General features: G+C 36.5%; 1 protein-coding gene and 1 non-coding gene across 2 annotated transcripts; both read right to left on the bottom strand.

Annotated features, from left to right (window-relative positions):
- Positions 1–12,078: 12,078 nt before the first annotated feature.
- LOC131163685 (ATP synthase subunit delta', mitochondrial) lies at positions 12,079–23,979 on the bottom strand. The gene is made up of 2 exons (XM_058120353.1): positions 23,591–23,979; positions 12,079–12,860 (listed from the first exon to the last, which is right to left on the bottom strand). Exons 1-2 carry the CDS (start codon positions 23,849–23,851, stop codon positions 12,516–12,518), a joined length of 606 nt encoding a protein of 201 aa, XP_057976336.1. The 5' UTR covers positions 23,852–23,979; the 3' UTR covers positions 12,079–12,515.
- Positions 23,980–61,794: 37,815 nt separating this feature from the next.
- Positions 61,795–61,866, bottom strand: TRNAM-CAU (transfer RNA methionine (anticodon CAU)). Its single transcript has one exon. It is a non-coding gene; the product is annotated as a tRNA-Met (tRNA).
- Between the last annotated feature and the right edge of the window lie 459 nt (positions 61,867–62,325).

Consider the following 62,325-nt stretch of genomic DNA (forward strand, 5'->3'; position numbering starts at 1 on the left):
GCTATCAGGTAAATTAACACGACTTATGAGGAAAAATGTAAAGTTTGATTGGACCGATGACTGTGAGTAGAGTTTTCAGGAATTAAAACGGTGGTTAGTTTCAGCTCCAGTATTAGCTATTCCATTAGGGGAAGACGGGTTTGTAATATACAGTGATGCCTCTTTGAAGGGTCTTGGATTCGTGTTGATGCAGCACGATAGGGTTATTGCATATGCGTCTAGGCAGCTTAAAGAATATGAGAAGAATTATCATGTCCATGATTTAGAGCTTGCTGCGGTGGTGTATGCTCTTGAGATTTAGAGGCATTACCTATATGGTAGAAAGTGCAAGATTTTCATGAATCACAAGAACCTGAATATTTCTTTACCTAGAAAGAGTTGAATATGAGGCAAAGAAGGAGGCTAAAGCTCATTAAAGATTATGATTGCATGATTAGTTACCATCCCGGAAAAGCGAATGTAGTGGCAGATGCTCTGAGCAAGAAATCAGGGGGACCTGTACTGGCAGTTATGGAGATTTAGCACTTGATTCTAATGGATTTGGAGAGGCTCAGTATAGAGTTAATAGAAGAGAGTCCTCAGGCAGTCATTGCTAGTCTAGTGGTTCAGCCTACGCTATACGAGATGATTAAAGTAGCTTAGGGGGATGATATAGAGTTGGCAGGGGTAATGGCTAGAGTGTGGGATGGTCAGGGAGAAGAGTTCAACATATCAGATGATAGAGCCTTGCGATTTTGTGCTAGGCTCTGTGTTCCTGCAGATACCAAGATCAGGAGAACTATATTAGAGGAGGCTCACAGATCCCTATATACCGTACATCCAGGTAGCACTAAAATGTATAGAGATCTGCAAGAGTACTTCTGGTGGAGTGGGATGAAGAGAGAAATAGCCGAATTTGTACAGCGGTGCTTAACGTGTCAACAGGTTAAAGCTAAACACCAGAGACCAGCAAGGCAGTTGCAGCCGTTGTTTATTCTAGAGTGGAAATGGGACTACGTTTCTATAGATTTTGTTACGGGGTTACCACCAGTGCGATAGGGGTTGAATGCAATTTGGGTGGTGGTTGATCGTTTGACGAAGACCGCTCATTTCATCCCTATTAAATTTGGTTATTCCATGGACCAGTTGGCAAAGATTTACGTTCAAGAGATAGTTTGTGTCCATGGTGTGTCGGTATCCATAGTCTCCGATCGAGATCCTCGGTTTGCTTCACGATTCTAGAAAAGTTTTTAGGAGGCTATAGGTACACAGTTAGCTTTTAGCACTACTTTCCATCCCCAAACAGGTGGTCAGCCTGAGAGGAAGATTCAGACATTAGAAGATATGTTTCATGCTTGTGTGCTTGATTTTGGAGGCAGTTGGATTCAGTTTATGTCGTTAGTCGAGTTTGCTTACAATAACAGCTATCAAGTTAGTATCGGCATGGCTCCATATGAGGCATTGTATGGTAGGATATGTCGTTCTCCTCTCTTCTAGGACGAGGTAGGCGAAAGGTGAGTTTTGGGTCTAAAGATAGTACATTAGGCTTGTGACGAGGTCCAACTAATTAAAGAAAGAATCAGTACAGCACAGCGTCGGCAGAAAAGCTATGCGGACACTCAATGCCAAAAGTTAGAGTTTGATGTGGGAGATTGAGTATTTTTGAAGATAGCTCCCCTGAAAGGAGTTATGAGGTTTGGGAAGAAGGGAAAGTTGAGCCCTAGGTATATTGGCCCTTTCGAGATACTGAAGAGAATAGGGTCAGTTGCCTATAGGCTAGCTTTGCCGCCAACTTTGGCTCGAATTCATGACGTGTTTCATGTTGCTATGTTAAGGAAATACATCCCAGACCCATCCCATATAATCAACTATGCAGAGATAGAACTCAAGGATTCACTAGCTTATGAAGAGACGCCAGTATAGATTTTAGATAGAAAGGCACAAGAACTACGTACTAAAGAAATTCAGTTAGTGAAAGTTTTGTGGAAAAATCATGCTATAGAGGAAGCTTCTTAGGAACTCGAGGAGCAGATCAGACAGAGATTCCCGCAGTTGTTTCAAGAGGTATTGAGGTAATCAGGTAAAGTATAATAGTTAGATAAGTTTCTTTTGCAGGTACATGTATAGATTTAGTGAGTAGATAGTTTCAGTTTTGTATATGTAATCTCCCAGAACATAAAATGTAACCACGGTATTCATCCGCCATAAGTGAGGGCAAGTAATAAAATAAGTAGACCCTTTTCCTTTATGGGATGATAGATGGAGATACAGACAGTAAATTTCAAGGACGAAATTTTATAAGGAGGGGATAATATAATAACCCGAAGAATTTTTAGCATCTTGTCAATGAACAAAGGAGATTCGTCGACGAGGATATAAGAGGAACTCGTTAACGAGGACAGAGTTCGTCGATGAGAAAATACCGAGAGAAGTTTTTTGGGGCAGTATGAAATTCATTGACGAGAGAGGAAGTTCATAGACGAAATTCCTTAAAGACTCGTCGATGAGATGACGTGTCTCGTTGACGAATGTAGGGCTATAAATAGTGGAAATCCGGATTAAATTGCAAAATTTGGCACAACAATCACTTACTCTCTCTCTCTCTCTCTCTCTCTAAAACACCTCTCCCTCCTTGTCTCTTCGATTCTAGGTCCGTTTTAAGCCAGATCAACGATTTGAAGCCACCACGACGCTCCTAGCGAAGTTCTCTGCAAGTCTGCTGGAGCTGATCGTTGGTGGAGTTGGTTTAGATTTCATCCCAATCTTAGAGTAAGACATTTTATTCGGTATTTGTCTTTCCCTTAGTTATAAGAAATACAATACACGAAGAAATACTGATTTTTTGTTCTAGGGGATGTTGTTTTCAGGGTGTTGAGTGGAAAACCCTGCGGGTGTAAGGCTAGAGTTCAGTGAGGGACCTTTCAGAGATAAGGTAAGAGAAATATGCTATGCTAGGAAATTTGTTTATGTTAATAGAAATTTTACCAAGATGTATGTATATCAGTTATTATGTAATTTTCAGAATATGTGTTCTAAGAGTATGTGTGGCCTGAGTAGATAATATTTGATGTAGAACTTTATACAATTTTTCCAGTATTTGAAGTTATATAGAACATACAGATATAGCCATATATTCATAGAGATTATACAGAAAGATGTACGTACATATACAAATTTTATTCAAATAGTTTCACAAAACAGTTATATATACACATATATGTATACAGATGTGTACTCAGATCAGTATGTTATAGTTTTATACAGATCTGTATATTACAAATGTTTATCGAGAATAGTATATAATAGTTTTACTCAGATCAGTATATCACAGCTTTATTCAGAACAGTATATATAGTATTGATAGTATGTCATGTTTCCTATTACCATAACATACAGAGTGTATAGATAAAGTATATAGCCAGAGTATGTAGATAGATAGACAGAGATAGCATCAAGATGCTACAAATACAACATACAAAGATTATAGTAATTACAGTACAAAAATAGCGTTACGGTAATTTTGGAACATGATGAAAACAGTAAAAGAGTATATATGTGTATATATATATATAGTGTAAGATCCCTGAGGAATGATTACAGACAGATACAGATAAAGAATACAGAGCATGGTACCGTTGCTATATACAGATAGAGTGCAACCACATATCTCAGATAGTGTGTGGGTAACGTCAAACTGTGCTCGGAGAGGATGTAGCTCCCTAGTTCGCTTGGTTGAGGGGCCAGTTTGACGAGGTAGCAGCCAGTCCCGAGCCTAGGAGTGGATGCAGTTTGGCCGGACTGAGGTAGTGTAGAGTATATTGACTTATCTAGAGGGCCGACCAGATTAAGTCCCGCCTACAGGCCGCACAACATTATCATGAGGGGTCAAATCATGACATACAGAGTTCTAGGGATAAAGCACAGTTATGTTTATGTATACAGTTTTATAGTAACTAATGAGTGTAGTATGATATTAGTAGTATGAAAAGTAGAAAATACAGATGATACAATTATATTTTAAATTGTGAAAAGGATGGACATGCTTTACAGATTTACTATTTCATTATAGTTCAGTTGTTATTTTAACAGTATGCAACTTAGTCGCCACACACTAGTAATAGCATATTTCCACTTACTAAGCGTCGACTCACCCTATGATTTTAACATTTTTCAGGTGAACTAGTTGGGCAAGCTGACCAGGCTCGCGGATAGAGAGTTTATTTGATTATCCTGGATTAGAGGGTAAGTTTGTGTAGGGTTTTGTGTTTTGGGACTGATATTTTGGAGAGAGATGTATTATATAGTATGGCTTGGAAATATAAATCCCTAGTATTGTATGATGTGTATGGATGTATGGATTATGTTTCCGCTGCATAGGTATAATTTGATATTCAGATTTACCCCGGTGCCTTCCGAGGCTCAAGTTCCATAGCAGGGGGTATCAGAACAGTTAATATATATAAAAAAATAGTGAGAATTTTGAGAATGTTAAAGCCCCAAACTCGAAAATCCGATCCGATGTGTTATACCTGAATAAATAGTGCTTCGTGGAGCCCCGAACCCACCTTGTGGGACACGAGTGCCACGTCATTCATTTTCCTATACCTGATATTCCATTAATAATTACACAGCGGAAAACATAACTATCATCCTCAATCATATAAAATACCAGAATTTTCTACTTTTATCTATATACCAAAATCAACTTTTTGTCAACTTGTAATCACATATATACACATCTCCAAAAACATAATCCACAACTTCTGTATTCACAACCATTCATTTCTCAGAAGACTTAAAACATAAAACATAAAATTTATACATTCCTAGAAGTATTATAAAAAATTATACCCTTTCTATTTCTATATCCCAAAAATAATATAACAACCTCGAGCTCTCTAAGCTTGATCTCGTGGAGGTCCTGAAAAAGATAAATTTGTAATCGGGTGAGACACATCTCAGTAAAGGAAGAAATAGTATATTAAATCAGCGTGTGATCAACATGAGATTTAAAAATAACATATTTATATCATTTGCAAACCATTAGCATAAATTCTGAAATCATTTCCTGAACCTAATCAAACACATGTATGGTATTTTACCCACGAGACTACCCAAGGATAGGGGTGATTACTTGCCCATACAAATAGCACCCTCTGCTTTGATACTTTAGGCAACCAAAGGTCACAACTGAAGCATATCAGAGTACTCACCTTACTCAGTAAACCCTCATGTGAAGAAGTAATCTCATACTCACATAATTCATACAAAAGTTTACCGGCGAAGGCTCCCAAGAATAGGGAAATCTACCAACCCATACAAGTAGTTTCCCTCTGCCCTAGCGTGTTATGCAGCCTACTGCCACACCTGATACAACTAGGGCGCTCACCTTTCTCAGCAAGCCCTCGAGCGAAGAGTTTACCCCACCCAAACATAACATGTTCTACTAGTATAAATACTAATAATACCATAATACACTATTCTACCTGTCATTATTCTGAAATTCATATTTATTCATGTTCTCAACTTTGACATTTCTTAGCGTTTCACTTTATATGACTCTTTCCCATTTTACATTGTTGACATATCACATTTCATTTCCATTTCATTCATTTTCATTTTAATCCATAAAATACTCGGCATCTTCTCAGCCTTGGTTGTTTAGTTTCGGCATTTTTCAGCCCTGGTTGTTTAGTCTCGGGATCTTTTCAACCATGTTTGTTTAGTCTCGGCATCTTTTAAGGCGTGTTTGTTTCCATAGTTGCATTAACACTCACATGTAGCATATTCCATATAACATTTCATTTCAGTGCATTTCCTGTATAATGCGCATCTTATACATATAGCATAGTCCCACACAAAGTTCTATTTTACTCATGCCACACTATTTAACGCTAAAATTCATATATATATATTCCCTGTAAAATAAGTCAACCTACATTTAACATTCAAATACTGAAAATATACCTTTCTCATCTTACATAATTATCCTGAAAATATCATTCACTTACATCAATTCATTTTCACATATACGTATCTAAATAAACAGCCCTAGGCTCAGAAAACGTAATTTAAACGGTTGGCATTTTAAACCTATACAAAAACATATACATGTATATTAATAACATATTTCATTTCCCAATTAATTCATAAATATCTGATTTAATATGTATTTCCCCCTTACTTGATTTCTTGAACTACGCCAACAAGGATCTCAAGAAGATACCAACGGCGCTCACCTGAATCCTGAATCAAAAATCCTAGTTCCATTAAATCAACCTTAAATAAAATACTATTTTAACATTTCCTAAGTTCATAAATTCCAAATAAATAATTATACCATCAAATATAACCAATTTACTTAATTCTCCAAATCCCACTCTCACTTTGGAGTAGTGTCTAAGAAACCCAAATTGAAAATTTCCTCCAACCAAAATGACAACGATCGCGACTAGGACCCTATGGTAGTGCCTGATCATTGATTTAGCGGCAAATTTAAGGAGAAATTGAGAAAATAGGAAAAAATTACCTTACCCCAGGAATGGTGCCTACGCCACTCCCACGATAAATCTACTCCAGTAGAAATGTCTGTGGCGGAGTTAGGAATCCAACGGTACCTTCTGTTTCCCAATTAGCCGAATATCTACCAAAAAATTGAGAAAAAAGAGAAGAAAGACAGGGGAGAGAATTGGAAACATAAAAGGGGTATGACCTCTGTCAGTTTCTTCAGGAAACAATTCCTGAAAGCTTAATGTCTAAGCTTTAACATATCAACATTATATATATTTATATAGATCTAAATATCCACTACTATTATTATATTAAATATATATATATATATATATATGTGTGTGTGTGTGTGTATATATATATATATAATACTTTAACTTATATTATATACTAACCTTACATATATATATATATGTACATATATAACTTAATATACATATCTTTTATTTCAATTTTTTTCCACACTATTTCTTTTATTTGTTTGTTTAATTAATTGATTTAATAATATTTAATTAATTGCTTGATTAATAATTTTAATTAATAATTTTTTTCTGGGTTATTAAAAATCTCATATTCAGTTATCTTTCCTAAGGCTTCTTTATTCTCTCTTCCTCCTCATATATTTGGTTGTGTGTCCTTTGTCCATCAGTTATCTCCAAGAATGAATAAGTTAGATCCTTGTGCTATCAAATGTATTTTTCTAGGTTAGTCCTATATTCAAATGGGTTATCGATGTTATAATCCTACTTTACATCGATTCTTTGTATTTTTTGATGTCACCTTTTCTGAGTCTACACCATACTGCTCTGATTCCTTGAGTTTCGTTGACCTTGATGAGTCCCTTCCTCTGCCCTGCCTTCCAGATCCAAACCTAGTACCTCTGCCCAATCCTCCCACATCTTCATTTAGTCTGAGTCCTTCTCGTCACTTGAATCATCCCAATTTTCAAGTATACACACGAATACTCAAGGGGGAAGTGCCTTCTTCAGATTCTACTATTGTGCCTTTAGTTCCCTCGTTAGATGATCTTATTTCTCATGATGTTGATCCTCCAACATTTGTTCAAAAAGTTAAACACACTTGCACCCAACATTGAATCTCTAATTTTGTTTGTTATGATTTCTTGTCACCCTCTTATTACTATTTTGCTAGTACTTTGACTTTTGTTGCTCTTCCAATATCTATTTCTAAAGCTTTATCCCATTCAGGGTAGAGGATGACAATTGTAGAAAAGATACATGCACTACATGATAATGATACTTGAGATTTGGTACCTTTTCCTTATGATAAGTCTATGGCTAGTTGTTGCTAAGTGTACAATGTGAAGGTCAATCCTGATGGTTTTGTGGCTCTTTTTATGGCTCGCCTTGTCACTTAGGGGTATAATTAGGTGTGTGGTCCGGATTATTCAAACACATTCTCCCCGGTTGCTAAACTTGGCTCGGTACATTTTTTCATTTCTTTAGCCACCCCTTCTCATTGGCCTCTACATCAATTAGATGTGAAGAGTTCTTTCCTACATGGTTATCTTCATGAGGAGGTATATATAGAGCAACCCCCTGGGTTTGTTGCTCAAGGGGAGTAAGGCTTAGTATATCGGCGTGAGAAATCATTGTATGGATTAAAACAATCTCTAAAAGCATGGTTTGACCATTTTAGTTTTGTAGTATTTGAGTTTGGGCTTCATCAGTATATAGTAGATCACTCTGTATTTTATCGTCATACTCCATCGAGCAGTATTTTCTTATTATATATATGGATAACATTGTGATCACTGGTGATGATGATATAGAGTAAGTTTTAAACCAAAGACTCGAGAGCATTGGAGTACTTCTTGGGTATATAAGTATCAAGATCTTGTACGGGAATTGTGTTGTCATAGAGGAAGTACATTCTTGATCTTTTATATAAGATGGGGCTGTTGGGATCCAAACCTATTGATACACCTATGGTACCAATAGTACGTTAATGTTAGATATGGGTAATTTGTTGCCTAACCTAGGTCAATACTGGAGACTTGTTGGAAAGTTGAATTATCTCACACTCACTTGACCAGATATATCCTTCGCAACAAGTGTTGTGAGTCAATTTCTCGATTCCTTGAGAACAAGTCACTGGAATGTAGTAATTCACATTTTGAGATATCTCATTGGTGCACTAGGGAGAGGTCTTTTATATATTAGGATTGAGGTTGCACTCATATTTAGGGATATACATATGTAGATTAGGCCGGATCACCCTCTGATTGAAGATTCGAAACCGAGTATTGTATCTTTGTTGGTGGTAATTTGGTGTCTCGAAAAAGTAAGAAACAAACTGTGGTGGCTAGGTCGAGTGACGAGTCAAAATATTGGGCTATGACGCACACTACATGTGAACTTGTCTGACTGAAGAACATGTTGAAAGAACTAGGTTTTCCATATTCTCGGCCTATGGATTTGATGTGTGATTGTTGGCTTGGGAGTCAAGTCTAGAGGGGGGATGAGTGGACTCTTTTACGCATTTAGGCTTTTATTTACAAAATAATAAATCTTGGCAAGATACAAACAATTATATCATAATATATAAAATATAAATCATGCAAAAGACATAAACAAAACAGTGTAGGGAAGAAAAGTTTAACACTGATGTTTAACGTGATTCGGCCTCTTGCCTACGTCCACACCTTGAGACATACTCAAAGATTCCACAATCCATTATACGTCTCCTTCACCGGTGGAGAAGCCTTTACAAACAGGAACAAATCCCTATTGCTCACCAAGAACCTTCACACGGGAACCAATCCCTTTCGCTCACCAAGAGCCACGAGGTTCACTAAGAATCCTTGCAATTTGGTTTACCAAGAACCCCCACACTTTGGTTCACCAAGAACCCTTTAACAACTTAAGGATGAAATGATTTACAACAACAGTGCTCCTTGAATGAGCTAATAATAAATACAATCAAATCTCTTACAAATCTCTCCAAGTAATGATTCACAACTAGAATAAAGAGTAAGAGAGACTTTGAGCACAAGAATGATGGACTAAAATGTGGTGTGCTTGGGAATAATATATGAACTACTAAATCAATGTGTAAAAAAAGTCTTTGGAAATATAGGCAAAATGGGTTACTAGCTGTTTTTTGGTCGTTATGCTTGTAAAATAATTGTTTACTTTGAAAACTAGTCGTATATAGTCGTTGGACTGAATCCCAACGCAAATCATCAACTATTTGACCCAATTTGTCAACTAATTACCCCCAATTAGTCGACTGTTTTAGCTAGGATACATTTTGCCTGAAATCATCGACAAATTACCCCAAATTGTTGACTAATTACCCAAATCATAAAAATTTATCAACATGTAAGTTGTGAGATTTTTTCTTAGATTTCCATAGATATCAAGATTGTCTTTTTTTGAGTTTTCTATCAAAAGTTATGCCCCAAATACCAAAGGGCGTTCAGGAAATTTGAGAGGTGCATAACTGAGATTTTAAACCCAACCAGGACCAAGTTTGTAAAAGATTATAACACTAATATGATTTAAAACTTATCCTTATGAAAAATATACTAGATTTTCTTGAATCGTTAGGTAAATAAAAATAGTTTCGACTCAACCGGAACTAAGTATATTAAAGTTCACAATACTAAGACCACTCAACACTTGTCCCATTTTAATCAAAATTGAGTATAAGATATTTTCATATAATTCATGATTTTGCATTTGAAAAATCTTACGTATGCAACAATGAAAAACTTATTTTTCATTTAAGCGATATCCTATATACTGTATGCATATGCAATTTGCTCAACTTTTGTTCAATAATCATGCATGAAACAAAATCGCAAAAGTTACAATAATTCCTACCTCAAACACTCTCAATTACATAGAATTCTACATTAGCTTCCTTGGATGTGCTTGAATTCTTCCAAATGAGTTTCCTTTTTATCTTTCCTACTCGAACATCTACTCGGTCCGATTTTCGCCTTTGATTCAGTACCTTCATATATTTGTCACTTATACATGTGCTTAACGTGATATGCAAAGATAGGATACACTTGGAACAACAAATAAATTAATATCATCGAAACACATTAAATATGATTATGTAGCCACTAAGGCTAACAATGATAATCGAACTTTTATTGCCTCCAACCCTATCTCCTATGAGCGCACAAAGCACATTGAAGTTGACTGTCTCCCTTGGGAGGTGTTCATGTGAAATTTATTTGTAACAGGCTAGGAGCATATGATATATCTCTAGCTTGAGGGGAAGTGTTAATGGTTATTTAGTATTTTAGCATTATTATTATTATGTATTAGAGTTTTGTTAGTAATAAGTGTGAGTTAGTAAGGGTATTATGATCATTCCTATTGTATATATTATAAATAAAGGTAGAGACCTATCATTGAGTTTAGGTCTTCCATTTTGCCCAATTACCCAACAGTCGTTTTATAATATATTCTCATAAACTTAATTGAGACCATCCAAACCCTCTTGTAAGGTACTTTAACTTCATTTTTTTTGTATATTCCTCCCACTGTATATTTATTCGAGAACTAATAGATAGGGTGGACCTAAGTTCAATCTTCGGCCATTCTATTGTGTTCTTCCTAATTAGTATTATGTCAACTTAGAAGATGCTATAAACATAATCCAAGAAGTTATAGAGGTTACCTAAGGGTTTTGATTTATCTAAATTTTTGTATTTCAACATTAGAAAGTCCCATTATTAGTGACAAATTAGTTGATAGTCTTTATAAAGTTGCATCAATTACGAAATTTTCTTTCTTCTATTAGTATTCGATTTTTGTGTTTTGGTTGGTTATTTGGCGTGTGGTGACCTTTTTCTCGTCTCATTTTGTGTTGTACTTTCTCTTGGATGATTTGCAATAAGCTTTTTGGTACATTTGGGCAGTGTTGGGTATCATCATTTTGGAGTGTGGAGCGAGATTTTTCCAGTTTTGTGGGGCATTTGATTAGAGAGGAATGCTCGTGTTTTTACGGGGAAAAGATATCTTCATCTTTGCTCACGGATAAAATTCTATATTTGGGTTGCCTTGGACTTTCGTACAACTCACATGGGATATTGTCCACTTTTACTCATTAGACTTCACAATTTTGACTCCTTAAGTATGTCTTACAAAGTTGAAGTCCAAATCATCCTTATAGGACTAAAATCATTCCAATACACGTCAATGATTTTCTAACAGCAATTGAACCTCATTACAGGACTTGCATCTATGATCCATCCAAAGGAGACTTCACATTGAACTTCCAATCAGGTTTGCTTCTTCTTCTTCTTCTTCTTCCTGTTATTATTATTATTTTGTTGAAATCCTCCTTTTTAAAAAAGTTATCATCCTCGTTTACTTCTCTCTCTCCCACCCCCTGCACGAATAAGTTTATCCAATTACAACTCCTAAAATAGCACATCTATTTTAATTATTTCTAATTAATTTACATGTTATTTATTAGACAGATTTGCTTTTTTCCTGTCAAACACCTCTTTTTCTCGAGATCAAATAATTGATGCAATAACCGCAGTTAACAGACTTTCTCATCAGCCACATGGAAATTATTCCCTGCCTTTAAAATGTAAAGCAATTGAAAGCACAAACCACTTAGCAACTTGAAGGGGGGAAAATTACAATGGGATATTGAAGTGCCATGGTTTGAAATAATTTCAACAATCCACATCTTGCTTCTAACAAAGCCCTTCTTTTTCTTCAGGGGCAGAATGGTGTTAAGAAGTCTCATTCAAATGAGGGTAGGGTACTAGAACAAAAACAGGTTCCAAATCCTCCACATAACCTTCATACCAAAACAGCCTCTAGAGTAAATCCATACACAAGAAAGTAAAACTATCTGGAAGCTGAGGGGCATCCCCAGCCCTAAAAAGAGAATGCTGGTTCTTGTTTCTGAGAACTTATTCAAACTTCCTCTAAATGCCCATCAACTCCAACGCAGATGCATGAGCTGTTTGCCAGTCCTAGAAAACCATGGGCTGAAAGCAGAAGATGAGCAAAGTGAGGAAAATGTGATCAGCCCGTGAGGGCAGAGTTGAGAGCACTGTGGACATCGATGCCAATTTGGGCTTCAGCTTTCTCCAAATCAGTTGATGCTGAACTCATCTTTTGGGTGTACTCTGCAAGGCCCTTCTGAACAAGGCTTGGGTCAATTTGGTCAATTGGCACAGCCTCAACAGCCAATATATCAGCATAGGAGTTTGTATGAATGAAGGCAAACCCACTGCTAATGAAGTATTTTGTCACCTCATTCCCTTCGTGAACTGAAAGGACTCCAGGCTTCAACTCTGCAATTGTGGCTACATGGCCAGGTAAAACACCCATTTGCCCAGTTGTTGCCGGAATAATGACCATATCAACCTGAAAATACACCAATGATTAATAATGGTTGTTCATCATTACTATGCCCAAAAATAAAATGAATGTAAGCAAGCAAGCTTGTCCACCAATGATATTCCTTGAACAAAACATGAAATTCAACAGGTACTCATGAAGTCATGTCATGTCATGTTTAGTTTTCAGAATGAAATGGAAAAAAGGGGGAAAAAAATTGAATGAAGTACATGCAAAATAAGTGATCGATTCCATTTCATTCCTTCATGTGGGGGAGTAATATCAAGACTAATGGGCATCAAAATATCTATTTTCAGAAGAATGTAAGATCAACCTAGCGCCAATACTAGCAGCATCTTCTACAAAGATGGCCTAAATGCCAATGAAGTCTAGCCACAGCCACCTACACCCCCAAAACAAAAAGCTAATAGAGGTGGTCTCACCAATGACCAAACTAGTGTCCTGCACAGACGAAGAAATATGACCTCAAAAATGAAGATTGGACTTGACCCCAATTTCCTTTCCAACACAAGAGTTTGATCACTGATCATGAGGCTTATAAAAAAAAAAGAGTTGAATTATCAGGTTGGGGTGTCAGGGGTGGGGAAACCTCATCTATTTTGGAAGCTGTTCGGGAGTTTGGAGCTTATTTTGGCATGTGTTGACGCCTGCAGTAGCTTTTTACTTAAATGTTACAGGTTCTCCACACTAGAAAATATAAGTGCAGTATTCCAATTTGATTCATGGACTCTTGTTGCATTGACATTGGCAGAGGCAGCCTCACGGACTTCCTGTGCAAATCTTTCCATGCAAAGCTTACTGGAATCTTCTGAAAGCCATAGCAACCAAGGTCTTAAAATATCAATTTCGACTCAAATTTGGAAGCTCCAAAAGTACAGAAATTTCAACGGAAATTTCGAATTCGATGTCATTTTGGTTTTGATTTGAAAATATAATGGCAATCAGTAGTAAAGTGTGAAATTCTTTTATGAAGCTTTAAAAATAATTAATAGACATAATAATGTAAGTTATAGGACTAATATATTACAAGTAAATACATCTATGCTGTGAATAAGGTTGAGGAGTTGTAATATAATATGTGCATCAAACATATTTGTAAGAAAATGTACATTAAACATATTTAGTGAATCAGTTAATACAAATGAAATTCATAAATCATTTAAATACTATTTATTATACAAATGATGATAATTTAGACATAAATGGTTAAATAAAATGCTCTTGTAAGTTTATTTTTTCATATAATTTCAAAAGCACTTGTAATAATCTTTTGTTTTGATCAAAATAAATAAAATAAATTAAGAGAGAAATTTCACTTCACTCCTAAATCTCTCATTTGAATTCCGAGGAAATTTCATTGCATAGTTCAAATTTCAACAAGTTTCGCTAAAATTTCGAGATTTCGATTAATTTCAAATGATTCGTCAAAATTTCAACGGAAATTATACAAGACAAAAATCGACTACCATTTCGATTTTGAGGGTGACGGAAACCGAAAATTTCAATGGAAATTTTGACAATTTCGTGAAATTTAAGACCGTGGTTACACAAAATGCAAGGCCTAGAGAGCAGATTGATAGAGACAGTCAATTTGAGCCATAAAAAGATGGGCTGAACTCAAGAGTACGAAAAGGGTGGCAAATCTTCAAAATGGAGCATTTGGCTTCTTATCCAAGAATTCAAGTGTTCTCTTTTAGTAGAAAAAGAAACTTCATTAAATAGTAGAAGGAGAAAAAAGATATATAAAGAGGAGAACAAGTAGTCCTTATCAAAAGAAAATAGAAAATAAAAAATCTTAATAAAGCAGTTCAATCACTGCTGCTGTCTTGAAAACAGCACCCCATAAAACAGCCAGCACTATAAAGCCCAAAGAGAAGCCAAGTATCAAATCCTGTCCCAAATGAATCCCACTAAAAAACTCTTGAAAAATTCTAGCATATCTTTCCAGCCAAATTCCTCACAATGCAGCACAAAGGGCACTCGTCCACAACCTTTTAGCATCCTTCCCTTTCCCAAAACCAGCAAAAGAAACAACTGACAGATCTTCAACTAACGTTTGACATACCCACATTTCCCCAAGAACCCCAGAAAGAGAAATCCACAAATTCCAAACAAAAGAACGTTGAATAAACAAGCGACAAAAATCCTCTGAACTGTGTCCACACATTAGACACATATCCAGTGACAAGGCTTTAGAGGGCCTCCTACACTGCAGCAAATTGTTGGTGTCAACTCTATTAAGGGCCTACCACCAATCCAAAAAAAAAAAACAGCCTTTATCTTAAAAGGAACTTTGGACTCCCAAACAGTAGAGAGGAAAGATAACATCAAACTTAGATGAGAAAAGAAAGATTTACAAGAATAATTCCCTAAGGAGTCCAAAGACCAAACTTTACCATTGCCCCTACTCGAGAAATGACAACCCTCTATCCCTTCTAAAATGGAAGTCCCAAGAAAAAGCATCCCTTTCAATAGAAATGAGGAAATCACATAATCATGATTAGAAGAAAAGTGATTTAACCAACTCAAGAAAAAAAGATAATGCTCCACCCCCCTCCCCCCACACAAAAAAAATATCCCTCCGAGAAAAAAAAAAAAAAAGACACTCAAACATCTTCCCAAACCTAATGAAATTACTTCTACCAAATTTTGTCAAGGAAGAAAAAGAGTAAAAACCTGATAAATGCACCTCCAAGGACATTCAGAAGAGCTTCTAACACATGAAATAATATCCCACCCATTCAAGTATATCTTATCTTGTAGGTATTAATTGATGACACTTCCAACAAAATTATTAGAAGGGAAAAAGTAAGTTGCAAGGAGACTTATAAACATGATCAACTTCTCCATTGTGCCGAAGCCCATGTTATTACTGTAATCATGCTTGCAAGGCTTTCACTAAAACATTCTTTAGGGGCAGCACATCGAAAGAACATAACCAATCCACGCTCATAATTCAACCTTCTAACTAGTTCCCAACCTTTCTAGCTCACTAATATTATCCAACCACTAGAAACTAATGAAAGGGGCACAGGCATAATTTTTGTTTTTCAATTTATAATCTATAAGACTCTTGCAAGATGGTCTGACCATGCTATATGGATCCAAGTGCCAGGTAATTAAGAAAAAGCATGCTTAGTGAATGGAGTGTAGCTAAAATGAAGATAGAAAGATGATTAACAATTCAGTAATATAGAACAGAAATGACTGCATGTTTGAATGGTTAGGAATAGCACAAATTGTGGAGAAGATGGGAGAAAATTGATTAAGCTAGTTTAAGCATATGTCGTGCTTGGTGAAGATGAAGACACCGGTTTCTGCAAAAAAAAAAAAAGTAAGTAAAAGGAAGAGTTAGTAACAGCTGTGTAAGAAACTTTTCTAGAAGTGTAGAAGATCTGGAAAAGGGAGATGAGAGAGATCTCCTCCTAAAAATTTTCACCAAAGACTTCAAATGGAGAAGAAGCAAGAGTCAGCAACTGAAGCACTGCTCTGAAGAAGGCAGCCCAAGTTATGAAAGATTTTCTCAAATCAATTCACTGTTTGAGGGGGTTTGAAGTCAACCATACTCTAATGGGGACTGATAAGAATAAGTCTGATCTGGAAGCCTCTGCATCCCTTTCCTAAGCAGGCTGAGGACAGGAGGATGTGTTAGGAAGTATGTTCAAGTTTGAAAAAAGACTTCTTGATCAGTTGCCAGCAGAGCATAATTTTGGAGAATGTAATGCTCTGGGAGATGGTAATATTAGCTCTCAATCCATCCATGAGGAAATTACTAATTCACAGGTGAACTTGGGGATTTGCTCTATATTCAAACAGCAAGAAGAAGAGGCTTCTGAAGACTTTAAGAGGCAAATGTATCTGAGAATGCATGGTTTGGTGTTTGTCATTTGAAGAAAGATGTTTATCTGTTGTTGTCTCTTCTACAAATGAGCATGCTATGGTTTTTCAGAGGGCCCTGCAATCTATGTAAATATTTTACCAATTCCAAAGCAATTGTATGAATTACTAAATTACCTACAAGCTAGAGGCAATTTTTTTTCTTTTATTTATTTATTTATTTGTGGGGGCAGAAGGGGTGGGGGGGGGGGGGGGGAGATCATTTCCGTAAATCCATTAGGTGAGAGAAAGAACTGATACCCTTGCGCTCTCCTCAAGCGCATGGGTATTAAGTTAGCCAGTCTTTGGAGCAAAAAGTTAGAATACTCGTCTTTACTATCATGTTGAGTTATTCTACAGAATCTATACTATTTGAGGCAGGCAGTTTCAAGAGCTTAATGTTGTGCGGCATGCATCAAGCCAAGACAGTGCTTTCTCTGCATCCAAGCAAAAGTTCATTTACTTCGTTCATTTTTATTTGTTTGGACTCTCCCCAATGGATATCATGGCACTTGAATACTCAACTCGCAACTTTCATCATTGACATGTATACTAATACTCAACTTGCAACTTCCATCATTGACATGTAGACTAGTACTGGATTTTTAAACTTGGAAGAGTAACAACCTTGTCAAAAAGTTGATTAAAACAAGAAAAGATTTCTTAATATGTTAATTTATTCTCTGAGTGGAATTACTTCTGCGATCATGAAAAGGAAATTTTCTGCAATGAGACCTATTAAAATTAGATGTGTAATTGAATCGGAAGAATGTTTGTTTAGTCATTTACATTGAGAAAGAGATTTTAATGGCAGTTTAATTAAATTTTGATTATGGTGCAATTTGAAAACATGAAAACCCATCAAGGATAACTGTGTGATACATCCTCCTTTGAATGAAGAAAAGTCCACCATTTGTTTTGATAAGTATTCAAATATTTGGGTCTTGGTAATTTGGTGTCCCAAGACATTTCTCTGGTAGGGAATGGTTAGGGAGCTTCATTTACGACCTAATTCTCTTTGGTATAAGATAATTTGCAATAAATTTGGTCCACTACAAAACGAGTGGGATGCTATTTTACTTATTCTAATTCTTGGAAGTTTGTGCCATTAATCATGAGCGAATTCATTTTTGAGAGGGCCATTGGGTTGGCAGATGCCTTTGGCTATTACATTTCTTCGTCTTTTTCAGTTATCTAATCTTCACGAAACCCCTATTTCTGCTTTTCTTATTTTACAAGGGGATTGACATTCTTGGAACTTCAATTTTGGGAGAAATCTTAATGAGGCAGCTCTCTTAACCAGTTTGCTCGACTCTTAATGTTCATCTGGGGAATGATGAAAGGGTTTGGAGCTTAGATCCTTCTGGGGAGTTCTCTTGTAAATCTTCTTTCTCCAACTTGACTTGTGACACCACTACAAATCCTTTTGCTTTGTATTTTTTTGATTTGGAAGGCTAAAGCTCCCTGAAAAATAAAAGCTTTTTATTTGGACTCTGATGCTTGAAAGAATCAACATCAATGATTTACTTCACAAATAAAAGCTTTTATTTGTGTCCTTTGTTTGAGGAGTGGAGAGACTTACTCACATCTATTTCCCCATTACCCTTTCATTTCCGTTGCTTGGGAACCTCTAAGAAGCAAAGACCTAATACCATGTTAAAATCTTAGAAGAACAAAAAAGTGAAGGAGAACAAATGATGGCATTGCATCCAACACCTAGGGCTGGCTAATCTTTTACATATACCCTTAAGGCTTGAAAGTACAAAATACCCCTCAACACTTAACCCTCCCAACTAAGCTGGAGCATAGAGATCAATCATGCTAGCTTGTTAAATAGATAGGAAAACTAATCATTCTCCAAAGCATTTGTGAACAAATCTCCTAATTGATCCTCTAACTTGAAACACAAGAGGCAATTGGTTGTCTACTCATCCCTTAATCCCTTACAAAATGATAATCAACCTCACGATATATTAAATCCTCTTGTGAAAGACTGAGTTGTCAGCTTGATTATGACAAACCATTTTCATAGGTGTAGCACCATTGAAACACATTTCCAGTAAAAGTAGCTTTGCCACATCCCTGTGCATGCTGTATGAGCCATCACCTGTACTCAACTTCTACACTAGATCTTCCAACAACATCCTGCCTCTTACTTTTCCATGTCACCAAATTGTCTTTCAAAAAGATACATTAACCACAGAATGTCTATCCATGTGAAATCTGCATATATAAATATAATAAAATCTAATCCCTTAATGCCTGAAAAACAAGTCCTTTGCACAGCCGTCCCTTCAAATATCTCAAGATTTGGCATATTGTCTCCCAATGTAGATATCCAGGTTGTTGCGTAAATTGGCTTACTATGTTGACTGGAAAGAAATTTATAGCTATGCGACAATTAGGCACATCAACTTTCCAACAACGCGTACTTTCCTAGATCATCAAGAAGATCACCAGCTACTTTGTTCATCTCAAGGTTTGGATCAGTGGGAATATATGAACTAGCTTTGCTCCCATATTCCTGTTTCCTAAACAAATTGGTTACAAATTTTGCGTGATAAAGATTCCAGAAGATATCTTGCAACTTGTACTCCCAACCAAGTCTTTCATGTTAAAGTATTTGCTCAAATCTGCTTCTTAATTATCACCTGTCATGATGAAGGGGGGTGAAGGACGTGACAACTGCAACGAAGGGGTAGAATAGTTCGGTGTGGAAGCAAGGAGGGCTTCTGATTGGAACTTGGCCAGAGGAGAAAAAAAAAAAGTGCAGCGTGGAATAGTGACTTGTTATCAGGAGCAAGTGGAAAGAACTTCTGCAAATCATTCCAAAAGGAATGTTAAAGAAATAACATCCTTCTTAGTCAGGTATAGGGTACTTGCATTTTTGGAGTTTGTGATTCTAAAACGTTCTGCTCATTTTAATTTCTTAATACCTATCAAATGCCAGAATATGTGGAAATATGAATACAACCCAACTCTCCCAACCAAACATGACTTTCATTGTAAATGCCAATGTACCTTGTCCGCATATGATTGCATCTCATTCATCAATATTCTTACTTGAACAAGGCATTTCCACTGGCTTATTTCAATATTCTAAATTCAATAGAATAACTGTTTCAGTAGCATTGTAAACTGTAAACAGTGCAGTGATTGAACTTTTTATGTAGAGAAAATTCTTCATACAAAGACAATATAAATGATCTGCCATGACTGAGTTGCTCTTTTCTGCAACATTTACATTTCTAATACCAATATTAGTTATTTACCAGCTAAGGGAAAAGGGATTACATGTGCGAGCTAGAGATACCCAGAGTGCCAAACAACATGACAGATGAATCCATGTACGCAACAAATATTTATGAAGGCACACCACCTTAAAGGCAAAAAGCAAAAAAAGATAGCAACTGCAAGAATCTGACGGCAGCTCCTTTGTGACTGGTTGGTCAAGGGTTCAAGTCCAAGGAAACAGCCTCTATGCATAAAGCAGTGGTAAGGCTGTGTATACTGTGATTACCCTCCCCCTACCCTTGCAAAGCAGGGAGCCTTGTGGCCAGGGAACACCCTTTGGCAATTTCAAGAATCTAAAAGAAAAAGAAAATAGAATGACAAAAAGAAAGGAGGGCAAGTAGAGCTCTAGCTAGACAGCATCCAAGAGATTTGCACTTCAAATCATTCTCCACCCTCAAATAAGCTCCATCTTTCCAACCAAATGAACCACAAACTGATCCTCGTTTGCCAGCGGAAGCCTTTCATTCCCAATTCCTCAACAAATCCACAATCCAACAACACTCAAGATAGTTGACAGCAAGGTCTTAAATTCCGATTTCAACTCAAATTTCAAAGCTCCAAAAGTACGGAAATTTCAATTTCGATGTCAATTTTGATTTCGATTTGAAAAATAATGGAAATTATTAGTAAAGCATGAAATTCTTTGTGAAACTTTAGAAATGGTTAACAGACATAATAATGTAAGTTATATGACTAATATATTACAAGTTAAGTACATCTATGTTGTATATGAGGTGGAAAAGTTGTAATACAGTATGTGTATCAAACATAATTGTAAGATAATGTGCATTAAACATATTTAGTTAATACAAATGAAATTCATAAATCATTCAAATATTATTTATCGTACAAATAATGGTAATTTAGACATGAATGGCTAAATAAAATGTTGTAGTAATTTTATTTTTACATATAATTTTAAAAGAACTTGTAATAATATTTTGTTTTGATAAAAATAAATTAAGAGATAAATTTCACTTCACTACTAAATCTCTCATTTGAATTCTGAAATAATTTCATTGCAGGGTAAAAATTTCGACAACTTTTGCTAAAATTTTGAGGTCTTGATAAATTTCGGATGATTCTTTGAGATTGATGGAAATTATGCAAAAGGGAAATCGACTGCCATTTTGATTTCAAGGAGGATGAAAACCGGAAATTTCGATGGAAATTTTGACAATTTCGTGGAATTTAAGACCATGGTTGATGGTGAGGTGCCAAGAAGAGAGAAGTATACAACAAAAGGAATCTCCATAATAAGTGACAATCATGAATCTCCATAATTAGCAGCGATCAATCTTGGACATAAAACATTTCACAAAGGAATCCGACTATTTGATAGAAAACTTCATATAAATCAAACTTCTTTTTATTTTTCAACAAATACAGTGCTTTTCTCTATCTACTAGTAACATACTCTCAAAATAACCAAGTTAGAAATACTCATATTTCATAAGATTTTAATCTCACAAAGACTTGAAACCAGAACCTGTTCTACAATGTTTCTTAGCATCACCAAATCAAATGCTTTCTCTAATCTCTATCATGGCCTTTACAATGTTGACAGCAGATTGATAGACTCTGATTACTACATTTTCCTTACTTTCTCTTGGACAGAAGATATATTAGAGAGAGAGAGAGAGAGAATGGTAAATTCTCTTAGAAAAAGTCAAAAACTACATGAAAACAGCCCCCCAGAGCAAACCTCCACCTGAGAAGATGCATGGGCAAAAACTGATCATGAAAGATTCTTCCATTTCTCTCCTTCAACACCCGTAATGAACCAGGCACATTGCCATAAGATCCTCCTTTGATTGCCCCTACCAAAACCCAAGAAACTTCAGTCCTTCTATGAAGTCCATGTGGCATTAGATGATGGTGGATCATTCAACTTAGAGATTACAAGGGGTCCTTTCAACAACTGCCCATCTACCTTTTCTAAATTAGCTTCACAAATGATAATAAGAGATACATCAATCACTGGTCAAGGCATTGAGTGCATTAACAATTGCCAATAATATTGAGAACCACAAAGGTATGGGTAAAACGTAAAAGTAACTGTAGTATCCTCAACCTGTAGATATAGGCGAATTTCTTCCCACCAGAAATTGGCTCACTCAACAATCATTAGGATTAATACTTAATAGGAAAAGGAGTAACACTCTTTTCTAGCTGCTGAGAAATGCTAACTTGAGCAACTCTATAGTAAGTTCCAAATCATGTAAAAATCCATGTCAAATGTGTCTATACTACTATAAAGGGGATTCCCCTATTAGTGTTATTTTTTAAAATGTCAAATTTATCCCTATAACTATCAATAATTGTTCCAAAACACTCCTTTTAACTACCCACAACTACCTCAAAATACCTTTATAATTATGTTAAATTTATCTCTATAACTACTCATAATTTTTTCAAAAGACCCCTATAACTATATACAACCATCCCAAAATGCTCTTATACTATTTAATTTTTTATTATTTTCTTTATAATTTTTTAAAAATTTTAAAAATAGAAAGTTGTAGAGCATGCACATAGTACAAGCCCATGGCTAGTCCCTATAATTAATGTACCTTTTATGCCTTAACCTTCCCGATAAAAGGAACCAATCAGTACACCAACAGTTAACTAAAATTAACAGAACATTTTTTTGATTGAAAAAATATATATATTTCTTAGAAATAGAAAGAGAATGTACAACAAAGAGGACAAGGAATCCTCATACGAAAAGGGGAAACGAAAAATAATATGCAATCAACTAAGTAAAGCCTTTTAATTGTTAACATCCTCAAAACAAGTAATCAACTCAATAAAGCCATTCGATTGCATTTAACATCCTCAAAACAGGTATCCTTAAAACAGCCGAAACTAAAAGCCCGAAGAAATACCAAAAGCCATATCCTGTCCCGAAAGGAGGGTAATGAAAATTTATTTCTGGAGAAGATACGCACAGATACAATCACTCTAAAAAAAAGGAAGAAAAAAAAAAAGTACAGGGCAAGGAGTAAATGTCCCAATTTAATCACCCATAATATATAAATCAAAAGACTACCGAGGTTTTCAAACCAAAAAAAAAATGCAACACACGAAAAATCAAATCAAGTAAGAAAGGAAGCTAAAAAACTGATTCAACTTCTTTAATCGATTTAAAACTTCATGAAATATAATAACAATTATCTTAACCAGCAATTGCTGTGAAAGGTGGGGGTGGGGAAGAAAAATAACATGTTCCACATTAATCGAACAAATCTAAAAATTGAAAACTCCAGATAAGAAAACGCCCCGACTAATCAAAACATAAACAATTAGAAAATAAAAGATCCAAATTTAATGACCCTCAGATACCAATTCCAACAAGGTCTAGATCAGAATATACGCAGAAATCAAACAATCAAAAAATGGAGGACTAGACACAGGGAAGCCCCCCAAATCGCCTAAATATTCAATTGCAAACAAAGCAGACGCAAATGTGTTTTTTTATTAAAAAAAAAAAAACAACAACAAAAAACAAAAAAAACAAAAAAAAGGAAAAATCTAAAGCAGAAATGGAGGATTAAATGGCGGACCTCCTTGGAGGACAGCTCAGAGGCGTAGGGGAGAACGAAGCTGACGGTGAGCTTGGAGGGAATGGCGGAAGGCGGGGGAGGGCGAGGCTGCATGAAAGAGAGAGGGGTCTTGGGAGGATCTAAGTTGGGGGCAACTTTCTTCCACGCTTCCACGAAATTCGAGTCGGCAGTGGCGGTCGCCGGGACGTCGGTGGAAAGCAGCCGCGCCGCCCTACCGGCGGCGATGCGTCCAGCCAACAGCCGAGAAGCTTGCCGCAACATGGTTGTATCCCGTTATCAGGGTTGAAGCTTCGTGTTTTGACGTCTTGTGCTGCCGAGACAGAGTTTCCCTTTCACAGGTTCACTAACCTGCGCCCTCACCATCTGGGGACGTCATTTAAAGCGACGTCGTTTAACAAACTTAAGTCATTAAACTAAATTATTCGTGAAACACAAAATCTATTTTTATGATTTTATTCATGGGACAATTTTAGGACTAACAATTTCTCTTTTCTTTTATGATCACAAATTACTTTGAAATATAACTAAATGGCTTCCACTTAATCAATATAAATATTCACAAAAAAATTATTACGGATCTAAAAACAATAATCACACACAGAAGCAAAATAAGCATACAAATAAGAACACCAAATTTACGTGGTTTGGTCTAATCTGACCTACGTTCACAGAGCACACCGAATATATTATAATCTGGGAGAAAAACAAGAGGAGAAGACACACTCAACTCAACTCTTCTCACACTTTTCTCTCTCTCACCTTCAGCACTCTCACATTCCTCACTCACTCACTGACTCACTTCACTATATTCACATTCACGTACAATTGTTTCATTATATAACTATATTGAATGAATAGGAAAGGAAGGGAGTAATTGAGATATTTAATGGGTTATTTTAGCACGCCATTATCATTCCAACGCATGAAAGTTGGCTCCTCCGCGACTCATTATTATCTACAATTCATCCTCTTCAAACCCATTTAATTTTCCATTTTCATTTAATCCTTTTCCATTTTCTCCGTTTCCATTTCAACTTAACAATCTCTCATTTGGAGACAGAGATACTATTTTAACCAGTATATAAATAATGATGTGTCCAAATCTATCTTTAAACATGAAGACCAACTGAAGTTGGACACAACTTCAACTTCTCTGTAGTCACCACCTTTGTCAACATATCTGTCGGATTCCTGCTACCTTGGGTTTTTTTCAACGTCAACACTCTATCCTTTAACAGAGATCTAACGAAATGATAACGCAATCCAATGTGTTTGGTTCTGGAATGAAATATAGAGTTTTTTGCCAGATATATCGCACTCAGACTGTCGTTGTGTGAAACATTTCTTTCCTACTTTATTTCGAGCTTTGTTAACAAACCTTGAAACCAAATTATCTCTTTACTGACTTTTGTCACTGCTACATACTCAGTTTTTGTAGTGGATAAAACAACAATCTTATGTATCTGTGACATCCAACTAACAGTTGTTGTGCCAATAGTGAACACATATCTGATGGTGCTTCTGCGATGATCAATTTCACTTGCAAAATCGGCATCAACATATCCTCAAATTTTCAAGTCTACTTTGCCGAAACGTAGGCACTTATCAATATTGCCACGTAAATATCTCAAAATCCACTCCACTGCTTCCCAGTGAGTCTTCCTTGGATTTGACATAAACCTATTGACAGCTCCCACTGCTTGACTAATGTCTGGTCTGGTACCAACCATGACGTACATGAGACTTCCATTGGTAGAGGCATAAAATACCTTAGTCATGAAGTCCTTCTTTTCATCTGTCTGGGGAGCATAATCCTTGGAGAGACGAAAGTGACTGGCTAATGGCGTATTTATTGCCTTGGCACTACTCATGTTGAATCTCTGTAAAATACGGCTAATATACTTCGACTAAGATAACCACAACGTTCCCTGTTACTTATCTCTGGAGATCCACATCCCAAGTATTTACTTGACTGAACCCAAGTCCTTCGTATCAAACTCCTCTAACATTTACTGCTTTAATTTCCTAATTTCTCCCATATTTGGTCTTACAACTAACATGTCATCGACATATGATATAGCTAAAATGATACCTGTTGAAATAGCAATAGTGGTCAGCATTACACTTCTGAAAATATTTTATGCACATAAAGTTGTCAAATTTTTTGTACCATTGCTTGGGAGCTTGTTTGAGACCATACAAGTTATTCTTCAATCTGCACACAAGATCTTCTTTACCTTTTACTGAGAATCCTTCTGGTTGGTGCATGTAAATATCCTCATCAAGCTCACTGTGAAGAAATGTTGTCTTCACATCCAACTGCTAAAGATGTAGGCCCTTTAAGGTAACAATGCTCAAGACTAATCTGATGATTGTTAACTTTACAACTGATGCAAAAATGTCAATGTTGTCAATTTATTCCTTCTGCTCGAAGCCTTTGACTACCAATCAAGTTTTGTACCTTCTGGATCTGTCATGCTCCTCTTTGATCTTGTTTACCCACTTGTTGTGAAAAGCCTTCTTACCTTTGGGCAACTTAGTTAGTTCTCACGTTTTGTTGGAGTTGAGGGACTTCATCTCGTCCTTCATTGCAAGCTCCCACTTCCTCGAATCTCTTACCTGACATGCTTCATCATAGCAATCGGGTTCTCTTCCATTTGTAAGAAGTAAATAATTCACCTCTTATTTGGTACATGCTGCCGAGAAGATCTCTTAAGCTCTAGAGTTGGAGTAGGAGGCAATGGTGCGACAATTTGCTCCATAGGTTCCTCTGCTTAAGGAATCTCAGCATTTTACTGCTGTGTCTCCTTTGCTTGAGGATTATCGGTGTTTCACTGCTGTGTCCCGACACCTTCAAGGGCATCATCCAAGTCTACATAGGCTGTTTCATTCTGAATTGGTTCTGCAGGTTCTATTGGTTCTATTGTGTGTCTATCTTTATACATCACCTTTTCATTAAAGATCACATCTCTGCTTCTGATCACCTTATTGTTTTCATAATCTCAAATGCAATACCCATACTCATCTTCACCGTAACCAATGAAGGTGCATTTTCGGGACTTTGGATCAAGCTTGTTTCTGACATGATCATTAACATGCACATATGCTACACAACCAAAAACTTTCAAATATGAAAGTCTCACCTTTTTTCCACTCCATGCCTCTTCTGGTAGAATGTTGTCCAATGGTACTGATGGACTCTTGTTAATCAAGTATGTTGCTATATTGATTGCTTCTGCTTATAATTGCTTTGGTAAGCCTAACTGTATACGCAAGCTTCTGGCTCTTTCAGTCAATGTTCAATTCATCTACTCAGCTATGCCATTGTTCTGAGGCATACCTAGCACAGTTCTTTCCATCCTGATACCATGCTTATAGTATAATTTCTTGAACCCGGTGTCATCATACTCACTACCATTATTGGTTCTCAGCTTTTTGATTTTCAAACCAGTTTCATTTTCAACCATTGCTTTCCAAATCTTAAAAGCATCAAAGACATCAAATTTGTATTTCACGAATTAAACCCATACCTTCTGAGAATGATCGTCAATAAACGTCACAAAGTAATTCCTTCCACTTGGGGATGAGACGGTCGTCAGTCCCCATACATCTGATTGGACTAGTTCAAGTCTCTCCTTCTTTGGGGTACTAGTGAATGTCTGGAAACTAACCCTCTTCTGTTTCCCGAGTATACAATCCTTGCACATATCAACTCTATTCACCACGGGTCACTTAAATTTCTCTTTGAGTGCATCACCCTGAGTCCCTTCTCACTGATGTGACCAAGTCGTTGATGCCAAATGTTGCTATTAACATTTCCTGTTGCAACTGAAATAGATATACATGCATTAGAAGTCACATAAAGCATTCCACTTTTCTCACCTCGTGCAATCGATGGTGCACCCTTTGAAATCGTCCATTCATCGCCAATGAATGTTGTGATGTATCCCTTATCTGCCAGTTGACCAACTGAAATTAAGTTATTTCTCAGGTTTGGAATATAGTTGACATCCTTCAACTTCCATATTGACCTGTTCATCTTGATTTTCACAATTTCCTTGCTAGTTATGTTGCAAGGTTGATCATTGCCAAGGTATACATAACTGAAGTCACCTAGTATATACTCCTCTAGGCAATCTTTACTGCAAATAGCATGAAATGAGGCTCTAGATTCTAAGACCCAAGACTCCTTCTTGATCTCCAGAGAGCATATCAACATATCACCTTCTTCTAAAGCAACATTCGCTTCTGTCTTCACCTCATATTTCTTTCTTGGACCTTTACACTGGTTTCTAAAATGACCGAACTTTCCACAGTTCCAACACTCAATGTTCTTTATGCCCTGGGAACCTTTGGGATTTCTGGATTTGGATCGCCTGGACCTAGATCTACCACAATTGTTTAATCGGCCATGCTTGCTTCCTTTCCATGAATCTCTCCCTCAGCTTTCCACATTCAATGCTGAACTTGAAGTGGAAGCAGTGTTTGAAATCTTGATCTCTTCCATCAAAATCATGCTAACGACTTCATCAAAATTCAGCTTTGATTTTACTACGGAACTACTAATCGCAATAACAATACCTTTCCAACTCTTAGGAAACTAACTAAGAATCAGTGAGGCACGGATCTCACTATCAAAATTTGATTTCAACTGAGGCGAGTTGATCCAAAAGCTCATTGAAATTATTTTGATGTCTACTAAAACTTTCACCTGCGGACATGTTCATGGTAAATAACTTCTTCATTAAGTGTACCTTATTTGATGGCTAATGGCTGCTCATACATATTGGAAAGCACATCCATAAGAGACTTGGTGGTTGTCATATGCTTGATATTAAAGGCAAAAGACTTTGTCAGCGTCATCCTGATAGCTCCTAGAGCTTTTCGATCAAGCAACTCCCACTCGTCCTTCTTCATGGAATCTAACTTTCCCTTCATTGGTAAGTGCAACTCCTTACCAAACAAGTAGTCCTCGATCTGCATTTTCTAGAAACCGAAGTTGGTGGCGTTAAACATCTCGATCTTTGAGCTATTTTAGTTCGACATCTTGATTCGTTGATTTAGAGATGGAATCAGGTCAAATGGATAGCATGTCTAGATTCAGAACGGTTGGAAACCTTAGAAATGGTTCAACTTGTTCAAAAAACGAACTTGAAATGACTCCAAAAATCTAGTCAAACCTTCTAGTCAAAATCGGTCAACTTTCCATTAAACTTAACGGAATATACTCCTACTTAACAGAATATTCTGACGACATTAATTAACATCGTTAACTAACTCCTGACGTGACTAGTGGGACCCAATGATGACGTGGCAAGTGGAGCCCAATGATAACGTGTCGCTGACGTGGCAAGTGGGGGGCCAATGATTGCGTGGTGCTAGCGTGGTAGTGGGGCCTAGTACTAATGTGCCTATTGACATGCTAGTGGAGCCCAGTGATGATTGTGTTAAGTTACACCAGGTAAATTCTCAGGGAAGTGGGGGGTCACAATTGACCGCTTAAGTCCCACTTTCCTAAATAGAATTTCCTTAAACATGTAATTAGTACAATATAGCTCCTGGGACCTCTGATCTAGCAACTTTGCTTCGATTTGGCAATTTTGCTCTGATTAGGTGACTTTGCTCCAATCTGTCTCTAATACCACTTGTTAGGGATCTAGAAACAATAATCTCACACACAAGAAAAATAAGCACACAAAATAAGAACACCAGATTTACGTGATTTGGTCTAATCTGACCTACGTCCACGGAGCACACTGAATATACTATAACCAGAAAGAAAAACAAAAGGAGGAGACACACACTCAACTCAACTCTTCTCACACTTTTCTCTCTCTCACTTTCAGCACTCTCACACTCCTCACTCACTCACTTCACTATATTCGCATTCACGTACAATGGTTTTATTATATAGCTATATTTAATGTATTGGAAAGAAGGGAGTAATTGAGATATTTAATGGGTTATTTTAGCGCGCAGACATTATCATTCCAGCACATGAAAGCTGACTCCTCTGCGGTTCATTTTCATTTACAATTCATCCTCTTCAAGGCCTTTTAATTTTCCATTTCCATTTAATCTGTTTCCCCATTTCAGCTTTCAATAAGATTTTTTTTTTTTAAATCCATAGTATGTGCACATGAGCATAGGGCATTCTCAAATTGCATCAATAAGATCTTTTGCACTCCCACTTTATAAAAATTTAGAAAATTATATTCAACACTAGCATGCTTGCATTATCCGTATATTTTCCAAAAAGTTTATTTTCATATTTTAACAAATTATCCCAATTGACATTATCAAATGAAATTTACAGGATAATAACACAATAGAAATGCTTAAACATCTAAGATTCACAGTTGTTTAACATTTCATTCACAATCATCACATTTCTAATATCCTTAATATCCACATATTCAATATGCATGCTTATAATTTTATTTATTCTTCTCATAATTCTCCTTCTTTGTCGATATGTAAAGGAAAATTATGGGAGAAGAGTTTTACTCTCAAATAATTCAAATTTTCAATATCTGCAATTGATCAACAAGGTATTCAATATGTACAACATTATATTTGTCATATGATATTAATTCAATTTTTCATTTTCCAATCTCAAATCATTATTAAAAGAATCATAGATATTCTTAACTTTTAAGTCTTCATTCTCCTTTTTAAAATTTATTTTCATTAGACAAGAGACTAATTGATTTTTTTAAAATTTTTTGTACATATTCAACGTCGTCATACATTTCATTCAAGGCATTAAGCAACTCGTTATAAGCAGGATTCTCTATTAGAATTTTGTGGACTTACATAACCTATTTTGTAAAACATAGACTAAATGAATATTGAATATTTTAGAAGTACATAATTAATGGTTCTTATGGCAAGTGATCACAACAGTTATGGATGGGATTTATTGCATGTGTGGGTGTACAACAAGCTCGTGATGGATAGAGTTTTCTAATGTTGGTATTGAACAATAAGAAGAGATCTTGTCGCTCGCCCTAAATCAGTGTGGTTGCCCATTAAGTCACACGCCCAAAGAAGAGAAAATGGTAGTATGCTTTTCTCGAACATTTTCGAACTCTCCGGACCTTAAATGACGGAATCCATGATGAAAGGTACACATCCTAAACTTGTTTTTTATTTAATATTCATGTGCCTATGATAGCATAGTATGAGAAATCATTTTATTGTTGTTGTTTGGAAAAATAATTTATCAATTGCCATTATAGCTGGACTTCAATCTTTCATGGCTATGAACATAAAATTGAGTTTTTGTACATGTTCCAATTTCTTCTGAGTTTGTTTTTTTTTTTATTCCTTATACTATGTATGTACTAATTCAAAATATGAACAAGAAAAATAGAATGATTAAATTAAGATTTTGAACGAATTTAAATCTTGAGCAAGTTGACCAATGGTCGTGAGGTTACTCCTAATTTTTCATTGTTTGATTAAATGAATACATTTTTTTCTTATTCTTGAGGAATTGAAATCAAGGATCGGGTGAAGAAGATGAAGTCTTTTGCGCACATCAACCTTCCACATACGGGCTCAAACACGTGTGGGCACATGGGGCTCACTCACGAGCCTACAACAATTTTTTTTTTTAATTTTCAGGTTTTTTTTTTTTGGGGATATATACCATAATTTTTTAAAAGTATCCAGAAATCATTTTCTCAAAAGAAAATAATTCAAAATTTTTTATTGTGTGTTTTATACTATACTCTCTGATTTTAGGGAAGATTTTTATTTATTTATTTATTTTTTTGTGTGCGTGTGATGATTTTGAGATATCCAGGTAATGTAGTATTAGCATTGGCAACTATTTGACATAAAATAAAATGAAAATTTCCTATGAGCATTTGTATACATGTTGATATTATGACTGCATTAATTGATTGAGATCCCATTAATATGGAATTAAAATTCTGAAAACAATCTTGGGATCATAATTATTTGAAAATTAATGAGCATATTAATTATATCCTCACCTATCGTAGGCTACAATCGATAGTGTTCATTATAGGGAAACAATTTGAATAAAAAAAATAAAGAATTTGGTTATGTAAATTATTTTGGATTCCAATTGACGTTAGGAATTGATGGTTATACCCTCTTAGTGTGTCATCTATAGTGAAATTTCTGGTGATGAAAAAGAAAGTGAACTGGCTATTGTATATTCGAGGACCCTATCGGTATTAAACTTCGAGTTGTATAATAATTGATTACGTTGCTTTGTCATAAAATCAATTGTTTTAACATTGAAGTTCAGGACCCTTAAATAGGACTATAATGGCTAAGGAGTTTGGCCTATGCCCCCATTTTTCAATAAACAGCGAGGAAATTATGTGTATAGCATGATATTAGTTTTGCATACATAATGAATGCCTTCATTTACTATTTCCTTAGCTCTTATGCTTTTGCAATTGTCTACCATTAAAATGCTATTTGGGGCCAATTTTAAGGATTGAATAGAGTCTCTTAGGAGCCATCATGAATGTGGATTTGGCATAGAAAGAGGATGAGCCTATGAAGCTAAATGTGGTTGCTTCTACCAATGAGAGTGTTTATAATTTAAAAAAAAAAAAAATGGAAACACTCAAATTGACTGTGTTTGATGCTTATAAAGAATTCCATAGAAGTTCATTAGGCAGTGTTCCTAAGATAGGAATTTTTATGGCTTTTCTAAAGGCTATTTCTAAAAAATTCACTGAGTTTGTTAAGGTTGAGAAAGGGATGTATATGAGATTATTGAGTTTCACTAGGTATGATGGTTCTGGTGGAGTACGTGAGAACATTTTGAAATTTACCCATTATTATAACAAATTGAATGAGATGAAGGTGTCATTGGTGGAGCGTTTGGTCGTGTGGCAAGTTTTGGAATCCTTACCCTCTAAGTTAGATGCACTATTAACATCTTTATAATGTTTAGAAAGAGAAATGGATTTTGAATGAGATTACTGCAATTGTGGTTTAAGAGGAAGAGATGCTAAAGAAGGGCAAGGTGAATTCAGTTTAGGTTGTTATTCGATGAGGGGAAGAAATTTGTTAGGAATTATAGAAACCACTGCTGGGAAGAAAAAAAAACCAGAAACCTTAGTAAACTAGTTGAATTTAATGTTAATGGCTTTAATACAAAAGCACCTTCTATCACAAACTTGGGCATAAAAAGATAGATTGCTAAAAGTATAAAAATTAGAATGAAAAGAAAGAAGTTCAAAAGATAGCAGGTGCCAAATGAGGGAGAGTTGAAGATGAACATGGGGAATGGAGTCAAAGATAAAATGAAGTAGATAGGAACTGTTAAAGTTGAATTAACTTCTTAGAACTCAGAAAAGTTGCTTATACCCTCCATAAGGAGAAAATTGATTTATGTTTCAATTTTAAAAAAATGTGTATACTATTTTAATTTTGATAATGGAAAAATAGTTTTGAATTTTAATTCCTCCCTTGTTGGTTTTAGTTCCTTGTGTCATTGTTTTTATAATCTTGATTCGAATTCAATCTCTCTTGATTCTCTTTCTTCATCTAGTGAGTGCATTTGTTGGATGCAAACGTGATAGATCATATAAGAATTCTTCCATGCTATGATAGAGACTTGGGGCACATTAAGAGAGAGAGAGAGAGAGAGAGAGAGAGAGAGAGAGAGAGAGAGAGAGAGAGTGGAAAGAATAGTTAAGGAGGGTGTTTCCATGACTTAAGATTTTTATGATTTTGAGACTTGTGTTGATTGTATAAAAGGGATATTGACATCTAAAGCTAGACCCAAAGCGACTTATAGAGTTAGAACGTCTCGAATTAATTAATATATATATATATATATATAGGTATTTGTGGTCCTCTCACTCTTGTTGTATTGGGTGGTTATAAAATTTTATCTCCTTTATTTGATGATTTTTTTTTTTTTTTGCATTGTAGCTGTGTTAAGCTCATTCATGAAAAAAATAACTTGTTTGATGCATTTAAGGCATTTAATACCTCTGTTCAACTTAAGATAGGGAAGAGGATCAAAACTGTGAGATCAAATAGGGGTCATGAGTATTGTGGAAGGTACATATAATGAAGCTAAGTAGAATCATGGGCACTTATATTGTCTAAATTTCTTTTTGACTATGTTTTGAAAACACAACTTGAGAAACTCCATTTTAGGGTGTAGAGTTGAAGTAACTCTATATAATCAATAGTTAAAGTAGCTTGACACTTAAAACTAGTAGTGTTTATTTCATTAATTACTACATTAGCTCAAAAGGATCTAGATATTACTGTCCTTCCCATACCACTAGAGTGATTGAGTTAGATTAGGCTATTATCATTGAGGATAAGATCTCTAGTGGAGATTCGCAACCATGCAATATTTATTTTTGAAAGGAACATTTTTTTGTCCCTATGCTTGCAGTTCTGTATGCAAGTACGTAAAGGACATTGTTGTTCTATTGATCTTATATCAGTTGATGGCAGAGGTCAAGATATTTGAGAGCCCTCGATCCTCTATTGAGGAGATCTCAAAGAGTTAGGAGGTCTACGATTTTGGATGATTTCATGTTATATATATGTGCAAGAATATGGATATGACATAGGAATTGATGATGATCTAACTAAAGTCCAAAAAGTTTTGGATAGTTCTCAAGCATTTTAGTGGATGGATGCCATGCGTGATAGATTGGCATCTATAAATTAATCACAAAAAATTCCAAGACTTGGTGAATTGCCTACTAGATGCAAGGTAGTTGGATGCAAATGATTTTCAAAACCAAGTGTGATTCAAAAGGAGATATTAAAAGATTTAAGGCTATATTGGTAGCTAAAGGCTAAAATCAACGAAAGAACATTAATCATTATTAGAGATATGTATACACTTTCCATTTTTCATTTAATGTGAATTTATTATAAAGCAGATGTTTAGGAATAATTTGGGATCCTTGACTCATGTATAAATATACCCTTGTATTGTTGAATAATAAACATAGAAAAATCGCCTTATTCAATTTTAACATGGTATCGGAGTAGGTTACGTTCAAAACCTAAATTTTTTTTCCTTCTTTTTTCTCTGACCTCCATTGTCGCCGCCCACAGTTTCTAAACACACACTTACACTATGATCCATTCGGCATCCCCTCTAGTTCGTGCTTAGTTTTTTGGCGTCGTCTCATCGCCTTCGGTTAGTCCCATCCTCCTTCCGCTCGACCGCAGATTCTGATGACGTTGTCATCATCGACTTCAGCGACTCAGAGAGCACACTGGTTCTTCTCCGTTCAGGCATCGTCTTCATCGTCTCTAGCTTCTTAGAGCCCTAGCAGATAGCAGTGGACGGTGTACCTCTCTCATAATCCTTCTCTCTCTACTGCCGACCCGACCCTGCTTCCCGACAGCCATCACCAACCCGACGACATCTTCTTCGGCGAAGAGCAACAGCAGCAGTTCTCTTGTTCCTCCATCGGCTCTCAGTTTTGGCTCATCGATTCTTAGTTCCGATTGTCTTATCCGATCCTCTGCTCGTTTTGCTCTCTGGTTTTCGGTGGCAACTCTGCCTTTCTCTCGTCATTTCTTAGCCTCCGTCGTTCGCTCAGGCTTGTTCGTCGTTTGCTCAACCTCTCCAGCAGCCTCTCATTAACTCTCAAGATCATCTTCTCTAGTAGTTCTCCAGCATCTCCATTTTTTCGGCAATCTGTCTGCTCTCTGGCTTTTTTCCGGCTGTCTTGCAGTTTCTCAACATCTCAGTTCTCAATCCCGGTTGGTGCATCTCCGGCGCTCTCTCATTCTTAGTTTTTCCCGTCGTCTTGGCTAGCTTTCTCCAGTATCACCGGTGCTCGTAGCAGTTTCTTCAAAGCTCTATTATCCTTTCTGGCGTGTTTCAGACTTGTATACACATGGTCCTCTCTCGGCTGCATCTTTATTTACTAGCATCTTTCCACAGTTCTCTCTCAGCTCTCTCGCGCAACAGTCACCGATGTCATCGCTCTTATCATCTCCTCCAAGCATCTCAGTTCATCTCTGTCTCTCCAGTGACCTCTGGGTAGTCTCCGGCCAGACCTACCTTCTCCGGCCTCATCCTAGTGCACCGTTCATTCTCTGGCATCGTATATGTTCTCTGGCATTCTCATATTAAGCAATCACTGAATTTGCCTTTCGCTTCTTACAGAGAGATTATCAAATCGAAGGTTTACATTTTTTTTTTTGCCATCATAGAGATCGGATCTGACCCGATTCAGCGGTTTGATTCATCTGCACCGATCTGACATTATGTCCAACATCACATCTGGTTCTTCAATGACTGCAAATACTGTCACAGGTTCTTCAACTTCTTATGAGATTGCTATCCTTAGTCTCACCAGCAAACAATACTGTCAACTCTTGGATCTTTTATCACCCTCAAAGACCAACTTTGCCAATTTTGCTGGTAACTTTGCTTCTTTTTCTAATCCTGAATGGATTTTTGATTCAGGTGCCTCCGATCATATGACTTCCAATTTGTCTTCTCTTGCTAATATTACTCTTCTTAATCAGTCATGCCCCATTAAGCTTCCAAATGGTGACATTATTCTTGTTACTCATACTGTCACTATGCGTTTTTCTCCTACTCTCTCTCTTTCTAATGTTTTTTATGTGCCTTCATTTAAATTTAATTTACTGTTCATCAACAAACTTACCACTAATCTCAATTGTGTTGCTATATTTTTTTTTACCTTTTGTATTTTTCAGGACCTATCAACGAGGAGGCTGATTGGAACGTGTGAAGTACGGGATGGACTTTACCACTATAAACCTCCCTCCGCCTCAATTTTCCACTCTTAATGTGTTTCTAACACTACTTTTTGGCATCAACGTCTTGGTCATCCTTCTATTTCATGTATTCCAAACACTTCGAATATTTCTTATTCTCATTTGCCTTGTAATGTTTGTACTAGAGCAAGGCACACTCGTTTACCTTTTTCTTTGAATACAAATAAGAGCACATTTATTTTAATCGGATTTATTATGATATATGGGGTGGTTATCCTACAGCTTCACTATCTGGTGCACATTATTTTTTAACAATCGTGGATGACTATTCGCGTGCTACATGGGTTTTCTTATGTGCATGAAATATGATACTTTCATTTGCCATGAAAATTTTTGCGCCATGGTCAAAAATCATTTCAATTGCACTATTAAACACGTACGCACTGATAATGGTCGAGAATTTCTATCCACCCTGCTTCAAACTTTTTCCAGGATCAAGAAAATTTTCACGAGCACACATGTGTGGATACACCTTAGCAGAATGGTGTTGCCGAGCATAAACATCACCATCTTCTTAATGTGGCTCGGTGTTTACGTTTTCAAGCTAATCTTCTCATCTCTTTTTGGGGCGAATGCATTCTCATAGTCACCTATTTAATCAACCACACTCCTTCACTCAGCTTCAATCATAAGTCCCCTTATGAACTTCTTTTCCAGAAAGCACCATCGTATACACACGTGCGACTGTTTGGGTGCTTGTGCTATGCCCAAACCGCTCGCCAACAATAAATTCTCTCCTCGTGCTCTTCGCTATGTTTTCTTGGGTTATCGTGCTCATTATAAGGCTTACCGTGTTTACGATCTTGAAAACAAAAAAAAAAAAAATTCATCTCCCGTGATGTCACCTTTGAAGAAAATATTTTTCCCTATCATCTCATACCTCCAACTCCTACATCTTCTCTTATCCTTCCCCTTCCTATTCCTGATATACACCATTCCTACACTTTACCTACTCAGTCAACCACACTTACCCCCAGCCCCTCACCTTTCTCTCCTTCTCCCTTGGTATCCTCAATAACACCCTCACCCTCACCCCCTTCCCCACCACCCATCTCTTCAGGACCCAAATGATCTGTCATACATCCCTCTTACTTTGAAGATTATATTTGCCCTATTTTACCAAAGTCCTTGATTACGCGTTAGAACTATGTAATTGGGCACTTTAATCGGGTATTTACGGCTAATATTTTTAATTAAATGTCCAAATTTATCCAATATTTTAATAAAGTGCCAAGATTATCATTCTTGAGTGTTATTGTGCATTTTACGAATTTTTGATAATTTTTTATCGCAGGAAAAGTCCTGAGAACCAAAACCGATACCTGTTCGTATTTCGTACATAACTTTTCCCTCCGAATTCTGATCGAGACAATTCAAATTTTTGGAGAAAGAGGAAAGAATTATCTACAACTTTAGTGTTTCAAGTTTTGTGAGAAACGGGCTCTAGAAGGGTCAAATTTGGCGATGAATAGAGAATAAAAAAAAATAAAAAAAAAAAATTATAATTGGGTTATTAATGTGACCAGGCCATGCAGGCCGGGTCAACCCTTTCCAAACGGGTCGGATCCTCCATATGGATCACGGATTCTAGGGCTTTCCCCACTCCCTTTAAAATCTTCTTCTCCTCCCCCTTCTTTCCTTGGCAGCCCGCGGGGCTCCCCTCTGCTCCCTTCCCTTCCTTCTTTCTCTTCTCCTTACCTCAGCTTCTCTTCTCTCCCTCAAGCTCTCTCTCACCCTCTCCCCTCTGTTCCCTTCTCTCTCAGTTCCCTCTCTCTCTCCCTCTCTGTTTTCTCTTCCTCGGTCTTCCTCTACAACTCGCTTCTCGGCAACACCATCACAGCCCAGCCAGGCTAGCCGAGCACCACAGCTGCAACAGATCCGAGCGCCTCTGCAGCTCCCTCAAAACCCAACACTTGAGCACTTCCACAATAGCTACTGCACCTTCCACCCTCAGCCAGGACTCCAGCAGCATTCAGATACCAGCAGCTCCAGGCTCAGCAGGTCCCTTCAGAAGTGTATCTCCAGCCTTCCAGACCTCTACCCGAGCAGCAGATCTAGCAGAGAATACCCGAGGCGTTTTTCTCTTCTTTTTTTTTTATAATATAAAACCTGGTACGTGTACGTGCACAGTGTCACATGCGAATGCTCACCCCCCAACTAAAGTGGAACATGGTCCTCAATGTGAAAGCATAGGGGAAATAGAAAGGACTGTGCACGGGAAAAGTAAAGCGTACCTAAGTGACGGGGTAATGGAAAAGAAAGACTGAACTATGAGAAAATAGACCTGAAAACTAACTAAAAATAAAATAATGTAAAATAAAAGGAAAAGAAGGGAAAGAAAAACATCACAATTGTCTGGCGGAGGCTCAAGAGGAATTTCGTCTAGTGGTCGCAGGTCTACAAATTGAACCGGCGGTTCTCCAAAGTTGAGCCGCCACAATCGATCAGTCTTCATACCTGCACAAAAATCAACCTCAAATGAATTAATTCTCATCAATATACCAAACAATATGTGTGCAGGTCGACCCTTATGTGTTGACAAGAAAGGGTCTTTATTCAACATCGTGTCCAGGAATTTTGCTTCTTTACGAACTAACGTGTGATGAGAAGTAATTGAAGCAATTACCTGTAGTTCTTTATAAGCATTAACATTAAAGGTTTTACCTGGTTCCTTGAAAATGAGGCTCTCACCAATATGGTCACCCTCTTTATTGGGTGCATAAGTCATCGTACCACTGCAAAGACCCACCTCCACATTAGGCTCTTTGACATCTGATTCAGGTGAGAGTGATGGTTCCACGGTTTCTGGGCTCTGAGAGGGAGGTACCGTAGGTTGGTACTCCGTATGAGTGTCAGTATCCTCATTAACTGATTGTTCCACTTCTAGGCTCATTTCCTCTTATTTTTCCTTGAATTCATCTATGTTAGTTGTAACTTCTGGTGCTAGGACAAGTGGTTGCCCGACGATGAGCGTCTCAGGTTAGGGAACTTCTTTCTCGCTTCTCAAAGTAATGGCGGCCTCTGCTGTCTCAAAGAGAACATCGTGCATTTTTTGTTGTGGTTGCTGGTACTCTTGAGGACTAGGCTGATGTTCCGCCAGCGATTCCTTTTGTTCTAAGATGTCCAATTGCGTGCTCATCACATTAATGGTGTCCCGCAATTCATTATTATGATTGAATTGAGTTTACATGAACTGCTGGAGCATGTTCGCCATCTGTGTTATGCTTTCCTAAAAAAGGTTTGACGGCGTACAGCTCTAAGGGATCTATTGTGGCTGGTATTGAGGCGGAGGAATATCTGGGTAGTTTGGTGGCTCATATGCATCTCCACCACTAATTGTGCTGATAGGGTGTGCAGTCATGGGTGCCTGAGTGTATCGTGTGTTCCACTGTGGGATATTGTCAGCTAAGTAATCAAAGAATGATAATACCTGATTTGGATCCTCGCTGACGGGCTCTCCACTAGACATGGTCTAGACAAAATACTTGCAATCAGGGGTAAGAATAGTATTAAAACAATCAGCTAACATCCATGAGTCAAACCCATGATGTGGACAAGTACTTAGCAGATCCTTGAATTGCTCCCAACAAGCCCGAAATGTCTCGTCATCATGTTGCACAAAATTAAGAATTTGTTCCTGCAAAAATTAAGTTTTCTGTGAGGGACAAAACGCATGCAGAAATTCACGCTCCATATCAGACCAATTAGTGATAGAGTGAGGTCTCAAGGAATGAAACCAGATTTGTGCCCTATCCTGCAAAGTAGCAAGAAATAAATTCAGTCTAATAGATTCATCAGTTCTAGCATGAGAGAAAAATATGTTGCAGGTTAACTCGAACTCTGTTAAGTGCTGATAAGGGCACTTAGATTCCGTCCCATACAACTCGAGTAGCAATGACATCCTCCTGTGCTGCATCATGAAATTAAGCTCATCATTAGGCAAAATAGGGGAAGAGGATGCAGTGGCATATTCAAACTACAAAAAGCCCATTATCGTGCACGGTGCAAGTGTAGCCATTTTTCAAAACTAAATTTTTTTTTTCTATTTTTTTTTATTTTTCATAAAACTAATAAAAATGACGAGAAAAACGCAAATTTGAGACTAAGACCGACATTCCCCGGCAACGGCGCCAAAAACTTGACTCACTCGAAAAATGAGCAGCTAGAAAGCTATCCCAAGTATAGGAGTTATATCGTGTAATACTCAGCCCAAGGGCTAGATCGCCGCCTCAAGGAATGCGTTTAATCTCAAATTTTATGTTCGTCCAATCGAAAACAAAACAGTACTGAACTCAATTCAGATTCGGGATTTTCAAGGTTGTTCAATTTCACTTTTGACGAATTAAATGACACGTAATTTAAAGTCCTAAAACTAACATGCATTGAACTAAAGAACACTAATGGAAACCCTAATCTACTTGAGGAAACTTCGGGAACACTTGGCAACTTTGAACATGAAATTAAAACACGTGAGAATGTAAACTTAATCAGATTCAAATACGCACTAAAAAAATGAAACTTTAACAAAAATCAAGAACTCGAACCAAAATTTAATACTTTGAAAACTTAAGAAATACCCAGACAATATAAAAACACGAACTTTAACAAGAAGGAACCTAAACTAAATCAAATTTCAATTAAAAATTAAGTTTTTTTAAGAGAAGGAACAACTAATTTAATCTACTACTAACTTACCGAAAGACAAAACAAGGTAAAACACAAAAAAAAAAAAAAAAAAAAAACACAATTAAATAACCATTACAAAATAAAACATTAAAATTCAAACTTGCAAGTAACATAGATAAATAGTAATAAAAACAATAGTATCCATCAAAAGAAATAAATAAAAGAAAGAAAGGAAGAAGAAGAGAGAGAGAGAGAGCGAGAGAGAGAGAGATAAAAAAAAAAAAAAACACAACCTGGAGTACTCAGGTTGCAGCATCTGGGGCTCTTCTCGGATGTTCTGGTACTGGCCGCAGCAAGTGGATAGCCTCGGGTATTCTCTACTGGATCTGCTGCTCAGGTAGAGGTCCGGCAGGCTGGAGATACACTTCTGAAGGGACTGGCTGAGCCTGGAGCTGCTGGTATCTGAATGCTGCTGGAGTCCTGGCTGAGGGTGGAAGGTGCAGTGGCTATTGTGGAAGTGCTCAGGTGTTGGGTTCTGAGGGAGCTGCAGAGGCGCTCGGATCTGTTACAGCTGTGGTGCTCGGCTAGCCTGGCTGGGCTGTGATGGTGTTGCCGAGAAGCGAGTTGTAGAGGAAGACCGAGGAAGAGAAAACAGAGAAGGAGAGAGAGAGGGAACACAGAGAGAAGGGAACAGAGGGGAGAGGGTGAGAGAGAGCTTGAGGGAGAGAAGAGAAGCTGAGGTAAGGAGAAGAGAAAGAAGGAAGGGAAGGGAGCAGAGGGGAGCCCCGCGGGCTGCCAAGGAAAGAAGGGGGAGAAGAAGAAGATTTTAAGAGGAGTGGGGAAAGCTCTAGAATCCGTGACCCATATGGAGGATCCGACCCGTTTGGAAAGGGTTGCAGGCCGGGTCACATCAATAACCCAATTATAATTTTTTTTGTTCTCTGTTTATCACCAAATTTGACCCTTCTAAAACCCGTTTCTCACAAAACTTAAAACACAAAAGTTGTAGATAAGCCTTTCCTCTTTCTTTAAAAATTTGAATCGTCTCGATCGGAGTTTGGACGGAAAAGTTATGCATGAAATACGAACGGGTATTGATTTTGGTTCCTCGGAATTTTTCCTGTGATAAAAAATTATCAAAAATTTGTAAATTGCATAATAAAACTTAAGAATGATAATTTTGATACTTTATTAAAATATTGGATAAATTTGGATATTTAATTAAATATATAAGCCGTAAGGACCGGATTAAAGTGCCTAATTACGTAGTTTTGATGCGTAATCACACCCCCCAACTAACGTTTTGCTAGTCTCTAGCAAATGACGTGAATTAATTTTAGGGTGGCGCCTACAACTACAGACTCCAATGCTCATGAAATCAATGCACATGCGACATAAGTATACCTTTTCACATACAAGAACATAACTGAATGTCACACAAGCTTGTTCGTATTCAGTACACACAACTCCAAAGCACGTTACTCATGCAAGTTTCATCCTTTATATGTAATTTAAGAATAGTATACTCACATGAAGTTAATTAGCGGCTCAATTCAGAGTTAATGCAGTCATATGAGTCCTAGTATAAACAAGTAAGCTCTCGAGGTGTGTGTGATGTGTGTGACTCAATACACCTAGGATACCAGTGGACACCTACAGAACGGTCACTTTGACTCGGCCTAACTGGTATACCCTAAAAAACACTCAAAGAAAATGGGTTCACTCATCATATGTGAGGAGGAGTGTTGCGATCAAACATCGCACATATTAAAAGGAACAAACGCTAAGTATATGAAGTGGACTAGTCTAGAAAGGCCTATCTATGAGGTGTCGAGCCTTTCACCCTGGCATCTTCTCACTTACTTGCCATATCCAACCGAGACCACCCTAGATCAATTTAATCACAAACTTGTCGTGAATACATCTGAGGCATTAACCGGTTGAAGAATCTTTATATGTGGAAAACATGTGTCGTGTCCTTGATTCTTTGTGATATGTATGTGGATCAAGCATTAGCGTTTCATCTCATGCGCATGTGTATTTCTTGTTCTTTCTTCTACTCATTCTTCATTTTCTGTCTTTTCTTGAGCAATAAGGACAATCTTAACACTTCTTTTGTAATCTTTGAACAATCAATGGGAATTGAGCTCGAATAGGGGTTCATGAATTAAGTCTATCTCTAGGGGTGGCTCAGCCTTCACATTTTGAGTAGGCTACAAGACCTAGGTTTCTATCTCCCCACTAGGTGTCACCTCTAGGCTAGCAAATCAAAACATAGACTAGTGTACAAGGAATCATCCAAAAAAAAAGAATTTAGTTCTATAAACTTTGATTTGATGTTAACGCTTAAAAGGACGATACATAACTCAAGAATATCTCATAAAGTGTCATAGTCACCACAGGTGTTCTCTCAGTGCTCATAGGAAACCCTAAGTGCAATGAATTACATGTATGTGTTTAATTAACCTCATGAGACACATGTAGATACAAGAAATTATATAACCAAATTAACACGAGTGTACTACCAATCAATTCTTCACGGAGTCATAAGATCATATAAAGAGAAACTACGTATGATTGACTCAAGTGCATCATTCTTAAGTTATACACAAGTATGTGAAGGATACGAGTCAATGTTACACATGACATAGTGCAGTGTAATTCTTCAGTGCTCCTCTTTCTTTCTCTCTTTCTTTTTGATTTTTTTTATTTTTTTTATATTTTTTTATAATATAAAACCCGATACGTGTACGTGCACAGTGTCACATGCGAATGCTCAGTCATCCACTATAACGTCCTCAAAATTATCACCATTTTTTTTGTTTATATATATATATATATATAATAACAAATTACTCCAATATTTGAATATAATGGGTTCCCCTAAGCAACGGAAAACATAAATCACATAACCACATATACATATATACAATACCAGAATTCAGTATTTTCAACCATAGCTACATAATACATCTCTCTCTCCGGTGTCAACTACCCCAAAAATACAAAACCCTACACAAAACTTATCTTATAACTAGGGTGACCAAGTGATCTCTATCCGCGAGCCTGAATGTTAAAGTAATAGGGTGAGTCGACGCTCAGTAAGTGGAAATATGCTATTACTAGTGTGTGGTGACCGAGTCGTAAAATTATAATAATAGTATTTAAAACTGCATAAACTGGAAAAACTGTAGAACACATAAACAGTATTTTAAAACATTTGTAGCATCTGAAATTTCTATCATTCATACTGTTATGTCATACTATATACGATAAAAGTTGTAAAACTGTATAACTATATATATATATATATATATATATATGCATAACTATGTTTTTTCCTCGGACTTTGCATGTCATGATTTGACCCTTTATGACAGGGTTGTGTGGCCCGTAGGTGGGACTTAACCTGATCGGCCCTCCAGGTAAGTCACTATACTCTACACTACCTCAGCCCGACCAAGCTGTATACTCTCCTAAGCGCGGGACTAGCTGCTACTTCGTCAAACCGGCCCCCTCAACCCAACGAACTGGGAAGCTGCATACTCTCCGAGCATGGTTGACAGTACCCACACACTATCTGAGATATGTGGTTGCACTCTATCTATATTAGCAATGGTATCGTACTCTGTAATCTATATCTGTACTGTATCTGTCTGTAATCTTTCCATAGGGATCTGATACTATATATATACATACTACTCTTTATACTATTTTCATTATATTTCCAAAATAACCATAGCACTATATTGTTGTACTATAAATATTGTAATATCTCTAACATCTTGATGCTATAACTGTATAATCTGTTTGTACTCTCTTTCTGTATAATATGAGTGTTATGGCATTTAGGGAAACATAACTTTCTATGTACACTATATATACTGTTCTGAATAAATATCTGTATACTGTTATATATATCTGTCTATGTAGTCATCTGAATAAAACTGTATATATATATATATATACATATTTTGTCTGTATAAAATCTGCAATTTTCTAACTATATCTATATTGAAATATTGAAAAACTGCATAAAACTCTATATCAATATCATATACTCAGGCCACACATACTTTAAAATTCATATCTTGTATGATATCTGGTATACATGCATATATATATATATATATATATATATATATAATTTCTGATAACATTAGTAAATTTCCTAGTATAGCATATTTCCCTTACCTTATCTCTGAAAAGTCCCTACTGTACTCTAGGCCCCTATACCCGTAGGGTTTTCCACTCAACACCCTAAAAATCAAATCCCCCAGAACAAAACATCAGTATTTCTTCATGTATTGTATTTCTTATAACTAAGGGAAAGACAAATACTGAATAAAATGTCTTACCCTGAGATTGGGACGAAATCCAAACCAACTCCACCAATGATCAGCTCTGGCAAACTTGCAGAAAACTTCGCCAGGAGTGTCGTGGTGGCTTCAGATTGTTGATCCGGTGTGAAACAGACCTGGAATTGAAGAGAGAATGAGGGAGGGGCGTATAGAGAGAAAGAAGAAAGGATTTGCGCCAAATAATGCTGAAAAATCTAGGTTTTCACTATTTATAGGACCGGATTCGTCGAAGAGACACGTCACATCCTCGACGAGTCCTTAAGGAATTTCGTCGACGAACTTCCTCCCTCGTCGAAGAATTTCAGACCGCCCAAAAACCTCTCTCGATATCTTCTCGTCGGCAAGGCGTGGCTTCGTCGACAAAGTCCCCTTATGCGCTCATCGACAAATTCCCTGTGTTCATCGACGAGGCCCTGTGTAAGAATCCCGGGTTATTATATCGAAAGCGCAATGTCGTCGACAAAGCCTGTTGCCTCCTTCTATTTCTGTTTCCATTTCCCTTCCTCTTTATTATTTAAAAACCATTATTATTTTTATTTTATTTTATTTTATTTTTGGGTCGTTAAATTCTCTCCTCCTTATAAAATTTCGTCCTCGAAATTTACTATCTGTATCTTCATCTATCATTTCATAAAGGCAAATGGTCTACTTATTTTATTATCTACCCTCACTTATGGTGGAGGAATACCGTGGTTACATTATATGTTCTTAGAGATTACACATATAAAACTAAAAACTATCTACTAACTAAATCCATACATGTACTTGTAAAAGAAACTTATCTAGCTATTATACTTTACCTGATTACCTCTATACCTCCTAGAACAACTGTGGGTATTTCTGTCTAATCTGCTCCTCAAGCTCCCAAGAAGCTTCCTTTATGGCGTGATTCCTCCACTAGACTTTAACTAACTGTATTTCTTTAATGCGTAAAGTCTGAATCTTTATGTTCAAAATCTGTACTGGTACTTCTTCATATGCCAATGAATCCTTAAGCTCTATCTCTGCATAGCTAATGATGTGGGATGGGTCGGGGACGTATTTCCTTAACATAGCAACATGAAACACGTCATGAATTCGAGTCAAAGCTAGTGGCAAAGCTAGCCTATAGGAAACTGACCTTATTCTCTCCAGTATCTCAAAAGGGCCAATATACCTAGGGCTCAACTTACCCTTCTTTCCAAACCTCATAACTCCTTTCAGAGGAGCTATCTTCAAAAATACAAGATCTCCCACATCAAACTCTAACTTTCGGTGGTGAGTGTCTGCGTAGCTTTTCTGCCGACTCTGTGTTGTATTGATTCTTTCCTTAATTAGTCGGACCTTGTCACAAACCTGCTGCACCATCTCTGGACCCAACACTCGCTTTTCGCCTTCTTCATCCTAGAAGAGAGGAGAATGACATCTCCTACCATACAATGCCTCGTATGGAGCCATGCCGATACTATCCTAGTAGTTATTATTATAAGCAAATTCAACTAGCGGTAGAAACTGAGTCCAGCTACCCCCAAAATCTAGCACATACACACGGAGCATATCTTCTAATGTCTGGATCGTCCTCTCAGTCTGGCCATCTGTCTAGGGATGGAATGAAGTTCTGAATGCTAACTGTGTACCCATAGCTTCTTGAAAGCTCTTCCAAAATCGTGAAGTGAACCGAGGATCTCGGTCTAAGACTATGGATATCGGCACACCATGGACGCGAACTATCTTCTAAACATAAATTTCTACCAACCTGTCCATAGAATAACCGACTTTAATAGGGATGAAATGGGCAGTCTTCGTCAAACGATCCACAACTATCCAAATTGCATTCAACCCTTGACGCACTGACGGTAATCCCATAACGAAATCCATCGAAACATGATCCCATTTCCATTCTGGAATGAACAGCGGCTACAACTGTCCTATCGGTCTCTGGTGCTCAATTTTAACCTGCTAGCACGTCAAGCACTGCTGTACAAACTCAGCTATCTCCCTTTTCATTCCGCTCCACCAGAATTACTCTCGCAGATCCCTGTACATTTTAGGACTACCAGGATGAACCGTGTATAAGGATCTGTGAGCCTCCTCCAATATATTTCTCCTGATCTCAATATCTGCAGGAACACATAGCCTAGTACAGAATCGCAGGGTTCCATCATCTAATATGCTGAATTCCTCTCCCTAACCATCCCGCACTCTAGCCATCACCTTTGCCAACTTCGCATCATCACCCTGAGCTGCTTTAATCCTCTCATATAGCTTAGGCTGAACCACTAGACTGGAAATAATTGCCTGAGGACTCTTTTCTACCAATTCTATGCTGAGCCTCTCCAAATCCATCAGAATTGAGTGCTGAATTTCCATAACTGCCAGTACGGGTCCCCCTGATTTCCTGCTTAGAGCATCTGCCACTACATTCGCTTTTCTTGGATGGTAACTAATCGTGCAATCATAGTCTTTAATAAGCTCTAGCCACCTTCTTTACCTCATATTCAACTCTTTCTAGGTGAAGAAATATTTCAGGCTCTTGTGATCTGTGAAAATCTCGCACTTCCCACCATATAGGTAATGCCTCCAGATCTTAAGTGCATACACCACAGCAGCTAACTCCAAATCATGCACGGGATAGTTCTTCTCATACTCTTTAAGTTGTTTAGACACATACGCAATAACCCTGTCGTGCTGCATCAACACGCATCCAAGACCCTTTAAAGAGGCATCACTATATATCACAAATTTGTCCTCCCCTGATGGGATAGTTAATACCGGAGCTGAAACTAACCGCCGCTTTAACTCTTGAAAACTCTGCTGACAGTCATCAGTCCATTCAAATTTTACATTTTTCCTCGTGAGTCCTGTCAATGGACCTGATAAACTAGAGAATCCATCTACGAAACGCCGGTAGTAGCTTTCTAATCCCAGAAAACTCCTAACTTCTTGAATACTTCCCGGCCTTTCCCTACTCACCACAGCCTCTATCTTACTTGGATCAACTGATATTCTTGCTTCTAAGATCACATGGCTGAGAAAAGTAACCTGTCTTAACCAGAACTCACATTTCTTGAATTTTACATATAATTTCCTTTCCCTTAATACCTGCAACACCAGTCTCAAATGATACTCGTGCTCCTCAAAACTTCTCGAATAGACTGGTATATCATCGACAAACACAACCACAAACTGATCTAAGTATTAATGGAACACCCAATTCATCAAATCCATGAATATTGCTGGTGCATTAGTCAACCCAAATGGCATCACTAAAAACTCGTAATGCCCATATCTGGTACGGAAAGCGGTCTTCGAAATGTCCTCTCTTCTAAATTTCACCTGATGGTAACCCGACCACAAGTCAATTTTAGAGTAAACCTTGGTCCCCTAGAGTTGATCAAATAAATCATCAATCCTAGGGAGAGGATATTTATTCTTGACTGTCAGTTTATTTATCTCCCTATAATCGACACACAATCTCATGGTCCCATCCTTTTTTTTCACGAATAGAACTGGCGTTCCCCAGGGCGACACACTTGACCTGATAAAACCCTTGTCCAGCAATTCCTGTAGCTGATCTTTCAATTCTTTCAACTCAACTGGAGCCATACAGTATGGTGCTTTAGATACGAGTGCTAACCCAAGCAACAGATCTACAATAAACTCAATCTCTCTGTCTGGTGGCAAACTAGGCAATTTCCTTAGAAAGACATCACCACTAGTATGTCAGCTTGTTTCAATTCTTCTTTTGGCAATTCTTTTATGTATGCAACATACCCCTGGCAACCACCTTGTAACAGTCTCCTCACCTGAATAGCTAACACCAGCTGTGGCGAGGCACGAACGTGTGAACCCACGAATCTAAATTTTGGCTCATTTGGGGGTCTGAAAATCACTTCTTTCTAATGACAATCAATGCTAGCGTGATAAATAGCTAACCAATCCATGTCCAGTATCACATCAAATCTCTGTATATCCAGGACCACAAGATCGTCTAACAACACTCTCTCCTGAATATTTACTAGAAAATTCTGAAGCACTTTCCTGCATTTTACCACAAATCCCACCAGCATGCCCACAGATAATTCTACTTCTAATAGCTGTGTCTCCACCCCAATTATTCTAACATAACCCGCCGATATAAAAGAGTGGGTGGCACATGTATCAAACAAAACAATAACTTTATATGGTAAAGCAGTAAGAGTACCTATGACCACGTCTCCAGCCGTCTCAGGGTCTCCCGGTGTCAACCCATAAACCCTGGCCGGCACAGTGTTCCTCTGCTGACCACCACGGGGTGCCTGATATCCACCTCGAAACGGTCTGGGAGCCTATGCATAATTCGACGGCATCTGACACGATTGAACCATATGACCGGCCTCCCACGTCGATAACAAACATTTCCCCCAGTCGACACTCATCAGGATGTCTCCGTCCGCATCTAGGAGAAATGGCAGGAAGTTGTCCGTCCTAAAATCCACCGTGCTTTACCATCTGTCTCTGGCCTCCGCCAAATCTACCCCCTCTCCAAGGGCCTTGGCTAGGACCCACTTGAAAACTCGATAGCGTAGTCCTCTTCTTCTGACTCTGCATCTTAGTCTCCTTGGGAAAACTTTCCTATACTATAATAGCCTTGACAACCAACTCTGAGAAGTCCTAGATCTTCAGTACTGCCACCTGCCTGTAAATATCACGCCTCAAGTTTCTCTCAAACATTCTAGCCTTCTTCGCTTCGTCTGGGACAATATAGGGGTAGAAACACGATAGCTCGATAAATCTCGCAGCGTACTGCTGGACAGTCAATGACCCCTAGGACAGACTCAGAAACTCCTGTACTCAAGCATCTCTGCCTGAAGCAGAATAATATCTATCAAAGAATACATCCCTGAATCGGGCCCAAGTCATCGATACTAGAATCTCCCTCTGCCTCTCCAATAGTTTGGTAGTTGTCCACCATCTCTTGGCCTCCCCTGCTAGTCTATATGTAGTATATAAGACTCTCTGCTCGTCAGTGCAGTGAAGTACTGTCAGGATCTTCTCTATCTCCTGCACCCAGTTCTTAACAACTGCAGGGTCAGTCGCTCCAGAAAAAGCTGGCGGATTCATCTTCATGAATTTCTCTATGGTGCATCCCTGAACTGGAGATGGACCTCCCTGCTCTCTAGAGCTCCGCGCTATCTCAGCCATAACTTCCTGAGCCACACTACGTAGCACAACATCTAAATCCGCACCTCCTATATCAGAAGGCCCGACACCATCATCCCCACTTGCATGAGCGCTACTGCCTCCTAGGTCCATCCTACAATTATAGAGAATACCGTTTCAGAATCCTATTTCTCATACAAACCTAACTTATTCCATTTAACTAAAACTACAAATTCTCTATTAACTATTCCTCCTGATCTTAACCCCAAAATCCAATCCTGCAACCCAAACACATGACTTGTCGATAGTTTACTATGGTTTTCCTGGAATCGTCACCCCAGGAAAAACACAAAAACAATCACAAAATCCCGTATCCAGATCACAGAACAAAACCTCAAATTTTTTTTGCTATATTCTAGTATTTTTTTCTGCTGCACTCTAAAGTCTACAGAACCTAACAACCTAGGCTCTGATACCAAAATGTTAAAGTAATGGGGTGAGTCGACACTCAGTAAGTGGAAATATGCTATTACTAGTGTGTGGCGACTGAGTCGTAAAATTATAATAATAGTATTTAAAACTACATAATCTGAAAAAACTGTAGAACACATGAACAATAGCTTAAAACATTTGTAGCATCTGAACTTTCTATCATTCATACTATTATATCATACTATATACGATAAAAGCTGTAAAGCTGTATAACTATATATACACACACACACATAACCATGTTCTTTCCCTCAGACTTTGTATGTCATGATTTGACCCTTCATGACAGGGTTGTGCGTCCCGTAGGCGGGACTTAACCTGGTCGGCCCTCCAAGTAAGTCACTATACTCTACACTACCTCAGCTCCGCCAAACTGCATACTCTCCTAAGCGCGGGACTCGCTGCTACCTCATCAAACCGGCCCCCTCAACCCAACGAACTGGGAAGCTGCATACTCTTCAAGCACAGTTGACGGTACCCACACACTATCTGAGATATGTGGTAGCACTCTATCTGTATTTGCAATGGTACTGTGCTCTATAATCTATATCTATACTGTATCTATCTGTAATCTTTCCACATGGATCTGATACTATATATATACATACTATACTCTTTATACTATTTTTATTATATTTCCAAAATAACCATAACACTATATTGTTGTACTGTAAATACTGTAATATCTATAGCATCTTGATGTTATAACTGTATAATCTGTCTGTACTCTCTTTCTATATAATATGAGTGTTATGGCATTTTGGAAAACATAGCTTTCTATATACACTGTATATACTATTCTAAATAAATATTTGTATATTGTTATATATATCTGTCTATGTAGTCATCTGAATAAAACTGTATATATATACATATTCTGTCTGTATAAAATTTGCAATTTTCTAACTATATCTGTATAACTTGAAATATTGAAAAACTGCATAAAACTCCATATCAATATCATATACTCAGGCCACACATACTTTAAAATTCATATCCTGTATGATATCTGGTATACATGCATATATATATATATATCAGGTCACACATACTTTAAAATTCATATCCTGTATGATATCTAGTATACATGCATATATATATATATATATATATATATATATATATATATATAATTTCTGATAACATTAGTAAATTTCCTAACATAGCATATTTCCCTTACCTTATCTCTGAAAAGTCCCTACTGTACTCTAACCCTATACCCGAAGGGTTCTCCACTCAACACCCTGAAAATCAAATCCCCCAGAACAAAACATCAGTATTTCTTCGTGTATTGTATTTTTTATAATTGAGGGAAAAATAAATACTGAATAAAATGTCTTACCCTAAGATTGGGATGAAACCTGGAATCGAAGAGAGAATAAGGGAGGGGTGTAGAGAGAGAAAGAAGAAAGGATTTGCACCAAATAATGCTAAAAAATCTGGGTTTTCACTATTTATAGGGTCGGATTCGTCGACGAGACACTTCACCTCGTCGACAAGTCCTTAAGGAATTTCATCGACAAACTTCCTCCCTCGTTGATGAATTTCAGACCGCCCAAAAACCTCACTCGGTATCTTCTCATCGACGAGACGTGGCTTCATTGACGAGGTCCCCTTATACGCTCGTCGACGAATTCCCTGTGTTCATCGACGAGACCCTGTGTAAGAATCCTAGGTTATTATATTGAAAGTGCAATGTCGTCGACAAATGCGAAGTGTTCGTCGACGAAGCTTGCTGCCTCCTTTTATTTCTGTTTCCATTTCCCTTCCTTTTTATTATTTAAAAACCATTATTATTTTTATTTTTATTTTTCGGGTCATTACATCCACGGCTTCACAAGTTTCAAGATTTTCCTAAGGTATGGTTCATTGTCTCTCCTTTTTTTTATCTTATTATTGTTTTTTAATCAACATTTGGCTTTTCTTTCTGTTATGTCCCAACATCCCGAACCCACCTCATATTCTCAAGCTATGCTACACCCGCATTGGCGTGATGCCATGCCTTCTGAAATTTGAGCTTTAGAAGCCAATCATACATGGGTTCTTCAACACCTTCCTCCTGGAAAAAAACCAATTGGCTGTAAATGGTGTTCAAAACAAAAATTCGGGCCGATGGATCCATAGAACGACACAAAGCTCGCTTGGTGGCCAAGGGCTACACTTAAGTAGAAGGTTTGGATTATCATGATACTTTGCTCCTGTTTCTAAACTTGTTACTGTTAGGTGTATTCTTGCAGTGGCTACAACTTGGAATTGGCATCTCCTTCAATTGGACGTCAACAACTCTTTTCTCCATGGTGACCTCGATGAGGAGGTTTATATGACACCTCTGCCAGGTTATTGTAAATAAGGGAAGACTCGTGTTTGTCATCTTCAGAAATCCCTTTATGGCCTTAAGCAAGCCTCTCGCAATTGGTTCTCTAAATTATCTTCTGTTTTACTTGCTGAGGGGTTCACCCGATCTCAAGAAGATTACTCTCTTTTCACCCGCTCTCGAGGTCAATCTTTTACTCTTATACTTGTTTATGTTGATGACATTCTCATGACAGGAAATGATTTCTCCGATATTAGTACTTTCAAAGCCATGCTTGCTCAAAAATTCAAACTAAAGGATCTTGACAAACTAAAATATTTCCTTGGCCTCGAAGTTGCTCACTCTCCAACTGGCATATTTCTTAATCAATGAAAATATGCTCTTGACATTCTCACTGATAGCGGTAATCTTGGTGCTTGTCTTGCCAACTTTCCCATGAATCAAAATCTCAAGCTCAATAATACTGATGGTGATCTTCTCTCCGATCCAAGCTAGTTTCGGTGACTCGTTGGACATTTGATATATCTCACCATCACTCGTCCCGACATTGTATTTCCAGTCAACATTCTTAGTCAATTTAGGCACCAACCCAGACAACAACATTATGATGTTGTTGTACGTGTTCTTCGATACATTAAGGCATCTCTAGGCCAGGGCTTATTTTTTCCTATTGCCAACACTCTTCAAGTCTTCACCTATTCTAATTCGGATTGGGCTAGTTGTCCCCTCACTCGCTGCTCCACCACTGGTTTTTTCATTCGGTTGGGCACTACTCCAATTTCCTGGCACACTAAGAAACAACCTACAGAGTCTCGTTCCTCCGCCGAAGCTAAGTACCGGGCGCTTACTTCCACTACTTGTGAACTCACATGACTCAAAACTCTTTTAAATGATCTTAGTGTATCGCATTCCCAGCCTATGCTCTTATATTGTGACAGCCAAGCGGCTCTTCACATTGTCTAGAATCTTGTTTTCCACAAACGTACAAAATATATAGAAATCGATTGTCATATTGTTCATGAAAAGTTACGGGTTGGCCTCTTCTTCACTAAGTATATTCCTACCCATAGTCAGCTTGTTGATATCTTCACCAAAGTTTTGGGTCGTGAATATTTCCTAAACTTATCACACAAGTTGGGCATTACGGATCTCCATGCTCCAACTTGAGGGGGAGTATTATAGATACATATACACTTTCTATTTTTCATTTATTGTGTATTTATTATAGAGCATATATTTATGAATAATTTGGGATCCTTGACTCATGTATAAATATACCCTTGTATTGTTGAATAATAAACATTGAAAAATCCCCTTATTCAATTTTAACAATCATAAAGAAACCTTCTATCTGGTATACAAGAAGGATTCATTTTGTGTTCTAATGACCCTAGTGACTCATTTTGATTTAGAGCTTCATCAAATGGATGTTAAAATAATTTTCCTTAATAAAGATCTATTTGAGAATTTATATATGAAGTAGCCCAATGATTTTGAGGAATTCAATAATGAATATTAGGTTTGTACTTTGAAGAAATGCATATGTTGATTTAAACAAGCTTCAAGATAGTGGTATATGAAATTTAATGAAATTGTTAAAACCTTTGGGTTTAAGGAAAATACAGTCGATTCTTGTAAATACCTGAGGATGAGTGGGAGTAAATTTGTGATTCTTGTACTCTATGTTGACAAATATTGCTTGCCAAAAATGACGGAGATCTTTTAATGAAACTAAGAAGCTACTATCACGGTAGCTTGATATAGAATATTTTGGTGATATCTTTTTTTCTTTATGCATACAAATTCATCATGATAGATCCTAAGGCATTCTTGGCTTATCTCAAAGAACAAACATAAAGAGAGTTTTGAGTAGGTTTTACATGTAATCTTGTTCATCATGTGTAGCACTATATGTGAAGGATAAGAAACACTCAAGAAATCAGTATCCTAAAAATGATGATGATGATAGAAATTATATAAAAGAGATCCCTTATTCTTCTGCAGTTGGTAGTCTTGTGTATGCTCAAGTATGCACACATGTTGATATTGCTTATGCAACTAAGTGATTTTGGGGTGAGTCATTGGAGGACTACAAAAAGGGGTCATGAGATATTTGCAGGCCACTAAGGACTACATGATCTTTTACAAGTGACCATATTATCTCAGGTGATTAGGATGTTCCAATGTTGACTATGCAAGTTGTATCAATGATATAAAATCTGCATCCAATTATGTCTTTATGATGGCAAAAGGAGTAATATCCTAGAAAAGTTAATCAAACTCTTACTGCTATCTCAACTATAGAGACAAAGTTCATAGCTTGTGATGAGCCAAGTTGCTAGACTTCATGGTTGTCAAAATTTTATCACAGGACTTCACATGGTTAATTTCATTCTGATACCATTATTGATGTACTATAATAATAGAAAAACTCATATTGAGAATATAACCACAAAGAAAATGATCGTGGATCCACTAACTACAAGATTGACCCCTAAAGTTTTTAGAAACATGTAACTAGCATATGTGTAATTAAAATCGTTTGATGTTTTGAACTAATAGGAGTGCATTATAATGATTGATGCTAATTATATTTTTATGATTATGTTTTTCTCGATAATTATGTGAATTGATCAATTTGATTACTGCTTATGATGATGTGTGCACACTTATGTAAATTATGATTATGGTCATATATATATATATATATATATATATATTATGAATTGCATATGTTGAGAAATTTTTGTTTATAATATTGAGATTTTTTTTCTCGTTGTGATGTATTTGGAGACATTTTGGTATTAATTAGTCTCAATTAGAATTTTTTATACAACCTCATTTTGTGAAACATTAGGACATCATGATTTAATCTCATCATGGTATGTTTCAGAGGCATTTTAGTATTGGTCTCAATCTGTTTATATGAGAAGCATGCGCATCATGATGGATGTTGAGGTTATTGGAGACATTTTGACCCAGTCTCATTTTGGTTATGTACTGAGGAATTTTTGTTTAGTCTCAATGATATTCTATGCAGCTGAAGCATCTTGTACAAATGCTCGAATTGTTTGCAAAATAGGTATGTTGATCACATTTTTCTATGTTGTTATGAACACACTCTCGTGGTGCACATACAGTCATGAGATTCTGTTTGTTTTGGCTGTGTGATATTAGTACCCCTTTGGGCATGTATATTTTCGTCGTTGGATATGCATGATTTCATTATGGACTTGTGTGTATAGTCACGAGGTTGTGCGTTTTGAGCTATATGATGTTAGTATCTTTGTCAGAAATGACTTTTTATACAGTTAGATATGCATGATCTCAATATGGACCGTTACACTTAATATGTGGTGCTTGCTCATGTTCAATATTCTTCTTTGTGGGCACATGTTGTGTATTGTAGTCTGAATAAAATTTCTTATTTTCTTTACAAAACCTTAGCTATGTAGTTCAGGTGGGAGATTGTTAGAATTTTGTGGACTTGCATAACCTATTTTATAAACCCTGGATTAAATGAATATTGGAAATTTTGGGAGCATGGAAATAATGGGTTTTATGGTAAATGATCATCGTATTACGATTAAGAGCCTAAAGTACTAGTCCATGGGATTTATTGTATGTGTGGGTCTTATTTGCACAAGGAGCTCGTGATATGTAGAGTTTCCTTATGCTGATATTTAAGCAATAAGACGAGGTCCTTCTCTCATGCATGGTCATACATCCAGATAAGGGGAAAGGGTAGCAAGCTCTGCTCAGACATCGTTTCGAACCTCAACAATGGAATCCATGGTGCAAGTTAACATCCTAAACTTATTTCCATTTCATGTTCATTTGCTTGTGATTAGTTCAAGAAATTATTTTTTATTTTAGAACGTTATTGTTATTATTTCGAAAAATAGGTTATCATTATTATCAACAAAGGAGTTACTTTTTTTTTTTTTTTAATGATCAGAAACCTAGGGTGGCTAGGAGTCTTCAGACCTTTACCTCCTTGCCAAACACAAGATGAATGGACTTCACTTGCCATAGCCAACATCAAGTATTCTAGATGTGACTAAGTAGGGAATCAAATCTAGGACCTCTTTCAATCCCTCGTTTGCCCTTACCACTAAACCATACCCTGACAGGCATGAAGAAGTTACTTACCTCTTTTTCGTTCTCACGAATCATGAAGTAAAAATTTGTCACCTTTTTGTCAGAGTCTAGTTCACCATCATTATACTCCCAAATGGCACCGGTAACCTTCTTTTTATTTTATTTTATTTTATTTTATTTTTTGAAAAAGAGGGCGACACCTCCTAAATTTTATTAGAAAACCCCTCACTTATGGTGGAGGAAAATCGTGGTTACAATTTTGAGACTTTAGGACAATAAAAACAAAATTCCAAGACCCTAAAACTAACTTAACCAACATAAACCAAACCCAAAAACCAAACACCAGCAACCAAAAAAACTAAGAAACTAAACCACTAAAAGTGAATTAACACAAAACATCATGAGCGCAAAGAAGGAAAACCCAACAAGTCCAATCGAATCATTCCCCTGACTTGTTGAGGAAGATCATCTTGGCAACTATATGATCGAGAAATACCAGATTCACCCTGTTTGGCAAAGAAATCTGCACTTTTATTCGCCTCCCTGTAAACATGTTCCACTTTGAACTGTATGCCTCTTAATGCTAGCATAAGTTCTTCCCACAAATCCCATAAGTTCCAAACCGAGCACTTCCCAGAATTTATCCACTGAACAAACAAATCAGAGTCACATGCAATTTCCACTTGATCAAATCCGAGATCTTTGCACAGATTAATCCCTAAAATAATCGCATTCAATTCAGCCATGTTATTTGTTCCATAACCCAATAATGAGGAAAAAACTGCTTTAAATAAACCTTTTTCATCTCTTATCACGCCTCCACCACCACAATTCCCTGGGTTACGTCTACGACTCCCATCCACATTCAGTTTAACCCAACCTATCCCAGGTCTTCTTCTTAAGCTTTGGATAATTCGATCAAAGGTGTCGTGGCTTCTTACATTCATACTAGTGATTAACCCCTCATGCTTGTTTCTCCTTTTTTTTTTTTTTTCATCATTCTTCTTTTTGAAAAACTACTTGAACTTTTTAGTGATGAGAATAATTATTTTCTTCCTTCTTTTTTGTGGAGGCAAGAGCTAGCAATTTCTTGTCCTTTGTTTCTACCTTCTTTTTCATCTTCATTTCATATGCAATGAAAGACCCAATAGCTTATCCAAGTGGAGTTTTTCAAGGTCATTTCCTTCTTGAACAACAACTTTAGTATTCCAAACATGTGAGCTTCCAAAGATTTTCACTACAAGATGATAAATAGTGTAAGATTTACCCCCATATTTTAAATCATTTTTTTAAAATACTGGTATAACTTGTAAACATGTCATTAGTAATTTTATGTTGTCTCATTCAAACAATTCATATTCATGAACAAATAAATTTATTTTTTATAAGTTAATTCTATTTGTTCCTTTATGAGAGACTTGAGGTGCATGCTATATTTGCTTAGTCGTATGGTCAAAAGTGGAAATTTCATTAAATTCACTATTTTATAATGCACAAACTAAGGTGTTCATGACTTCTGAACTTGTAGTATGCATCCTTCTTTCATTTTTCATTCTACCAATTTCTAGGTTCAGGCTTAGTCTCACCATTTTCAACATATGTAGGGGAAGATATCGATATCCCATATTTCTAACCAAGAGGTTGAAGAGATGTATTCATTCTTGTTGTCCAAAGTAAAACCATTTCCATTAAAAAAAAAAATGGTGATCAAATGATGGATTATCCTCCCTATAGCTAGAGCCATTGTGTTGGTTCCATAAATCACTCTTAAATGGTTAAGTTAATTTGCAAGAGTACTTACTTCAATACCAATTGTCATTCCAATGCAACCCAAGAAGGAGCTAAAATCATCTAATTAGAGTTTTGATGTTTGAGAGAGATTAAGAGTAGAAAGCTTAGACAATATGTTAGAAAATATTTCTTTTATGTTTTCTTCAAGCTTTGCATGTGTACACTTTAGGGGTCAAATGAGTATGTTTTTGCTTGTTTGAACATGTTAGACGCTCTGATCAAATGATCTCTTAAAGGGTCGAGCAACTATTTTCTTGTTGTTGACACTATATGCACAAATTGGTTGACCTATCAATTGGTCTAATCAACCATTCATCCTCTTTGCCATAATTAATCTATCTATCCCTAGGATTGGTCGATCTATTTCTCTACACTTTGCTAGAGGCATCCCTTTTTTATCTTATTTTGAAATTTTTTTTCCAAACCTAAATAATTTTCCAATATATTCAAAGTTTAAATAAAGTTTCTTTATGCCATATGATAATTATTACTCATTAGATGTAAACATGTACAATCAGATATAAAAATAAAAACAAGCAAATAAATGGTTTTCAAGCTTCAAGCTTAAATCAATTATATTTGATTTTTAATTCTGCAAATGTACATTTCAAACTCAAAAAACTTTAGCCAAATAGTCTGTTGTCATCAAAACTAAATTAATAAAACTTTGTTAACGATATTAAGTGACCATTCTATTTACTTAGACAAACCATGCAAACTAAAATTTAAATGAACTTTGAAATGATATTATCTCTATTATGAAATTTTTCAAAAAATGACTATAAAGAATAAATTTTTACTTTTAGGAATAGTTATTTTAATACCCCTTTACTTTTGTAGAAAGTTTTTTTTTTTTTTAATAACCCGAGGACTCCAGCCACCATCGCTCCACTTTGGACACTATGGTGCGGCACCAAACCTAGGAGGGTAAAAGCCGCCCGCCTATTGACACACCCCTGGAAATTCACCAAGATAAACTCTCAAGAGGGAATCGAACCCAAGATCTTGGGGTCATCAAAGTCATAAGCTGCCCTTACCACTTGAGGTTATCTCCTTTCACCCACACACCTACCCCCTTCTTTCAAATGGTTAGTTAATTTTAACCTATAGAAAATTAGTTAATAAATAAATAATCGTTTTCAATAAATTTAAACGGAAATTCAAAGTTTTTAAGATTATCATTGAAAATTATCTTATAAGTTTGCCTACCCTACATATAATGGTATAATTGGTTCAACTCAGTTTGATTTTGTGTGAAATGGAGTACTGAATTGAAGTTATTCACTTCTAATTGCACAAACTACTCTTGAATTTCATATAGTAAAGAATTACCTTATAGCTAGCACGCCTAGTGAAAAACTTTATGCCTATATAAAAACTTTAATCTATTGTTCTACTCATTCAATTTTTACTTTTTTGTAGATATAATAGATTAATGCATAATTTATTTAGGGATTATGAAATTTATTCAAGTGACATTCAAGTTATTTTAAAAGTTGTTATGAAGTCATTTTTTTGTGATATTTTATGCTTAGGTATAAGATTACAATTTTATGAGAATATTTTTATTTAATTTATTTATTAAATTTTTTAATAACATAAATTTATATTGTTTGAAAAAATATATTTTGTTTCACTTTTTGATGATATAAGTTTATATTATTTCACAAAATATATGTATTCTAGTATTATATCAATAAAATTATTGGAATGCCCCTCAACACATATTGATTATACTATCGTATACATTCTTGAAATATGTAAACATATAATAATAATAATAATAATAATAATAATAATAATAATAATAAAAATAAAATAATTATTATAAAAAAATAATAAAAACAATAGTTACTTAATTTTAAAAATAAAATAAATAGTAATAATATTCTTAATAATATTTTTTTGTGATAATAATCATAATAATGAATGTCTATATTATTGTTTTTTATTCATTTAAATTTATTATATATTTATATTTCTACTGTAGTTTAGTTATTGTGATTTTATTAAAACATGAGGTTGTTTCTCTAATCTTTAGGGGATTTCTTTTGATATCATTTTTCATAAATGTCAAACTTATCCTTACCTAAATACTTTTTATTTTTTTAAAAAAAAATTGAGGATATATATGTGTGTAAAATAAAGAAAACAAATAAATGAGGAGGTGTAAAATAAATAAATAAATAAATAAACGAGCATACCTACAACATGAAAGTAGGAGACAATTTGAATTTTAAATCTCTAATACTATACGGGATTCCTTTTTCTTGGTCTGATTTTTGAACTACTCAAAATATCAATATTAACGACTTTAAAAATTACCTCAAAACACTTTTATAATTAATCATAATTACTTTTCTAGTGAGTTGTAAACTACCCAAAATACCCCTATAAATTATTAATTAATCATAATTATTATAAATTCAAATTTAAATTTAAATACCCTTTAAGTGCTATCATTTTCTTTATAATTATTTTCTCAAACTAAATATTAAATTTTAGAAGAAGCCTAGATAAAATGCAGAGCGGCATTTTAAAAAGAGGTGTCGGCACAAATTGACATAAAATTAAATCAGTCTCAGAGGCGGAAGCCTCCTCCTTTTTATCAGAGACAGGTTTCGATCCTGTGACCTGTGGGTTATGGGCCCACCACGCTTCCGCTGCGCCACTCTGATTATGCTTTCTTAAGCGAAATAACAAATATTAAACTATAAAAATAAGATGCAGCGTCTCTTTAGGGGAGCAATTGATAAGGCCTCCCCCGCCCATTTTGAAGTACTTGTTTACGCCCCGTCAGTTTTTTTTTTTTTAAAGAAAAAAAGAAAAATTAATGTGGTCTGGTGCAGTTTTTTAACACAATTTTCATTTTTTAAATATTTTTTTTCAAAGGATAGCAAAAGATTTACCTTAATTTTCAGTTTTGCACTGTTTATCTGAAAAAAAAAAAAAATTAAAGGCAATGAAAAGTTTGGCACTATTCATTTAGGGAAAATAATTTTATTTTTTTATTTTAAAATTTTGAAATAATTACAAAAAAGACAAATCCTAGGTTTGTGAATATCTTAAATTTGGATTCACATTAGATTTGGATAAAATATAATATAAAATTATATTGAAAATTTTTTAAGTTCAAA

This window comes from Malania oleifera, chromosome 9, assembly GCF_029873635.1.
Source record: "Malania oleifera isolate guangnan ecotype guangnan chromosome 9, ASM2987363v1, whole genome shotgun sequence".
Lineage (NCBI taxonomy): Eukaryota > Viridiplantae > Streptophyta > Magnoliopsida > Santalales > Ximeniaceae > Malania > Malania oleifera.

Excerpts from the sequence above, each read along its gene's own strand:
- LOC131163685 (XM_058120353.1), bottom strand. The coding sequence starts at position 23,851 with ATGTTGCGGCAAGCTTCTCGGCTGTTGGCTGGACGCATCGCCGCCGGT. Across the intron at positions 12,861-23,590 it reads CTGAGCTGTCCTCCAAGGAG|GTTGATATGGTCATTATTCC; the intron begins GTCCGCCATTTA and ends GTGTATTTTCAG.